The following is a 50,699-nucleotide window of genomic DNA, read 5'->3' on the forward strand; positions in this document are numbered from 1 at the left end:
AAGGAAAGATGGGGTGACAGTAACCAAGGGAGGGAAGGCAGGCAGGGGATGGCGAGGGACTGGATCTCACTCTGGACCGCTGCTAGGACTGGGATGTTGACTCTCTTAGATGCTCCCGTGGTGACGCCAGGTGGACAGTGGGTAACAAAGCATGGCTCACAGGGGAGAGAGGCCTGAGTAGGGGTATTTATTGGGAGTCATAAGCCTAAGCTGAGTGTGGTGTTGGAGAAGACTCTTGAGAGTCCCTTGGACAGCAAGAAGATCCAATCAGTTCATCCTAAACGAAATCAGTCCTGAATATTCATTGGAAGGACTGATGCTGAAGCTGAAATTCCAATACTTTGGCCACCTGATGCAAAGAACTGACTCACTTGAAAAGACCCTGATCCTGGGAAAGATTGAAGGCAGGAGGAGAAGGGGACGACAGAGGATGAGATGGTTGGATGGCATCACCAACTCAATGGACATGAGTTGAGTAAGCTCCAGGAGTTGGTGATGGACAGGGAAGCCTGGCGTGCTGCAGTCCATGGGGTCTCAAAGAATTGGACACGACTGAGTGATTGAACTGAACAGAACTAAATAAGCCTGAGAGATGAGCTTTAAGCTCTGAGACGGGAGAGGCAGGAACAGAGCGAGGAGGTCCTGGGGCTCAGTGATAAGACGGGAAAAGAGGAACCGAGGGAGGAGACTATGAGGAAGCATCCAAGAGGCAGGAGAAAAATCCTGAGGGTGTGGTGTCTTGGAAGCCAAGTGAAAGGAGACTTTGAGGCTGAGAATCATCCCCCATGTCACAGGCTGTGCAGCAACCAGGTAAGATGAGGCGGGGATGGGTCACTGGGTTAGCTGTTTGTGACTGATGGAAGCATTTTCAGTGGAGTGATAGCGATGGTTTAAGAGAGATCTGGGGAAGAATTGTGGCCTTAAAGTACAGATAATTTGGGCAGGATTTTGGCTGTGGATGAGAGCAGTTACTGATGGGAACAGAGGGAAGGACAGGAAGAGGTTTCTTTCTTTTTATTCTTTCTAGGATTGGAGAAATTACAAGTTTTTGGTGTGCAAATGGGAGCAATTTAGTAGACAGAAAAACTGATGGTGTCGAATTGGGTAGAAATAATAGGGCAAACATTTTGAGTACTGGAGAAGGGATGGGATTAAGTGGCTTTGAATTGGAGCACAGAAGGTGAGGGGTCAGAAAACTCTAGAAAGAACCAAATAGTAAATATTTCAGTATTTGTGGGTCCTATCGTCTCTATCTCAACTCTTCTGTTGTGGCTGTAAAGCCACTGTGGTTGGTACATAAATGAACCGGCATGGACTTGTTCCAATAAAACTTTGTTTCAGCTCATCAAAATTTTAATTTCCTATATTCTTCATGTGTTGCAAATATATCCTTCTTTGGATTTCCCCCTCCTCCGTTCATTAAAAAAAAAAAAATGGCAGGCTGTACAGAAATGGGCAGTGGGCTGGATTTGGGCCATGGGCCGGAGTCTGCAGACCCCTTATCTATATAACTGGCAAGAGTAACCTAGATGGGTACAGAGAAAGTGGACATAAGTGATGAGGGGAATCTGAATTCTCTGGAGTGCTTCAATTTTCTCAGTGAAGTAGCACCTTGAGAATGAGGATGAGTGAGAAAATATAGATAATTTCAGGAGACAAGCAAAGGCATAAAATATAGACTGTGGATTGACCTGAAACATCTAAGTAGAACGCATCTCCCCACTGCATTGACCCCTCTTGAGGTTGGCAGTCTTGCATCTGAAGTCAGAGCTGTTCAAGGGGGCTGAGTGTCTCTGCAGCCACGACACAGAATAGTCACAAAGTTGGGCTCAGCAAACTCTGGTTCTGCTATTGAAGTGTCAGGCAGGAGGAGGCCAAGGTTGAGAGTTATTGCATAAGAGAGTGTTTGTAATGAGTGTAGGAATAAGAGAGATTTATTTAACAATAATACAGGACACCCAATTTAATCTGAATTTCAAATAAAGAACAAATAAGTTTTAGTGTAAGCCTTTCCAGTGATTAGGAGAGGGAGAGAGACTATAAAGCAGTCAAAGGAGCTTTGCAAACTGGGGCATCAATGGATTGAGGTCTCCTGTGGGAGTGGACGTTGGGGAGGGGTACCAGAGAGGGCCAGGCAGAGTCAAACAGCTGCCCTTGAGATCCCAGCAGGGGCAGCCACTGGTGACAAGGGTTAGGGTTCAACCCCAGGAGGAGTGAGTGCCACTGGGTGGAGGAGGAGATCACGGGCGGTACGCCATTCAGGGAACTAGCGGCTCAGAGGGATTAAATGTAGTGAGAGTATCAGTGGTGTCAAGGATGACAGATAATTCACACTCATCATCTGTTCAGCACTCTGTGGGGACATGAAATAAAAATTAGTCAGGGTTCCAGTTCAGGGTGACCTAGAAAAGTAATTTAGAGCTATATCAGCGGTCCTTGAATGCAATGCTAAGAACTTAGGACCACTCATTTATTTTCTTATTTTTTAATTTTTAAAATATAGATTTGGCTGCACCAGGTCTTAACTGGGGGCATGTGAATTCTTAGCTGTGGCATGTAGGATCCAGTTCCCTGACCAGGGATCATACATGGTCCCCCTGCATTGAAACCTTAGAGTCTTAGCCACTGGAAAACCAAGGAAGACCCAGGACTGCTGGTTTAACATTGCCTCCCTTTCCGTGTGAAGAAAAGTAGTGAATCAATGAAGTCAGTACACCTCACTCGATTTGATATACCTGAATGTGAAAGTGTTTTAAATACACGAAACACATGTTACGGTATGTAAACGAGGGCTGGGTACGCTGAAGCTTTTTTTTTTAAGCTTTTATAATCTTCTGATTATTTTTAAATGAAAACAATTTAGAAAACACTTAAAGGACTTTTTTTTTTTTTTTTTTTTTGGTCTGGAACAAGTGAGTAAAATTAGACTGAATAAAAAGAGAAAGATTGATCCCTTAAAATATGCTTTGGATGCTTGCATTGGCGCTGCAGGGTGGGCTTAAGGAGGAGTCTGGGAGGAGCCAGCGAGGAGGGTCCCGACCCGGGTGTAAGTTCTGACCTTCCAGAAGAGGGAAGAGGCACACAAGCATTTCCTGCGAAATCATGTCCCTCCATGGCCCACTTCAGCTTGCACTCCCCACTCCCCTTCTCCATCAACATCCAGGTTGTCACTAGGATCTGGAAACAAACAACTCCAAGGAGACACAGAGGGCCTTTCGAGTTTTCAAAGTACAGTCCACTGGGCAATGCTGGCTAAGATGTGTGGCCACCTCAGAAGAAGTGAGCTCTTGATATCCAATCAGAAATTAAAAGTGCTTCGGTTCTTATGATTACGACAGAATAAGTTCAGGAAAACACGACAGAGTCAGTGGAGAAGCAGCAAACCCACAGCATCTACAGAAATCCTCCCTTGGGGCTGGAGGGGATGGCAGAGCAGGACAGGAGAGAGACTGGGTGCTAGTTAAAACTCTAAGCCACCTCTGGAGGCTAAATTCCCAGGGAGCAGCTGGGGAGCTCTGTGCACAGCCTGTCTCCAATTCCTAGAGCAGCTCCTGACAGAGGAGATGAATAAACACTGTGGAGTCAACAAAAGAGTACAGAACAATGAAGGAAACCCTGGAGAAGCTCCTCGGCTGCCTTTGGCCTTGGGCAAATTAATTTGCATCTCTGAGCCTCAGTTTCCTCCACCTCCACATCTTTTGCAAAGAAGAAATGAAATAGCACTGAACTTTTAGGAGTAGTGATTCTTGCTGTTACTGAAAGGGAAAGAGGTGAGGAATCATCTTCACCTGGTAGGAACATATTTTTAGAAATAACTTGAAAATTTTTAAGGGGACCAGCGCTTTAACTACATTTTTGGGAAATCTGGGACTTACCTGGAGGTCCAGTCGTTAAGACTCTGAGCTTTCACAGCGGGGGGCATGGAGTCAATTCCTGCTGCGGAACTAAGATCCCATGCCACACGATGCGGTCAAAAAAAAAATTTTTTTTTTTAAATTGGAAACTCCTGAAACTTAGAAGAAAAATATGCAAGTAAAGGTGGAAAATTACTTTCTAATCTATGTCAATTCATATAGAAGACAGTTACATACAATATCTGCAGAAAATCCCTGGGAACAGACAACATCCTAGGAAAAAACATGACTTGTAAATGGATAAACAGTAGCATGTAAATAGGGACCAGGGCTTCAACCCCAAATTTAGGCTTCCGTATCTTGGAACATGAAAGGCAAATTTCGAGAGGGAGACTCATCTCCCACGCAGAAGCAATAATGAAATCTAGATTTGGAGCCAGAGTTAAACACCTCCTAAGACAGTCCAATTCATTTTGAATTAGTCAAAGTTTTTTCCTTCCAAAAAATTAGTCTCTAGCAATTCCCACCTCCCCATCCCTCCCTTGCTTTGGCACTGGCTCTGACCTCTGGAGCCTCCAGAGGAAATACAGGCCAGCCAGAAGGACAGGGCGTTGTGTCCTTCTGACCATTGTTACTGCTTCTCACAGCTGTGTATGCAGGGGACACCCAGGAAGTGTTCACTGCATTGAACCTGGCCTTGTCTTTTCTCGCAGTGAAGTCTAACAGATGAAACAGCCCTGGTCTCCATCACTACAACTTCAGGACTGCTGTTGCCTTCTGAGATGTCAGCTGCAAACATTGATCTGAAAACCCTTTGGGAAGATAGGTGTCTGCTCTGATTAAGTCAGTCAGTCAAGAAGCAGCTGTTGAGGGCCTACCATATGCCAGGCCCTGTTGTAAGTGCTGGGAGCCTATCTCCTAACAAAATAGGCAGGTCACCCTCGTACCTTCTGTGTGAGAAAACAGAATGCATAAGGAATATCAGATCTTCCAAAGAGTGATAAGTGCTAAGGGAAAAAATGGAAGCAAGTAAGAGGAATTAGGAGTGTTGAATGGAAGGTGTGGTGGTTCCAGTGTAAACAGGATAGCCACTCAGCTGAGATGAGACGGAGATGAGAAGGTATCCGTGAGATCACTGAGGGGAGGAGAGCGTGGCAGGCTGCGTGAAGTCCTGCAGGGCCAGCCTGTGTGGTGGGAAGGACAGAGCGAGTTTAGGGGGAGAAGGGGGACCCATCACAGAGATGTTGTCAGGGAGATGGAGGGGAGGGCTGCAGAAGCTCCCAGCCACACGGGGCTACCGAGCTCTTGAAGTGTGGCTACGACCCACTCCACTTCAAAGACTTTGAATGGAAGCAAGAATGTGAATTTTCTCAATGTTTACATGGATCCCACATTGAGATGGTAATATTGTGGAGATACTGTATTAAATAAAATATACTACTACAGCCATGTCACTTGTTTCCTTCTACTTTTTTATCATGGTTACCAGGGAACGTAAAACTCCACATGTGACTCCTGTTCTGTGTCCACTGGATGGGGTTGGTTTCAGGTCTTGCACACCCTTCTAAGAACTTTGGCTTGAATTCCAGTTGAAATGGGGATCCCTTGGAGAACTTAGAGCAGAAGAGTGACATGGTCAGGCTTTTTACAAAAGGATCCCTCCAGCTGCTGTACTGAGATTAAATCTCAGGAGGTCGCTCATGGAAGAGGAAGCCCCATTAGGAGGCCGTGGCCACGATACAGGGGAGATGCCGGTGGCTTAGCCCGGGGGTAGCAGTGGAGGCGACGAGATGTGGTTGGAACTGGATGTATTTTGAAGATAGCGCTTACCAGGATTTCCTGCAGGATTAGATGTAGGATGTGACACAGTAGAAGGAGCCAAAGGTGCCAGAAATGATTTTGGCCTGTGGGTGCTGGAAGGATGGGGCTGCCACTGCCTGAGCGAGGAAGACCATGGGCAGAGCAGGAGATTGTAAGGATGCCCATGAGTTTAAGAATAAGAGACTGGGGGGAAGAAGCGGAATCAGAAAAGGACTAAGAAGGGAGGAGGCAGAAGGTGGTGACCTGGAGCCAAAAGGAAGAATATGTCTCCAGGGAAAGCAAAGACATCAATGTGTCCCTTGCCCCAACAGAGCTGAGAACAGAGAGCTGACCATTGGATTTAAAGGATGGAGGTCAAGAGATTTTTCAGAATAGTCTGACCAAAAGCCTGATAGCAGTGGGTTTGCCTGAGAATGACAGGAAAGGCTTTGGACACAGCAAGCATGGAAAACTCCAGGAATTTTACTGGGAAAGGGAGGAGAGAGATGAGGCATAGCTGACAGGTACTTGGGGCCTGAGAAGGATTCTAAATTATGATGGGGTCAATAACAACAGGTTTGGGTGCTACTGAGAATAACACAATAGGGAGGAAAACTGATGATGTAGGGTAAACGTGGACCACTGCTGGATTCCAGTTTCCCTGGAGATGAGAAGGGATTCCATCCAGGGCACAGGCAGACTTGCCTGTAGGAACCAGGGCAGTTCCTCTTCACTGTAAGCATGTGGATGCTGGTGGGGACATGGTGAAGAGTCTCTTCCAGCTGCTTCATTTGGTCAGTGAAGTGGGAAGCAAACCCATCAACAGTTGGAGGTCTTGCAGAGTGAGTTCGAAGTGTAAAATAGGCATCCAGGAGAGAGCTAGAGGCAATGAACTGGGGAAACAGAGGCTGATAAGGGTCCCCATGGTACTTAGGGGTGTGAGTTTAAAGCGAGACCAGTCAGCACGGTAGTGTGTTTTCTCTAGCCACTTTCCACTGCAAAGGGCCAGAAGCAGCCTACACCCAAGGCTGTGGCACCTTGCCAACCTTCCCTGGTAGCTCATACGGTAAAGAATTTGCCTGCAATGCAGGAGACCCGGGTTCAATCCCCGGGTCAGGAAGATCCCCTGGAGAAGGGAATGTCACCCCTCTTCAGTATTCTGACCTGGAGATTCCATGGACAGAGGAGCCTGGCGAGCTACAGTCCATGGGGTCGCAAACAGTTGGACACGCCTGAGCGTCTAACACTTCACACACATAGATTTGACCCTTTCAAACAAATGTTTGCTGAATGGCCTCTGTGAGCACAGCAATAACGTTAATAAAACTGCTTTTGCGCTGAGAACCGCCAACTCAACCGCCTCTCAGGTGAGGCGGCGTGCTCTTGCACTGCCTCCCTGTGGCCCTGGAGGGAACTGCGGCTGCTGAGGCACCAGATGAAACAGTGCTGCCGCCTCCTGGCAAATTTCTGCTACTGCAAATACGCCAAGACCACATCTACAACGATTTTCTCATTGCCCTGGGCTGCTGCTGCTGCTGTTGCTAAGTCGCTTCAGTCTTGTCCGACTCTGTGTGACCCCATAGACGGCAGCCCACCAGGCTCCCCCGTCCCTGGGATTCTCCAGGCAAGAACACTGGAGTGGGTTGCCATTTCCTTCTCCAATGCATGAAAGTGAAAATTGAAAGTGAAGTCGCTCAGTCGTGTCTGACCTTCAGCGACCCCATGGACTGCAGCCTACCAGGCTCCTCCGTCCATGGGATTTTCCAGGCAAGAGTACTGGAGTGGGGTGCCATTGCCTTCTGGTGAGCACTAAAAACAAGGACCCGACCAAAGGTTGATCCTGGATGGCCAGGTCATCCCCTCCATTTTCCATTCTCATTCTCAGTACAGAGCAAAGTAATCCCTACTAAAGGACTCTCCTTTCCTGGGAAGGTTTCCTTCTTAGCAGACAACTTTAAATATCCAATAGCCCTCAGGAGCCAGGCAATTAGTCATTGAATTTTAAGCATCTGTGGAAGATCAATGCAAGAAATACTTTAGATGCAAAAATGGTCACTGTGGCTACTCCCTTGCATACTGTCTTATAGATGGAATATTACTCGTTTTGTTCTCTTTGACTTTTGGTTCAACTCTCTGGTTAGTAGGTTTTGCTAATTTTACTTTCCTCCTTGTTATGTATTTTTCATTTGATTGTTATATTTACAGTTTCTCCGAGTCCTTTCTTGCTTTCTGATGTTCTTTTTTTCCGTGGTATTTTGCTTGTTCCATCCTCAAGAACTTTAATGTCATAGTTGCCTCCCTCCAAGGCTTGACTAGGGTTGATTGGTTGGTTTGAAATCTCTCTCTTTCATGTTTGGGGCTTTTGCCAAATGTGCAGCACTTTTTAAAAAGCTGATTTGATGTTCTACACATATGGGTTAAACTTGTTGACTGGTGGGTTCTTTTTTATGGGGCTGGTCATGTTTATTATGGAACCCTGAACCATTTGCACTTCTTTTTTCTGAGGCTGTTAGATTTCTACAGAAAAAAAAAAGGGTCATTCATTTGTTACGGCCAGAGTGGTGTCCAAGCATAGGCTTTGTGGTTGAACTTCTGAAGGCAGGGTGGGGAAAAGGGCTGTGATCCTGACAATTAATTTGTAGACATTAATAGTGTTCATTTCAGCCTTATGCTCATCCCAGTTTTTCCTTGTTCTTTATGTCCCCAAATTTCAAACTTCTTCAAATCCAAAGCTTTGGTTATTCAGTTTCCCAAGAGAACAGATCTCGGCTGTCTTATTGGTTGTGGCAGGGGGAGATTATTGTCTGATGAGTGCTTGGGGCCAATGACCCAGCTGGTCAGTACTCAGACACTCAGCTAATGCTTTTCCCTCCTGACAGTCTTGCCTACCCAGGTCCCTAGGGTCTCCAGGCCCTGAGCCTGTGAACCAGTTGGCTTTCTTTTCTTCCAGATCCACCTCCACTTAGGTTGGAATGTCCCCCCTTCCTAGGTTAGTTTCCCTGATGTCTATTTTGTGTCCCCCAAATTAATGGAAATCTCTCTTCTACTGTGTCCTCTTTTTTTTTTTTTTTTTTCAAATTTTTGTTCTAACTCCTTTTAAAATTCTTTTGCAGCTACTAGTCGGTTTGGGGAAGGTGGGGAAATAAGTGTCTATGGGCCATCTACCATTTTTAAACAGAAGGTTTTGGGGGTTGAAAACTGTTTATTTCATTGCCCCAGGTCTTACTTGCAGCTCATGGGATCTTTAGCTGCAGCATGGGAACGCTTAGCTGTAGGGTGTACAATCTAGTTCCCTGACCACTGCACTGCAAGGCAGCTTCGTAACCTCTGCACCACCAGGGAAGCCCTCTAAACAGAAGTTTTAAATGGGCAAGTTTTGAAGAGACAAAGGGAAAAGTACAGAGGATGGGGCGTCATCTGGAAAGAGGGCTCAGATGGCGCCTGGTAGGGCTGGGCACGTGGGACAGCTTGAAGGGACTGAGGCCCTGGGCAGAGCTGAGAAAGGTCTGATCCAAAAGTTGCGGAGAGGAGACCGGAGCAGCCTGGAGCACTTGGGGACAGTGAACATGACCATTTCATAGCTTTGCTCTAGGGAGTCCTGCTTGGGCCAAACCATCATACATGTGATCAACTTTATGCCAACCTGTTCTAAGCTGAGCATGAGCGTCAAAGAGCAAGGCTCTTCCTACCCAACCTGTTCAACTCTACCCTCTTTTGTCATGTTTTTCTGAGTTCCTCCCATTATTGCAGCGTCTCTAACAGAACTTGGCATTATTTCACTATTATCTAAATGTGAGCAGGCCTGATCTCACAGACCTATCTTCATATTTCAAAAGGAGTTATAAACAAACAACAGGGGCTTCCCTGATCACTCTCAGTTGGTAAAGAATCCACCTGCAATGCAGGAGACCCCAGTTCAATTCCTGGGTCAGAAAGATCCCCTGGAGAAGGGATAGGTTACCCACTCCAGTATTCCTGGGCTTCCCTTGTGGCTCAGCTGGTAAAGAATCTGCCTGCAATGCAGGAGACCTAGGCTCGATCCCTGGGATGAGGAGATCCCCTAGAGAAGGGAACGGCTACCCATTCCAATATTCTGGCCTGGAGATTTCCATGGACTGTATAGTCCATGGGGTCGCAAAGAGTTGGACACAACTGAGCGACTTTTACTTTCACCTATAAACAACAAGGTCCTGCTATACAGCCAAGAGAACTATATTCACTATCCTATGATAAGATATAATGGAAAAGAATATTTTTGTAAGAAAAAGAATGTATGTATACATACGAAAGTGAAAGTGAAGTCGCTCAGTCGTGTCTGACTCTTTGTGACCCTGCGGACTGTAGCCTACCAGGCTCTTCTGTCCACGGGGTTTTCCAAGCAAGATTACTGATTTGGGTTGCCATTTCTTTCTCCAGGGGATCCTCCTGACTCAGGGAATGAACCTGGTCTCCAGCATTTCAGGCAGACTCTTTACCATCTGAGCTGCCAGGGAATCCCTTTATGTATATATACATGTGTAACTGAATCACTTTGCTATAAACCAGTAATTAATACAACATTGTAAATCAACTATACTTCAATAAAAAATTTAAAATAAAAAAATAACAATAAAAATAGGGTTCACTGTCATGGAAAACTGTCACATAAAATATTAAGGTTAGAAGGACTTTAAGACAATGTCTAGCTTATACTTCTGTGCCTCGTGGTGGAACTGTACTCAGGAAGTGACTTGAAATGCTCATCACGACTACGGATGGGCCATGTGGACAAAGGGACAGGGCTGGAGCTGGTGCTATAAAACCCCTGGAGGAGTCCCCTGTACCACGTTGCCTAGTGGTGGGTGAGCTGATGGCTGAAGCTCTCATCTTCTCCACCTACAAAATCGCACAAGTAAACGCCCCGCTCATCTTATAAGATGGTTGTAAAGTCACATGTTGTAATTCAGATCAAAAAAGATCATTAACAGCACACTACATTTTGTATTCAAAGATAAGGTAATGGAATTTGCTAGGAATTTTGCTGCGAAGTATGTGGAATGTGCCGTACCTTCAATCCTTCTTTAAATTCAGTACATTCCCTGATCTTATGAAACTTACAATTCAGTAATATCTCTTTAGAGAAGGGAAAAGAACAAAGGCAGAAACCTGACTTTTTTTAAACACTGGAATTTGCTTCTCAAATTAGAAATAATTCTGAGCATACTTCTCTGACCCACGTCTGCTGCTGTTAGCTCAACTTCACTCTTTTCTTGACTGATGTCGAGTTTCTCTACCCTGTATACAAAGGCTTGAAAAGCTTAAATGCAGCGAAAACATTCCAAGTGACCATCGGTGGATGGATGGATAAACCCAGTGGAGTATATACATACAATGGAATATTATTCAGCCTTAAAAAGAAAAGAAATTCTCACACATGTTACAACATAGGTGACCCTGAGTCTTTTCTTCTAAGTGAAATAAGCCAGTCACAAAAAGACAAACCCTGTAGGAGTCCATTTAATGAGGTACTTAGTCCCTTCATACAGACAGAAAGTAGAATGGTACTTATCAGGACCTGGAGGGGAAGGGGAGTTATTGTTTAACAGGTATGCAGTTTCAGTTTTGCAAGATGAAAAGTCTTTTGGAGATGGATGGTGGCAATGTTTGCAAACAGTGTGAACATACTCCATGCCACTGAACTGCACGATTAAACATGGTTAAACCAGTTGACCAAATAGTCTCATCTTTTTCATTTATATGCAAAAGAAATAGTTTTAAGTAACTTTTTAAACAGCAAGATGATAAAAATGGTATGAGTGTAACCTCAACTTTCTCCTCGTGGTATGACCTTGTATACTTATCTTATTCCTTATCACTGAGTCGCAGGGCAGGATCTAGTTTCCAGGGCAGACCCAGGGCTGGCATGTCCATGGCTCCTGATAGCTCACTTATCCGTCACTGTCCTCCATCCTGCAGGACAAGCACTCTTAAACTTTCAGGGTTCCTTTTCTTCCTGCAAATTTTGGAGCAAAGTTTTGTTTCTGTTTTTCTCTGCCTCTAATGCTGGGACCCCAGGAGGTGGGGAAACAGCCCTCCTCTCCAATCTTCACACCTTGTCCTGCACCCACCCGTCCAAGGAGCACCCCTCACGCGGGCCTTGCTGACCAGCCCCCCTCAACCCCACTTGGGTCCTGGGCCTCAAATTTCCATGTCAGGGTGAAACAAGGGTGTAAATATTTACAATTTTTATACCTGTGGTAAGACAAGAAGGGTAGTTAATGGTGTTTTCTATGGTGACGCAGGTGTATATTTTGATAACAGCAATTACAGGCTGAGTATTGTAAGCAGTCAGGGAAGGCAACGGCACCCCACTCCAGTACTCTTGCCTGGAAAATCCCATGGACAGAGGAGCCTGGTAGGCTTCAGTCCATGGGGTCGCTAAGAGTCGGACACGACTGAGCGACTTCACTTTCACTTTTCACTTTCATGCATTGGAGAAGGAAATGGCAACCCACTCCAGTGTTCTTGCCTGGAGAATCCTAGGGACGGGGGAGCCTGGTAGGCTGCCGTCTCTGGGGTCGCACAGAGTCGGACACGACTGAAGCAACGTAGCAGCAGCAGCAGCATTGTAAGTACGGCAGGCCACTGCCCGCTGCAGGCTTGTTAACTCAGAAAGAACTGAACTAAAGCGATTTTATAACAACAACAACAAAAATGGTTAAAATGGTAAATGTTATGCTATGTATATTTTACAAATTTTTTTTTTAATGGGAAAAATAAAGGCGCTTCAGTGCATTGTAAGTGTGTAAATCCATTAGCATGTCCAGAATTGAAATCAGAAGTGGGGACTTCCCTAGTGGTCCAGTGGTTAAAAATCTGCCTTGCAATGCAGAAGACGCAAGTTCGGTCCCTGATCAGGGAACGAAGATCCCGCATGCCAAGGAGCTCTGAGCCAGAGCACCACAGCTAGAGAGTTTACGCACCACAGCAGAGCTCTCTCATGCTGCAGGTAAGATGCACTGCAGCCAAATAAGTGAATAATTTAAAGTATCAGAAAAGAATTTTTAAAAAAATCGGATGCTCATGCTTCTACAGCCTTACACATCTGCCACACAAGAGCAGGCATTCAGTCTACTTGTCAGGCTGGTTGAATTGCCATGAATTTCTACATATCAACTTGCAAGTGATTTCAGTGAATTGTTCTCAAGATTGAGATTTCTGGATGAAGTTTGAAGGCATGATAAGAAAGATGACTGAAACAGCTTTCAAAGTTACTAAGTTTCAAGTATTAGAGAAAAGGAAAGAGTTACAGGGACTCACTTTTAAAATGAGTCCATTTCAGCAAGTCCTGTTTCCAGACTTCTAAATGACTGAGATGGCGGGTAAACATCAGCCCTTCCATTAGCCAGGACCTTGGGCAATTGTCTGGGCCAGTCTGTGTCTTCAGGCAGCTGAGATACCATCATCCCATTTTGCAGATGTAGCAATCCTTGTGCCCAGAGAGGCAAAGAAATTTGTGTCAAGCTACACACAAAGTGTGTGGTCTGTGTCCAGGACTCAGGGGTCCCGTCTTTCTGAACCTGTGCTTATTTCTTCTCTATCGTGCTCTGCTTTATGTAACTTCTCTGTTTGCCCACCACATTCTAGAGTGAAAATATTTTGTGTGTGTCAGTTGCTCAGTCGTGTCCGACTCTTTGAGACCCCATGGACTGTAGCCCACCAGGCTCCTCTGTCCATGGAATTCTCCAGGCAAGAATACTGGAGTGGGTTGCCATGCCCTTCTCCAGGGGATCTTCCAGACCTAAGGATTGAACCCAGGTCTTCCACATTGCAAGCAGATTCTTTCCTGCAATGTTTGACTACCTGGGAAGGTGAAAATGTTATCCTTTCTAATTATTGTGTAAAAAAGTCTTTGGGTGTCCCAGGCTGTTGCTTATCTGAGAAAAGGTGGATGGTTATCTGGATTCAGAGACTAAAGACAAGAATCTGAGTCTGTGATGTTGCATGAATTGGTTAACCTCTCTGAATCTGATTCCTTATCTGTTAAAATACATGCTCAATTCAAAGTGTTTTTGTCAAGTGGGATTTGTTGGTGCATGTATTTTTTATAACATAAAGAAAAAGGGTTTTCAAAGAGTGGTCCAGAAAGACCTGGGGGTTTCCCAGGAAGGGTTCAAAGAACAAAACTATTTTCACGATAAAACTAAGCTCTTACTTGCCTTTCTTCACTGAAAATTTCTCACAAGTATTCAGTGGGGTTCTCAGAGGTTACATGGCAGGTGGTTTTGTAACAGCCTGAATGTGGGAGCAGAAATCAGGTGGCCAGCTGTCTTCGATTAGGTTAGATAGTAAAGACCCTTGCAAAAAATGGTAACTTTGTGATTGTGATTCTCCTCAATTTTTTGTTTTGAATACATAGTTATTTTCATGAAAATGTTATTTCTGTTAAAATACAATGAGTTATTCAATGGACATCACCAATTCAATGGACATGAATTTGGGCAAACTTCAGGAGATGGTGAGGGACAGGGAAGCCTGGCCTGCTGCAATCCCTGGAGTCTCAAAGAGTCGAACATGACTTGGCAACTGAATAACAACACAACATAATGGATTATTACTGTTAATTGAGATGAATTAATAAATATTTCAAAAATTTTTCAGTTCTAATTTTAATATGATCAATTTGACAGACATAGCCACATACACAAAAGCTCTTTAAAATTTTTTTAAATTTTATATGGAGGATAATTGTTTTACAATGTTAGTTTCTGCTGTGCGACAACATGAATCAGCTATAAATACATATAAATCCCCTCTCTCTTGAACCTCCGTCCCACCAGTACCTCTCCACCCTACCCATCTAGGATATCACAGCACCAAGCTGAGCATGAAAGCTCTTTGAGGGTCTCAATTTTTCAGAATGAAAAATGTCCTGAGATCCAAAATTCTGAGAACTATTACTACAAAGTCCCGTAGAAATAGTAGAATTTTTACTTTATATCATTGGCCTTTAAAGAAAAAAATGTATCACATGATAAAAAGGATGCATGCCTTTGATGGAAAATTTAGAGAATTATAGATAAATATGAAGAAGGAAATGGTATCAATAATTCCATAATACAAAGAACTGTTATCATTTCCTTTTTTGCACTTTTCTCATCATCCTTTAATTGTGAATATCTAACCTGTGATTTTGCCAGGCTTCAGAGTTTAAATTGGGGGGCTTGAAGAGTTTTAGGCGGTTATTTGCTGGCCCTCGGACCCACCTGCAGGATCTTGACTCCACCCCAATCATCTGGTTTCTTCAAGGGGTGTCTTGTGTGTCCTGATTACTGAGTCCTGGGTTATCATTTGTCCATCTTATCCTTCCTCTCTTGCTCTGCCCACATTGGAGCCGGGGCAGCTAAGATCCGCACAACCCACCACCTCCTTCCAGTATCTTCATTTTCTCAGGGTGCCCTGCCTGATATGGGCAGGAGCTCTGGGGACACAGAAGCGGGGCACCGAGCCTGCTGGAATTGGTCCTGGATGCCGAAAAGCCTTGCTGTGAGCGAGGCCTCCCTCCTCCTGCGGTGTATGTCCTAAGGGCAGTTGATGGAGTGCAGTTTTCCTAAAAGTATCTTTTTCCTCAACATCTCCTTTAAAAAACAAAATGTTGTTTTTTGGGGGTGTTTTTTTGATGTGGACCATTTTTAAGGTCTTTATGGAATTTGTTACAATATTGTTTTTGTTTTATGTTTTGGGTTTTGGCCATGAGGCATGTAGAATCTTAGCTCCCCAGCCAGGGATCAAACCTGTAGCCCCTGCCTTGGAAGGGGAAGTCTTAACCACTAAAGCCAGGAAAGTCCTGTCATCTTCTCCCTTTAACTCCTGCCCACTTCCTAGTCCTGAGCTGGGAGCCCATGGAGAGTTAGAGGTAGGGCAGTTCACACAGTGAATGCTGAATGTCACCAGAAACAGTTTCCCTGAGGTGGTCAGGGTTCAGAACTATAAACACTTTATAGCAACACTTTATCAAACTTTTGGGTCTCAGGACCACTTTTCTTAAAAATTAATGAGACCCTCAAGAGCTTATGTGTATGTGTATCTGTCAATATTTACCATGTTAGAAATTATTAGGTTGGTGCAAAAGTAATTATGGTTTCAGACCCTGAATTTTAAATCACAAATAGGCTCAAATACATCTCTGTTAATCAAAATAGGAACCATTGCAATCAATACATTTTTGCCAATGAGAAATGTTTATTTATTCCTGTAGCACAAAAATCTGTGCTTCGGGATTTGACAAACACTTGGAAATCATTTCTGTGTCCTGCTGGTTGTGGAAGCAGTTTCTCTGCCAAATGTTGTGGAGATGCTTAAAGAAGTGGTAGTCAGTTGGTGAGAGGTCAGGTGAATATAGCAGATGAGGCAAAACTTTGTAGCAAAATTTGTTCAACTTTTGAAGTGTTGGTTGCGCAACGAGCGGTGAGGCCTTGCAGTTTTTGACGCATCTCATCTATCTGCTGAGCATACTTCTCAGATGTTATGGTTTCTCTGGGATTCAGAAAGCTGTAGTGGATCAGAGGGGCAGCAGACCACCAAACAGTGACTGTGACTCTTATTTTTGGTGCAAATTTTGGCTTGGAAAGTGCTTTGGAGCTTCTCCTCCATCCAACCAATGAGCTGGTCGTCACTGATTGTCGTATAAAATCCATTTTTGTTGCACAACACAATCTAATCAAGAAATGGTTCGTTGTTGTTACGTAGAATAAACAAAGATGACACTTCAAAACAAGAATCTTTTTGATTTGTGGTCACTTGATGAGGCACCCACTCACTGCGCTTTTTCACATTTCCAATGTGCTTCAGATGCCAAACAACCATAGAATGGTTGATGCTGAATTCTTGGGAAACTTCTTGTGTAGCTGTAAGTGGATCAGCTTCGGTGAGCCTCTCAGTTGGTTGTTGTCAACTTCCAATGGCTGGCCACTGCGCTCCTCATCTTCAAGGCTCTAGTCTCCTTTGCAAAACTTCTTGAATTACCAGTCCACTGTATGTTCATTAGCAGTTCCTGGGCCAAATGCATTGTTGGTGTTACAAGTTGTCTCTGCTGCTTTATGACCCAACTTTTAACTCCAATAAGAAAATCTCTCAAATTTGCTTTTTGTCTAACATCATTTCCATAATCTAAAATACATATTAAATAAATAGCAAGCAATAATTCATTATAAAAAACATAAAGCAAGAAGTGCACATTAAAACGATATATAATGTAACCACGTTTATTTAAGAAAGTATCCCAGTATCAAATGGCAAAGTTCAGCCATGCAAAACTGAAAGTACTTGAGCACCAACCTAATAAAGCAGAGATAATTTTGAAATATTTACTAATTTATCTAAAATAACAGTAACAACTCATTACATTTTAACAGAAATCTTATTTTTGTGAAAATAAACTTAAAACCATGTTTTTCTGAACAGAACTATAAAACTTTTATTTTTTGTGAAAAAAGTGTGGTACCTCATCCCTTCATGGAAATGGTGGAATCATGTCCCTGCTTTGTGTAATCTGTGGTTCTTAAATTATTTTTTTAAAGTTGGTGTTAATTTCCTAATTTGCAAAACTGTTGACGAAACAGAATAGTTTTCTCAGTCCTGTCATTACCCACAATGTTATCAGCCTGTAGGGCATCCCACTTCTCTTGCCTTTGAGACAAAAGGACAACAAAATATTTACGGGCAATTGGAAACAATCCACCACTATGAATTTGAGAGCTTGTTTGGTTTTGATTTTTTCTATTTGGGAGGGGATTGGGATTGGGTTTGTGCTTGTGATTTATATATATATATATATATATATATATATATATATATATATATATTAGTTATTGTTTCTATTGGCAAAATGGTTCTCAAGTCTCATAGTTAAGTAAATATTTAAAAATTTCATAATGTTTTCCAAAAAGCACCGTGACAGCCAACTATGGTTCTAAGCAGCTGACCATGTTTATCTTGTCTGCCCAGAGATTGGAAAGAGAATGCTAAGCCTCTTCTTTCTCAGAAGAGATACAGCACAGAATCTGCTTTAAGATGATGCAGGTTCTCTTTAGAACTGAGGTACTTAGACAGAACTGGGAGAAATCACAAATGGCTTAAAGGTTGAGAAACCCTAAAGGAAAAACCCAAAGTTCAGTTTTATGCAGCACAGAAAGTGATCGCTGAGAGGTCCCTCGGTCACCTGCTTGAAAGTTTCGTGTGTTACCTAAGTGTCTCGTTGGGTGGATGATGGCTGTTCTCTATGTCCTGCATGTTGACTCAGGTGAGACATTACCAAGCATTTTCTGATTTTAAGGGGTATCAGGTAAGTGCCTTTGGGTACTCACCTTTAGAAGCATAAATAAAAAGGAGAGTGGTTTATTTTGAAGTCTGGGCTAAGTTCAGGCTTACTTAGATGGGAGATGTGTTAGTAGATCTCTAATAATTGCAAGTTGGAGCCATTCACCTCTAAGGGGAAAGAGTGTAGATAGTCTTTGAGAATCACGTACTTGGGAAGGAGAGGTTGGAGCTGGCTTCAGGCTTGTCTGTGTCCAGGTCTCTCTCCTCTTCCTTTGCCTGCCTCTCTCTTCTGCTTCTTGCTCCCTTGTTTGTTTCATCTCTCAGACCTGTTATATGGCCACAGATGTGGCCACAGCAACTCTGAGGTCAGACTTGCAATTTGGCATCTGAAATGAAAAAACAATACATCCACCTCTGATTTGGAAAATTCCAGGGAAGAACTGCATAAGTCAGACTGGGTCCCATGCCAGAAGGGACAGAAAATTCTGATAAACAGCCTTGCGGGAGGAAAGAAATGTTCTTTAAAATGATGAGGTAAGGAAGCAGTGGAATCTTTTTTTAAAAAACTTTTTAAACTTTTTGGCCACACCATGGAGCATGTGGGATCTGAGTTCCTCTACAAGGGATCTAACCCTCAGCTCCTGCCTTGGAAACGGAGTCTTAACCACTGGACCACCATTGAAGTCCCCAGAAGCTGGGGAATCTTGATGCCAGGAGGGGCTGGAGTGTCAGACAGGCTTACTCTGTCAGGAAGGGAATGTCTTTTAATGTCCTTCTTCTCTGATTGATTTCTTCTGTGACCAGGGTCAGTTTGCTGATGCTAAGAGATTGGTTACTTAACAATCTTATAAAGATCAAGTTACTTAACATTTCTGTGCCTATTTGCTCCTAGCAATATAGCTTAATGATACTGTATCTCAGGAGGTAGCTGTGAAGATTACAGAATAACATCTGCCTCCCAGGGATGCTCTAAGGACCAGTGTTTAGCATGGCCCCTGACATATAGTAAGTGTTTGGTCAAGGTAAGCTGTCATGATTACTGTTGTTATTAATAACAATGCCAGAGATCCAATTAGGAGAGTTTGGGCAAGACTGTGGGGTATGGCCTTAAGAAAGCAGAAATGTCATCACTCATCTGGGACATATGGTCAGAGCTCAACCCGAGTGTGGAGACGGAGCACCTCGATTCATTCAGTTTGCCCTGTGTCAGAATAGGGCTGGTTTTGTGGACAAGGATGGATCTGCTGTTGAGGCTGGAATTCCAGTAGATCTTTCTGTAAAGAGGAAGAGAGTAGAAGATACCAGCTTCACCTTGAGGGAGCTAGCAGCTTAGTGGGGAGCCAGAACCAACACTCATGAACAGTTAAAGCAACAATATGTACAGTAGTATTACGATCGTGCAAAGTAAGACCTGCATATGGTGATGTATGTAGGAAAACAACAGTCTAAAGTGACATGGGCAACATATAACCTGTGGGAGCCTCCAGGAACTTGGGAACATGAGGTGATTTTGTTTTTTTAAGATTATGAATTTGGGACTTCCCTGGTGGTCCAGTGGTTAAGACACTGAGCTTCTACTGTGGGGGGAATGAGTTCAGTCCCTGGTCAGGAAATTAAAATTCCCCATGCTGCATAGCTCTGTCAAAAAATAGGAGAAAAGAAAGATTATGATTTTATTTTGTTACTAAGGGTAAAAAGTGCTGATTTAAAGTGATGTAAGACACCTTACAACCCAGTTAAGAGTTCTGGAATACCACTGAAGTGAGAAATCCCATGTTCTAGATCTGTTGTGGGAAGGTGTCATAACAGATGGCATTTGGGGAGCTCCTGAGGGTTGGGTGGGGTGTAGCTGCATGGAGGGGAGAAGACACCCTAGCGAGGAACCCTGAGCAACTGGATGATCATGGCATGTGCAATTATCACCTTATTTCCTCTCAGCTCTGTGTCTCTGTGTCCACTCTGTCCTGCTTCCTGGTTCTGGAGCTAGACCCCAGAACATTTCTCTTTGGCCAGCTGGCACAATGCCAGGCTTTGTCATGCTACAGCTGTTTGGGGGATGGAGAAAGATTCTGACCAAAGAGGGTCTACAAAGAGCACACCAAGATTAACCAGATAAAATACAAGAAAACCATGCAGGGTCTTAACTCCAGAAGGGGAGGAATTTCTTAATGAACTGAAAGCCTAATGAAACATCTTTCCAACACTGCCAAAGGTCTCCCAGGGCATAACACAGCCGGTGAGGCTGCCCCAGCATCTTGCCTTCCAGCTTACTGATTCCTTCCTCCGATGACCTGGACCTTCCTCCAGGTACTGACTTCTCAGCAGGCTGAGCACACATACTCCTCATACCATTTTACCTCTGCCCCTGGTGTCGCCATTATCTAGGGCTAAGTCTTATTCCTTGACACCTTCAAATGGTTTGTCCTTCAAAAGGCTGATCAGGCATCCTGTTGGTGGAAGAAGATTCCCCTGAGTCTCCTCCCTCCAGCTTAGTACCTTCCCCTCTACATCCTTCCAGACTACTTCTTTTCCATGCATCTTGTTATCTTAAGCTCAGTGTCTGCTCATCTTTTCCACTTCTACACTTCTTCAGGGCTTTAACGCTTCCTTGCTTATCTACAGAGACTAGCAGACTGCTTGGGACACACCAGGTGAGCTGAACCAATGTGGGCTGCACCCTGACTGCTTAGGACACTTTTGAAGAAAGGATTATATTATTCTTTGCAATTAAAACACTCAGAATTCATGGGGCATCCTTGTTAGGGGCAGGATGGCATTTTAGTGATTTTAGTAGCTTGGGAGGTGTTGGCTAACCAACATCTTGTCATTGTTGTTCAGCTGCTAAACATCTATTCCAATGAATTCCTTCACTATGACATATCTTGTTGGTTGTCTGTCTTCTCTCTTTTGTACACATGCCGAGGTCAATGGTGAAGGAATTAGAATTCTACCGTTACTCAGTCTGCCTTGGGCCCAAACTTTGAAATTACAAGAAAGAAAACATCTGGACTTCCTCATGAGAATCTTAGCAATGTCCATTTCTGTTAAAACGCCTTTTTGACATAAACAAGGGGAATGTTCATAAGCGTACCATAGAATATTCATCACATTGCTGGCATTCTGCGAAGAATTGGGCTGGGTAAGTGGCTCCCGGGTCACTCTTACCTATCCCAAGCTGAGAGCATCTAGATTTTGATTGGATTATTGCCAGAGCTCATTAGCATAGTGTACCTTGACCTGGATTAGGGAACAGCAGTCTCTGCGTAGAAAATGACCAGAACTTGCTGGGACCTGAATCAGAGAGGAGATTTTTCTGAAGCCGTTTTGTCTACATCTCCAGAAGTCAGAGGTGAGGAAACCATGATAAAGTTTCAGTTGTAAGATAAATAAATTATAGGGATATAATATACGGCATTAAAAATATAGTCAATAATTTTGTAATAATTGTATGGTAACAGATAGTAGCTTGTCTTTGCGTGATGACAATGTGTTTTACACTTGAGGCTAATCTAATATTGTAAGTCAATTTATATTAAAAAAAAATGTAACAAAGCCAGAAATCCTAAGGAGAGACAAATGTAAGGGCGGCGACAATGGTCACCGTGTTTCTACAGGGTTTTCATTTGTTCCGCTTGGTCTTCTGTAGAAATGGTGAGACATGAACACACTTTGGCCCAAGTTGCTTTGAAAAGAGAGTCTGGACAAATGTTTTTTAATCCTGAGGAAAACGGAATTTGCTTGTTTATATTTCAAAGGCTGCAAACCATCTTTTCTTCTTCCTTGTGTTTTAGTGTTAGCTCTCAGAGAAATATTAAGCTCATGTTCATTTGGCAAAAATTCATATCAGAAAAAAATCGGAAAAGCAAGGTAGTTTTTCTGCACAAGATTTTTTATTTCCTTTTCCTTAATTTAAAAACAAAAGAATTATATTGACACTGCTTAGGCTTAAGGCAATATCTTCAACTCTTTTGAAATGTGAATCTTGTTATTCTAATATACTTTTTTTTAAAGTCTGAATTAAAGTCAATCTGTGGCATCATTTATTCTGTAACTTAGGGTTTCTTTCCCAAACAGAATTTGATTTACACTCAATGGATATTTAATCTTGCACATCAGTGTTTGAATTGGGAGTACTGAAGTTTCATCTTTTTGGATGACTAGGTTGTAGGTGAGTGTGGGTAGGTATGTTAGGGAGGGAAAAGACTCCTATTAACTTGTTACTTAGGGGCCAAGAGCTTCATTTACACGTTCAGGTCACAGTCATCTATATGTATGCACTTTACTTCAGTACATCTCAGTGACTGCCAAGTGTTAGAGTTACATAAAGCTAAATTACTGAGGAACAGAGTACAGGGGACTCTGTAAGATTGAGATTATTTAACTTGTGGTTTGAGTGACGACTCTTAAGTGGTTCTGTATAACATCATTATGGCTCTAGAGCACCAAGGCATGGAAATGTCACACATATAAACATGTCTTACTTCATATTCTACTAGCAAGCACATGTCATCTCAAAATGATTGTTTCTTTCCCCCCCCTCAGAGTTGAACACTTTAAATATCTTTCCTTCTTTTTACTTTTTTTGGGGGAGGGGAGGGTAAGTTCCTTTTATAGATATGAATTTGAGCAAACTTCGGGAGATGATGGAAGACAGAGGAGCCTGGTGTGCTACAAGCCCAAGGGGTTGCAAAGAGTTGGACACGACTGAGCCACCAAACAATAAATCCCCTTTAACCAATTATAATTAGAAACTAGTATTTCTTGTGTGGAGGGGGTGGGATACAGTTTGCACAAACATGTTTTAATATTTACTATTTCTAAAATACAATTTAATGAAAGTAAGATCAGACAGAATTTTCTTGTGGCAAGCAGGGAAGAGTGAGATTGCTGAAGTCAGAAAGTCTTGAAGGGTGCTTTGGATTAAACAAAGGTGAGAAACACTATTTTAGAGCGGTAGTCCTCAGTTTTTTCCTCTGGGAGATATTTGGCAATGTCTGGAGATACGGTTGGTGGTCAACAAGGAGGGGTAGGTTGCTGCCAACACCTAATGGGCAGAGACCAAAGGATGCTGTTAAGTATCCTACAATGCAAGCCCCACAACAAAGATTATCAAACAGGTTTTCAATGTCAATAGTGCCAAGGTTTTAGAGGAATCTGATAATCATTTGAGAATATTTGAAGATATAAAATATATGAGTGAAGTTGCTCAGTCGTGTCTGACTCTTTGTGTCCCCATGGACTGTAGCCTACCAGACTCCTCTGTCCATGGGATTCTCCAGGCAAGAGTACTGGAGTGGGTTGCCATTTCCTTCTCCAATATATAAAATATATGCTGGATTATTAATCTCTATGGGAATTTAAATTTTAAAAAGACTTGTAGACACATCTGGCTGTGATGTTCCCCTCTTGTAACACACCCACAGAGTAGCTAATTTATGAAGGTGTATCCATGGAAACAACTCCAAGCCAGTTATCCCTCCCTCCCCAACCCGGTACTTGGAGGAAAAGGTCCTAACCATTGGCTACAGGTGACCATGGTACTTACAGATGCCTTTGCACTTGGGGCTAGCAACCAGGAAGGTAGTAGCCCAAATCTGAGGGTGAAAGTGATGTTCTTCCCCATGGTCAAGCTTTATTCCAGCAGGCTCACTAATGGCTTCTACATTTTGTTTTTGTTTGTATGTTGGTGCTTCCCAAAATATCAGTGAAACAGTCTTTTCTGGCAGACGAGCACTGGTATTTTTAATGGTATTTTCTTCTGAATTCCTTTTCTTAAAAGTCATTTTCAACTGGAGAATAACTGTTTTACAGAGTTATCCTGGTTTTAGCCATACAACAATGCGAATCAGTCCCAAGTATACCTATGTCCTCTTCCTCGTGAACCTCCCTCCCCTCCCCCTCCACCCAAGAGCACTGATTTTTATCTCTTTAATGATCAGTATCATTGTCATTTATTTTTTAGTGTTGGAAAGCAGTCTCCTGGTCTAAACTGCTTGGGTGGACTGATCCAACTGTAAGAGCCTTTGAGAGCAAAATTCTCAAGTACTTCTAGAGCAGCTGGATAGACAGAATCCTGTGGGTGACCTGACTTCATCATGGAACCTGAGAACACGGATTCTGCAGACAAAGAACTAAGCTGGGATATTAATGATATGAAGCTGCCGCAGGTATGTACTTGTTCTCATGCTGTGCTCAGCATTTGGCCGTGAAGCCTTGAACGTAACTTGCTAAGACCTGGAAGAAACCTGGTGAGGGTCCCAGCTGAGTAAATGCCTCTCCTACACAGTTTCAGTTGGACATCTGACCAAGGACTTTTTTAATGTATATGACTTTGATGTATTTATTTTTGGCTGTGCCGGGTCTTCGTTGATGCATGGGCTTTTCTCTAGTTGCGGTGCCCAGGTGTCTCATTTTGGTGGCTTCTCTTGTTGCAGAGCACAGGCTCTAGGGCACCAGGCTTCAGTAGTTGCAGCTCCCAGGCTCCAGAGCACAGGCTTGATACTTGTGGTTCACAGGCTTAGCTGCTCTGTGGCATGTGGGATCGTCCTGGACCAGGGATGGAACCTGTGTCTCCTGCATTGGCAGGCTGAGTCTTCACACTGAGTCACCAGGGAAGCCTCCGACTGAGGACTTTTAAGAGGAGATTCCTAAGCCCATGATTTGAGAAGGCCCTCACAGACCAGACTCCCCTGGTTACAGATTGATGCAAAGAAAGTGTTACTTCCCCTGCCTTTCGAAGTTGTTTTGGCTCCAATGCCACCCGCCCGGCTAGCTAGTAGAATGAAATCCATGATAATGTGTCTGTAGATTGACCCTCTGTAACACACGAGCTCCCATACAACCTTATTTGCTGGGAATAATGGGTCTAACCTAAATCTGTCTTTGGGGTGTCCCGGTGAGAGTCCTCTTCTAGAACTTTGTGACTACTACACAGTCCGTGCACGTGGGGCTACTCTCCAGCTAACAGAGCAGCTTCCATTTCATGTTTTCTTTGCCTTCATCTTTGGCAATGACATTTAAAATTTTTTTTTATTTTGTTTATTTTTGGCTGCACTGGGTCTACCTTGCTTTGCGCGGACTTTCTCTAGTTACTGCAAGCCGGGGCTACGTTTCATTGCAGGGCTCGGGTCTCTCATTACAGTGGCTTCTCTTGTGGAGCACCGGCTCTAAGCACGCAGGCTTCTGTAGTTGCAGCACATGGGCTTAGTTGTTCTGCGGCCTCTGGAATCTTCCCAGACCAGGGATTGATCCCATGTCCCCTCCACTGACAGGCGGATTCCCGTCTACTGTGCCACCAGGAAAGGCCTGGCAACTGGCATTTTACACTCTTAATTTGGTGGAAAATAGTTGTTTTATTTTTTATCTTTTTTTTTTTTTTTTTGCTGAGCCACATGGCTTGTGAGATCTTAGTTCCCAACTGGGAACTGAATCCCAGGTCACAGCAGGGAAAGCATTGAGTCTTAACCACTGGACCACCAGGCAATTTCCAACATTAGTTGTTTAAAACTGATTTCCTTGACTCCACGTTTTGGTCTTTCTTCCAGTGAAGAAGGTTTTCACTGGAAGTTATTGGGAAAGGTGCCTGGGAAAGCTAAGACGAGACTGCCAGAACCATCTAGTGGAAGGTCACGCTCATTTGCCTGATTCTGGGGAATGAGAAATTTGAATTATCCCAAGCAGAGGAGAGGGAATGGAGATTCCACAGTTATTGTTGGGTTTTTTTCCCAGTAGTTTTGATTTATACTCATTCCAGATTTCACTCTAAAGAAGGCTTCCAGATCATTCCAAATTTCACTCTAGTGAAGTGCTCCTCTTTATGTTTCCCCTTTAACTTCCTCCCCCATTCTCTCCTGGTAGGTTTTGGAAGAGCTAGGAAGCACTAAGTATGCTGTACTTGCCATTCATTTAAGGATGGCTAAATATACCACAGCTAAATCATGCAAATATCTATTTTAAGCATTTGTGTTTATAGTTGCTTGTAATTGGTTTATAACAGTAGTAGCTGTTTTAGGGGAAACTTTAAGGTAAATTTTAATTACCGCTGTCTCAGAGACCCATAATCCTAATTCGTGATTGCAGGTCCCAAATAGAGAAACTGGACATCTTCAAAAACAAGAGTTGAAGGAAGCAGGTATATAGATGATTTCGCAAATTCCCATCCTAGAGCGGGACCTTTAATGGGGTCTAAGAACACTGTGCTAACATGTATTTTTTCTAGGGCAGAGGATTCATATCATTCATCAAATCTATAGACAAAAGAAAGAACCATGTCCCTGGAGGGGATCTCAGGGTTCATAAAGGTTCATGTTCCAACATGAATTTTCCAAAACTTAAGCCTTCTCAGATACCAGAGACATTTACAAGAAAAGTCCACATTCAATTCTGGAAATGTACCATTTTTAGTTTGTAGAAAAACTTTGGTTGCTCATGGAAATAGATAAGTGCTCTTCAGTTTGTTAAATATGCCAGGGAAATGATTAAAAGAGCAAATGGTGCCTTAGTATTTTGGAGAAGGAAATGGCAACCCACTCCAGTATTCTTGCCTGGAGAACCCCATGGACAGAGGAGTCTGGTGGCCACAGTCCATGGGGCTGCAAAGAGTCAGACACGACTGAAGTGACTAAGCACGCACATTTTCTGAGCAGAGTCGACATAGTCCTTATCTGGATTTATGGGACTGTGGAATCGTATCAAGACCCAGCTGAGGCGAAAAATAGAAGGTGTTGAAGCCAAGCACAGTAGATTTTACATTTTGAGAGTGTTTCTGAAGGCAGACCAGTGTATGATGAGAAGCACAAGGCTAGGAGACCAGGCCTAGGCTTTGAATTCCAGTCTTGCTTCCTTTTACCTGTAGAACTTCATAGAGTGGTTTAGCATTTCTGAGGTCCCCTTTCCTCTTCTGATAATGAAGTTGTTGCACTAAGTAGTCTCTTCTGGACTCTTTTAGTTCTAACAATTGAGGATCTGGTGACTCGAGATTCAGAAGGTGGCCTGCACCCTAGGACAGGGGCTGGGTGCCAAGCACAGGGCCTGGCACTTATTAAACAAGAAAGGACAAGTATGAAATTCATGAATGAGTGGGTCCATGGCTTATCATCTGGGTGACTCTAAACAAATCTGTTTTCTCGTTTTCATTATCTCCTCTGTAAAAGTAAAATAGTAATTCTTCATATACCTTGCTTGAATCTCTAAGTTGTTTAGAACAGATGTGTTCTCAAAATGTGTTCTGTAGTGTGTAAGTTACAAGGATTTTAATGGATGTTATGAAGGAAAGAAAAAAGGACTAAGTTCAACCAAGTTAAGCCAATTTCTTCTTTTTTTTTTCCCATGCCATGCATCATGTGGAATCTTAGTTTTGAACGCATGCCCCCTGCAGTGGAAATGCAGAGTCCTAACCACTGGAGAATTCCCTAAGCCAATCTCTCTGCTGCAGACATAGTGTCTTTCTTACTGCATTATGGCTCTCCCAAGAGGAGGCTGTGTTGGCAATATCGCCCTAACTTATTTTTGACCCCAAAGCTCTCTCTGTTTTTCCATGGAGCCCCTTAGGCAATGAGTGGTCCTCAGACCATCTGTTTGAGCATTAAAAAAATATGTTTCAAAGAATTCCATCTATAATAGCAAGCACTGGCTTACTACTATTATACATTTCCCCAATTTCATTCTCTGTCCCCCATACAACGAATTTATAGTTTATTTTTCATATTTGCATGTTCTTGCCACGGTTCCTACAAATTCCTGCAACTTGTAGATAAATTTCTTTCTTATTAATCCACTGACTTGCTTCAAGTTTCAAGATGGTTACCTGAGTGCTTGTTGCATCTTCTGGTCCTGGAAACTCCAAAGGCCCTTTCTAATCACAGATCAAGATCTATGAGCTAATTTTTGGCAATAGTGAACAATGACATCCTCATCAGGACATCAGAGATTTTTGATGTCAATGGGATGTGTCAAATACCACTGGATGCAGAGGCTGTTACCCCATGTTAACTTTCATGGAAGGACTCATGATTTGGGCCAGTGGAACAAGATCACTGTCAGAACAGAGAATCAATGCCATATAAAAAAAATGCCAGAGGCACTGAAGGAGGGCGTATATAATTTAGCATGACTCTGATATGTCTACAGCCGTATTACCCTGAACGTGCCCCATCTCATCTGATCTCAGAAGCTAAGCAGTGTCAGGCCTGGTTAGTACTTGGATGGAAGACTGACTGGGAATAATGAGTACTGTAGGCTTTGGCTTCCCTGGTGGCTCAGACGGTAAAAAATCTACCTGCAATACAGAAGACTCAGGTTTGATCCCTGGGTTGGAAAATCTCCTGGAGAAGGAAATGGCAACCCACTCCAGTATTCTTGCCTGGGAAATCCCATGGACAGAGGAGCCTGGCGGGCTCCAGTCCACAGGGATCGTAAAGAGTCTGACCCGACTGAGCGACTAACACTTTCACTTACTTTCAGGCATGGGGATAAAGGCTGAGCATTTGGCAAAAGGGCTCTCTCTGGACAAGTATATTGTAAAAGGTGAGAGGATTAGGTCAGATGAAGATAAGACAAACAAGGCAAAGTAGAGCACTTTGAAGTTCAAAGGCTCCCTACAGGGGAACCATGCACAGGCATTCAGTAAGGAGATCTAGGAGACAAGCGACCTGAAAGGTGGTTTGGAGGCAGGATTGTTTCGTGTGCCCTCCTCCCTTCTTTCAGCTGCATGTTTGTCTTTATAAATCTTCCTGGAACTCATTTCTGATCACTTGTCTAACTTGTAGTTAATTTGATACCACTTCTACTTTATCCAGCCTCCACGGAGTCAGCCCAGAACTGCAGGCGCTGAACTTACTCAAAACCATCATTGATAAATGCCTCTTTATTCCAGTCCAACCTAATACACCGACTTTGCTTTCCCTTTCTATTCCCTTAAACTACTTTGGAAGTTCAAATATAATTGCTGTAGGGTTTGCTTGATCCAAGCCACAAAAGTCTGGGTTGGGTTAGTCTTAACCTCTGTTAAAAATGCCCACCACATGGTTCACTGGGCTTCCCAGGTGGCGCTCATGGTAAAGAACCTGCCTTCCGACTGCAGGAGGTATAAGAGACGCACGTTTGATCCCTGGGTTGGGAAGATCTCCTGAAGGAGGGCATGGCAACCCACTCCAGTATTCTTGCCTGGAGAATCCTATGGACAGAAAAGCCTGGCGGGCTACTGTCCATAGGGTCACAAAAAGTCTGACACGACTGAAGCAACTTAGCATGTACATACATGGTTCATTACAAGGATGCTTCTCATTAACATTGATTGTAATACTTGAGAGCCTTGAATGATGAAGAAATCTCTTTCTTTTTTTTTCTGGTTGAAAATCGGGAAGAAAACCAATTCCTTTTTCTTCTCAATAGTACCCACTGAACAGGGAGACGGGAGCGGCTGCTCTGCTCCCTGCACCTGCCAGATTCTCTGAGCAGAAGCACAAGGTATTCCAATAGCCCCACAGCAGACAAACACCCCGAATCATTTTGTTCCTTGAACATGAGCAGTTTGCCGATTAAACCCACAACCAAAGCCACACGGAGCTATTAGCTCACACAATTCCAAGGTTTAAATATATTTTTTTGTAGAGAAAAATCTTAAACTATACATAGGCTAAACATAAATATGGGGCCACCTGAAGCCTGGAGAATCAACCCCAACGAGGCCATGTCTCTGATGAGTTCATTCCTGGACTATGGTTTTAACAAGCATAATTTCCTTTGCCTCAGTCTTCTGGGCAAAAGTGAATCTCTGAGCTCCTTCTGTGAATTTGTGTGGATAAATGTAATCAGAACAAGCTAGTTGTAATCAGATGTGTCTTGGTGCTAGGGAGCTAAGGGGTAAATACGAGTCTGCATTTCTGGTGAATTATTATCTGACTGCATGGTCAGGTCACCTTGCTGTTGGTCTGGCGGGGACACTTGTGACTTTGTCCTCTTTGCCTAGCATTCTCCTTGCTCTCAATGTCATTTGAACTCCCTGGGACATCTCCACTTGTATGGACCCCATGGTCATTGGGTCCCCCCACTTTGGGGGCCAGACTTCTGCTGCTGCCCTCTGCTTCTGGGGTGGTGGGGATGGTAGCAGAGACTCTCGTTGGGTGCCTGCCAGGAGGTCTCTTGCTTAGCCGCGTGGAATTGGGAAGGAAAGGGAGAAAAGAAAAGGTAGGGGGTGACAGAATTTGAAAGCTGGGGCACTCTGTCCCACCTTAGTGTTGTCCGAGCAAATATGGAACTTTTTACCTGCATCTTGACCTTTAATAAAGGTAGGAAATTGCAAGATTACCCAAAGGCAGTAATGCTTAAGTTAACTCAAAAGCATTTAGTCGAATTGAATTTCTCTCTTTGAAAACATTTGGAGTTGGGTTTCCAGTTGGTTCAGAGAGGTAAGTTCCCAAAAGGTTGAAGGTAAATCAAAATGCTGGATACATTTTTTTTTTTCTGTGCTCCATAAGTAATATCTCATTTTTCCCTCTCTCTGATTTATTTAAACATGTATCTGTTTGCTAACCCTGTTTTATTTGGAAACATTTACTTATGAGGAATTTATAAGCTATTCTTTTTTTTTTTTTAAAATATGGAACACTTCACGAATTTGCGTGTCATCCTTGCGCAGGGGCCATGCTAATCTTCTCTGTATTGTTCCAATTTTAGTATATGTGCTGCCGAAGCGAGCACTATAAGCTATTCTTATTAAAGGAAACCTGGCAGATAATTGTTTTACACTAGAGTGGATTATATCCCAAGGGAAAATCATTTTTAATATAATAGCATGCTAATATCAATATTTTCGATATCTCATTTCAGAATTTTGATTTTAGCTCATTAGTTTTATATAACAGTATATATTTCTTAAGATACACATTAAAACTTCAAGTAGTTAAATAAATGAGAATGAGGGAAGAATGAAAGGTGCTATCATTGCACAACCTCAAAGATTTTGAGTGACTTAGAAGACTAAGTCTGTTAGGGACAAAAATTACATACAAAAGTCACAGAAATATTCATTAAACCACCAATGATATTACCCACGATATAATATAATATAAATTTGTTATATTTATTTGTTGGAAACCTTAAGAATATTCCCTTTAAATTATAAACTTCTTAACCAAGAGGGAAAACAAAGAGTTACTCATGAAAATTTAGAAATAAAAACAAACAGAAGATCAGAAAAGAGGGAAATGTTTTGTGAGGAATTGTTAAACAAGATTAAGAAAGAATTGTTCTTCCTTTTGGCACCCCACTCCAATATTCTTGCCTGGAAAATCCCATGGACGGGGGAGCCTGGTGGGCTGCAGTCCATGGGGTCGCTGAGGGTCGGACACAACTGAGCGACTTAACTTTCACTTTTCACTTTCATGCGTTGGAGAAGGAAATGGCAACCCACTCCAGTGCTCTTGCCTGGAGAATCCATGGGGTCGCATAGAGTCGGACATGACTGAAGCGACTTAGCAGCAGCAGCCTTAAATTTTAGTAGATTTTCAGAGTTCCCTATCATTCATTTGATACCTGGATTCCTTTGCATCACTGGAATCTGGGTTTTCTCATATTTGCAATGTCAAAAAATGTCAGAAATCCCACAAAAGTCCAAGTCACAAGACTGGTCATATGTAAGTAGCCAAGCAAATATCTTGATGTAAATACTCTTGCTCCTGGTAATTTTCTTGAGGTTGTACGTTGTCAAACTTATTACTGGCTTATTAATGGAATTAGAAAACTAAGGTACTGGTGGAGGAGCTGATGGAATAAAAAGCTTAACATACTGTGGAATGCAGAATAAACCATGTGGGCTTTAGAACGAACCTCAACAATATTAAAGTAATCGAAAACACAGAGTGTGTTCAACTACAGTGGATCCAAACCAGACATTAATAACAAAAGACAACAAGAAATTCTGTAAATACACGGAAACTAAACAATGTATTTCTAAATAATTCATCAAAGAGGAAACCTTATAGGGAAGCAAAAACATGCATTAAACTGAGAGAGAAAGAAAAGGCAGTTCAGAGCGCTTCTTGCTCCAGTGGCAGGGAGTCCTTGCTTTAACTGGAGTATTTGAATTGCTCTCCCAAACACTGTAGGTTCCTTCTGGTTTGTGGGGTCTATGCCATTGACCAGACTGAAGGGACCCCTCAGCTTTATTTTATTTATTTAAAAAGTATTTATGTATTTACTTGGCTGCACTGGGTCTTATTTGCATCTTAGTTGCAGCATGGGACCTCTTAGTAGCAGTATGTAGGACCGAGTTCCCCAACCAGGGTTCGAATCCAGACCCCTTGCAGTGAGAGCCTGGCGTCTTAGGCACTGGACCGCCAGAGAAGTCCCATCCCTCACCTTTAAATCACGGAAATCTCAGCTTTCCTTCAAGACCACCTTGTTCTTGTCTCTGCTGCCCTGACACCTGTGCTTTATATTGGAATAATTCAAATCCACTGGTAGATTTCTGCAGCCCAGATTGTTAAAGGTCCACATTTTAACGTTTTAACCTACCTTGTTATTACTTCAGAAGATGAAATGCTATGCTTTTGGCGGCATGTCTGTGGCAGAAGAGAGCACTGTTTAGAGCTTCGGATTAGAAGGAAGAGAAGAGAAGGTGGGTGGAGGAAGCAGGAGGGGAAGAGGGGGCCGCCTCCGGGGGCTGCCCGAGGCTGTGTGTTGAATTAATACCACTCAGAATTACCAGAGAAGCTGGAGAGAGAACTGGAGAACACAGCTCACTCAGCATCTCGGCCCAGCTGGGCCTCTTTCCTAGAAACTAGACGCAGTCGCCTTTGGACCAGAGGGGACCCCCACCCCTAGACACCACCCGCTTTCCCCTGCCCTTCTGGAGCAGCGCCCCCTTTCCCCTGCCCTTCTGGAGCAGCGCCCCCTTTCCCCTGCCCTTCTGGAGCAGCGTCCCCTTTCCTCACCACTGGACGGCACAGGGGAGCTACCGTTGTCACTGTTCTGAGAGAGAAGCTCAAAACCAGGAGCTGTGCCCACGAAGCTTTGGTTTTATAGGGGCCTGGACTCCTGTCTTACATTTGGCTAAACAAGGTTTAAAGTGTCAAGTGACTTCTCTGGGGGTCATCTTCTAAAAGCTGCTGGCCCTCACACCCAGTGGCTGGTGTGTGTTGCCCAAGATCAGAAGACTAACAGCTAACACTGATGTGGAACTTGCTGTGTGCCCGGCACTGGCTTTATGTTTTATTGATGTATAGTCGATTTGCCACGTTGCTTTAGTTTCTGGTATATAGCCAAGTGATTCAGTTATACATTTATCAATATATATTCTTTTCCATGTTCCTTTCCATTATGGTTTATTACAGGAAATCAAATAGAGGTCCCTGTGCTACACAGTAGGATCTTTTTCTTTTTTTAAGTATATTTTACATATATAGTAGTTTGCATCTGCTAACTCCTGACTCCTAATTTAGCCCTCTCTGCTTTCCTCTTTGGTAACCATAAGTTTGTTTTCTATGTCTGTGAATTTATTTTTATTTCGTAGATAAATTCATTTGTATCATTTAAATTTTTTTTTCCTTTTTTCCCCCCTGCTGCACACAACTTGCAGGATCCTAGTTTCTTGACCAGGGAATGAGCCCAGGGCCTCAGCAGTGAAAGCACGGAGTCCTAACCACTGGACCACAAGGCAATTCCCTGTATCTTTTTTTTTTTTTTTAGATTTTACATATAAGTGATATGATATTTGTCCTTTTTTTTACTTGCTTCAACTTAGTATGATCATCTCTAGGTCCATCCATGCTGCTGCAAATGGTGTTATTTCATTCCTTTTCATGGCTGAATATTCCATGATATGTATTACTACAACTTCTTTATCCATTCATCTGTCAATGGACACTGAGGTTGCTTCCATGTCTTGGCTGCTGTGAGTAGCAAGCACTATTTTGAATGTTTTGTGTATGGTAACCCATTCAGTCTTCAAACATCCCTGTCGGGCAGGTACTCCCACGGCCCCCATCTCACAGAGCAGAAAGTGGAGCCCTGTGTGGGAAGGAACCCTCTCAGGGTAAGGCCCGCACCCTGGCCGAGTGCCTCCACAAGCTGTGCTCCTGCTAGCAGGGGACCAGCTCTCTGTGAAGGGCTAGATAGTAAATAGTTTAGGTTTTGTGGGTCATACAGTCTTGACTGCACCTACTGGACTCTGTCATGGTGTGTAAACGTCTTCACAGCCATGAATGAACATGGCTGGATTCCAATAAAACTTTATTTACAAAAACAGGCATTGGGGACTTCCCTAGTGGTCCAGAGGCTAAGACTCTGTGCTCCCACAGCAGGGGCTTGGGTTCGATCCCTGGTCAGGAAACTAGCTCCCACATACTGCAACTAAGAGTTCACATGTCAAAACTAAGACCTGATGCAGCCAAATAAATAAATATATTTAAAAAAAAAAACAGACACTGGACTGGATTTGGCCCATGGTCCTAGCTTGCAGACCCTAGCTCTTCACTATTAATTAGTACTACCTCTCGTGTACATAAAACCTCTCATTTTTATTTCCTCAGACCCATTTCAATCTCCATGAAATTCCATGCAAATGACAACTATCATTAATAATATAAAACTTAGTTTACAACACATCTGCTCTTCCAAGTACTTTTGTGAAGAGTGTTTTATCAATATCCCCATTTAAGAGAAGAAAAAAATGAGGCTTCAGAGACAGCTGCCTACCCAGAATCGCATGTTACAAAGTTCTTTGGCGTCTTCTACACTTGAACTCCAACTTGGAGAGACACGACCTCCTGGAGCTGCCCTTCCATCCTGACGTTTGCTTTTCCTTCTCAAACATCTTGTTTTTCCTTTCTCACAGTCTATGCTATGTTTTCTTGCTTGAGGAGCAAAGGAGACGCACCCTTCTGGAGCTTCTAGAATCTAAACCCTAACCTTCCAGAAGCTTCTTGTTGAAAAATGTTTCTTATACCAAGTCTCTGAAAGCTGCAAGAATGGGCACTGCTTAAGTTTGACCACTGAGATTGCTAATGATTCTCACTCTAAGAACTGGCCAAATGTGGCCATGCTCCATAACTTCATGAACATTCAGCCAGAGCTCCCTGCCTGCTAGGTGATGTGCTAAGTACTTTTGATATATTATCCTATGTAACTCTCAGACCCACTCGAGGTAGGTAGGTCTAGTTATTTCTATTATACACATGAAGAAACAGAGGCACAGAAAGTCAAATAACTTATGCTATGAGGATTGAGTGTCCCGTGTCCCTGCCCACTTAAAGAGGAGAGTTTTCTTTAGTTGGGTACCCATGGGCAGGGAACTGTGTCAGTCCTGGGCAGGAACATGAAAGTTTTCAGTCAAGCTCAACTTGTCCTTACTCCTCCACCCCGTTTGAGGTTCACGAACATGAGAGTAGGGCAAAGGGGAGAGAGTTTCCGCAGAGGAGGAAGCGGCTCTCCAGCCTTCCACTGCGTTTCTCAGGTGGTTTTGCATTAAACCCTCCACTTTCTCAACAAGCTAACCACCACTGCCCTGCCCCAGTGCCGTCCACAGCCATTGTGCAAGAGTACCATTATGTTGCTTCACCCTCCAACATTCTCAGTGAGCAGTGGTCCTCACTCTCATCACCAAAGGCTAGAGGAGCATCAGTCGTGCAGAGGGCTGCATCACAAGCCATTCTGGTCCAGGGGGCAGATGTGGTATGGACCCGGTGTTCACATGGCCGCAGCCGGGCTGTGCATGCTCAGACCACGTGGTAAGATCCAGCTTGGTCTTTGCCAGAGATACAGCTCCCAGAAGAGCTGTGCACCAGGCTACCTTTATGCCCAGTGGTGACTTCAGCTGAAACTATAATAATCTCCTTTGTGTTTTCATCAGAACGTGAAAAAGACGGACTGGTTCCAGGAGTGGCCCGATGCCTACGAGAAACACATCTACAGCTCCGACGACAGGAACGCACAGCGCCACCTGAGCAGCTGGGCCATGCGCAACACCAACAACCACAACTCCCGCATCCTCAAGAAGTCCTGCCTGGGCGTGGTGGTGTGCGGCCGCGACTGCTCGGTCGCCGAAGGCCGCAAGGTCTACCTGAGGCCAGCCATCTGCGACAAGGCCCGGCAGAAGCAGCAGAGTGAGTGGCGCTCCCGCCCTGAGGGGCCTTAAAGTTCTCCCTCCTCCCAAGGGAGGGTGGAGGAGACCAAGGCCGTTTCTAGAGATCATTTTAAGGAGAGCCAGCCAGCCCCCGGGGTCCCTGTATTCCTATAGATCTGCCGTGCCCGCTGCACCCACCGCTAACACTGCTCCCTAGGGTTAAGATCTGATTTGGGGCCTCTATTAAAAGAAGGATGCATACTCAGGGGACAAACATTAATTCATCAGCGCAGTCACATATATGAATAGTGTAAGAGAAATTTGTGCATCAGGCTTGCCACCCTACACCTTGGGGAATGGGGTCCCCCAAATGATCTCAGTGAGTGCTTTGATCTGAAGGGGGGACCAGGGACTAAATCTGAGGTTAGACTCAATTCCATGCCATTTAGGTTCAGGCCATCATCACATGCTAATTCTTCATTTTTTTTTTTTATCATATTCATCAGATTGTGAAATAGATGCATTCAGCATTCCCTGTGCATTGCCCACTTCAGACCTCAAGTTACTTCATGTTCTTTCCTTGTCCTTTGTTTTCCAAACTTGCTCTCGGGGCAGGATGGTATCAGTCATTTACACTTTAGTGGAAATTTAGTAGCTGTATTCTCTCTGTCATGTGGTTTTGCTCCTTGACCCTTAGTTCAAATTGTGAAGTGAAAGGATTTTTTCCTCTTTACAAAGAATTTGAAGTATCGGTAAATAAGGAGAGAGGGATTTTTTTTTTTTTGCTTAAAAGAGCTCCCACCCGCTGCCCACCCCCGACCTGTAAAATATTCCACTCAGTAAGTAACTGCTTCCTCTACCACCTGTGAGAGTGACCTGGGCTGTTTTAGTGGTCTGGTCTCCTAGGCCCAGGAGTCATGCCCAGTGGGTGAAGGTCTGTAACACTGTGCCCAGGTGGACTGTCTGCTGTGCAGGAGTCAAGTCCGACACAGGCAGAGCTGCACAGACTCAGGGCTCCGCTGGCCGGGCTCTGCCGGGCGTGGTCACCTTCCTCTGCTCTTTTGTAGGGAAACGCTGTCCCAACTGCGACGGGCCCCTGAAGCTCATTCCCTGCCGGGGCCACGGGGGCTTTCCCGTCACCAACTTCTGGAGGCACGACGGACGCTTCATATTTTTCCAGGTTGGATTTACGTTAGAGATTCCGTTTCTCTTTACTTCAGGAACTGTTCACAGAGCACGAGGGAGACTTGCCTCCGGGAGAGGCACAGGTGGAGGGGAGTCTGTACCCTCCCTGGGGGTACCCTCTGGGCAAACGAACGTCTGTACCCCGAACCTTGAGAGAGGAGCCAAGGGCAGAGCCCAGGTTCCAAGGGGGCGACATGCTGTCGGCAACATGAGCCCCCATGCACTGGCCTTCCGCAGACCCAGCTCTGACTTTTCACCAGCTCTGTAAACATGGACCCATTGCTTTATTCCCCTAAGCCCCAGTTTTTGGTAAAATGTTAAGGGGTCCTCTCCAGGGAGGTGGTAGAAACAGTGGACTCTGAGAGCTGGACTGTTTGGATCTGAGTCCTTGCCCTCTGAAAAGAAAATGCTCTGAATGTACAGGGTTTGCCAACTTCTGGAATATAACTATTCTCATCATGGGTGATTTCAAGTTGGTTTTCTTTAAGTTAATTATTTTAGTATACAGTTTTTCATAATACTTACATGATCATAAGGTTGAACACAGGGTTTCATGGCAAAAGCGTATCAAAAATTAATATTGAAGGTAATAGAGAATGAAGATATTAAGCTTGACAGAAATCCTCTGGAAAGATCTCTTTGGTAGAACTGTGCAAGACGACCTGAAATTTTCTTTCCTTGCTTTCCTCTTTGTTCATTCAGTATCTCCAACAAATATATTTTTTTTTATTTTAATTCTATTGGAGTATAGTTGATTTGAGGGGGCTTCCCAGGTGGTGCTACTGTTAGAGAAGCTGCTTGCCAATGCAGGAGACACAAGAGACATGGGTTTGATCCCTGGAGGAAGGTACCTTCAAGGAGGAAATGGCAACCCATTCCAGTATTCTTGCTTAGAAAATCTCATAGACAGAGAAGCCTAGTAGTCCTTGGGGTCACAAAGAGTCAGACATGACTGAGCATGCACGCACACCCATGGTTGATTTACAGTGTTGTGTTAATTTCAGATGTACAGCAAAGTGTCAAGCCATTTTTAACAACCAGCTCACAAAATACCTGAATGGCCAACAGTTGACTCTCCGCCTGGCTGGCTCTGGCACACTCTGGATCCCAGTTTCCCCACTTTACTGGTGGAGGTTTCCTAGGTGGTAAATCTCTCCATGCCTCCATCTCCTCCTACTCTGTAAGCTGGGGGTGATGGTAATGGTGTGGCCCTCACAGCATTGCGCTGAAGATTCAAGAATATGTATAATCAGTGTTACTCATTATCACTATGAATGTGACGTGGCAGGGCTGGGGAGAGGCACCATGCAAAGAAGGCGTACCATCAGCAAAGGCCGGCGGGTGGGTGGGCTTCTTGTTCAGTCACTAAGTTGTGTCTGACTCTTTTCAACCCCATGGACTGCATATAGTATGCCAGGCTTCCCTGTCCCTCACTGTCTCCCGGAGTTTGCTCAACCTCATGTCTGTTGAATCGGTGATGCTATCCAACCCTGGGAGGATCTTAAAAGGTTGCTCTGATCTTGTGACAAAAGTCAACTGCAACAGCACCCAGTCTGACAGCAGAGAACAGGATAAGACTTTACATACCATGAAGTACATCTAGTTGTTTATTTCACTGCTTCTTCTCCTTTAAGTCAAAGGGAGAGCATGACCATCCAAAGCCAGAAACCAAATTGGAAGCCGAGGCCAGAAGAGCAGTGAAGAAAACACACTCGGCGTCTTCCTCAGTCTCCTCGAAGCTGAAACAGAGCCCAGAGATAAAGGTAACCTTGCTCCATACATATTCAAAATATATGGGGACTTGCCAGCCCTGAGGTGGCAGCAGTAGATTTCCCTGTCATCACCTACAAATGAAGGCTTCCCACATGCTGCTAGTGGTAAAGAATCCGTCTGCTAATACAGGAGACCCAAGAGATATGGGTTCTACACCTGGGTCAGGAAGATCCCCTGGAATAGGAAATGGCAACCCATTCCAATATGCCTACCTGGAAAATTCCATGGACAGAAGAGCCTAGAAAGTGCAGTCCATGGGGTTGCAAGTCAGACACGACTGAGCACAAATTCCTAGGCAGAATTTATCTGTGATGGATTAAACATGCTCTTAGCAGGTCTTTGAACCTACAGAGAGCCCCATATCATATATCTTCAGGCTCACCTATGAGCTAGCACCTGGCAAAGAAACTGAATATGTGAATATGAATACTTTTGCTCTTAATGTCTACCATCTTTGTAGCATGCCCTCAACCATAAAGTCCATATAATTTCAGAATCATCTTCCCTACTATAGTTAAAAAGAGACCTGAATTAGTACATAACCTGTGTTTGGCACTCTCTGTATTTCTGCTAGAACCAAAAAGAAATGATCTGCATAAAATCTGAGCCTCATACTTCTTCATTCTCCCCCAAAGCCGATGATTTCCTTAGTGCACTTCACCAAGATGAAATAATCAGGCAGTTTTTGATAACAGTGGTCATCTGGGGATGTGGGGATGCCCACTTCTCCCCACGGTCAAACTGTGCTGTGATGTTGATGGCTTTCTGAGTGTCATACTGTAGGTAGGGTTTGTCTGCTTAATAGTGTTTTACTAATTTCTATACTTTTTCCTAGGCTTCCCAGGTGCTGCTAGTGGTAAAGAACCCGCCTGCCAATGCAGGAGACATAAGAGATGCAGATTCAATCCCTGGGTGGGGAAGATCCCTTGGAGGAGGGCATGGCAACTCATTCCAGTATTGTTGCCTGGAGAATGCCATGAACAGAGGAGCCTGGTGGGCTACAGTCCATAAGGTCACAAAGAGGTGGACACAACTGAAGTGACTGAAAAAGCATGCAGCATACATTTTCTACTGGTCAATGGTCCACGTTTCAGGAGTATAGAAATTGAGCCAGTCCATCCTTGAAGGTTCTAATGTACCTAAGGAAAAAAAGTCATAATTTGAGTCATAATTTCAGGGAAATAGGAGCCCCTGAATCCCAGCAACGGGTCCCTTATCCCACCTACCAGCCCTGGAAGAAGCTGCAGGGGGTTTCTTCTCACTCGTCCTTCCTGGTCAGTCTCTCCAACTCCATCCTCTTATTCCTCAGTTGTTGTGGTTGTGTAGTTGCTAAGTTGTGTCCGACTCTTTTGTGACCCCATGGACTGTAGCCTGCCAGGCTCCTCTGTCCATAACATTTTCCAGGCAAGACTATGGAGTGGGTTGCTATTTCTTTCTCAGGAGATCTTCTCAACCCAGGGGTCAAACTTGCGTCTCCTGCATTGGCAGGCAGATTCTTTATCACTGAGCCACCAAGAAAGCCCTATTAGTCAATAGTTTTACATAAACAAGAAGATAACTTAGTCCTCAAGCAGATTCTTTTCTTGTGATTAACTGGAGAATTATATACTTTCTCCATTTAGAAAAAGAAGTTGACCACATCATATGCCAGAGGCCTGTGATTCAACAAAGTGAGCTCGGAGTTTCTTGAGGAAAAAAACAAACTCTTGGAATCCATTAAAAAGTAGAGAAGTCAAGGAGGAAGTTGAGATTCCTCTGACGATAATGTAAAACTCTGAAGCTGTGGTTTGATTTGTCTTACATAGCCCCCTACAAGTTTCTCACAGAGGCAATTAGGGTTTCAGATTTGCATTTGAGGTGGAATGTTCTAAACATTCTCCCGTCCGAGTAAAAGAAGGGCCATGCGGCCCTTCCTGGTTGGTCAGATTTCTCATTGAAATGGCAGCAGCCTTGAGTTCTTGCAGGCCTTGTGTGCTTGTGCAAAGCCCTGCGTGTGTTTGTGCTTCGAATATGTAGGGAATGAGGAAAATGCACAGAGCACTTTCTTGAGCAGAGTCACTCATGGGTGCCTGGGGTAGTAGGGTGAGTTTAACTTATTAACACGAGCTTTTGTCTTTCCAGCCTCTTCCAGGTGAAACACAGAGTTGGGAAAATTTAACTTGGTCTTTCCAGGAAGCTGTCCAACTGCCTCCTGGTTACAGCGGACATGTGATAGGTTACACTCCCCAGCAGAAGGCATGGAATGATGGCTCATCCTTCCCCGAGAGCTATGGTTTGGGGGGTACCTCTGAGCTGGCAAACCTCACTCCCACTCTGGGCCCCCCTCAGCTGTACGACAAATGGGATTTGTCCCACAGTCGGGTCTCCAGCAGTGGAGACCTGCTCCAGCCCTCCATCTCTGGAGTCTTCTCTGATTACAGTGATCTGCAGACATGGAATAAGAATGTGGCTTTGGGACGAAGTCCTCTGAATGACAACAGTTGTCCCAGTTACCCATTTCCTCTGACCAGCTGGCCCTATGACTTCTCCCCTTCCCAGAGCTCTTCAGAACCCTTCCACCAGCCGGTTCCAGTGGAACCACCAGCAGTCAAATCCAGCTATCCACCCATATGGCCAAATCAAGGGGGTGAACTTTATGAAGAGAAGGTGCCTGTGGATTTTAACAGCTACCACCCTCCCACCACATGCCATTCACCCCAGGAAGACCCCCTTCTCCTCACCCACACCTCTCAGCCTTATCATCAATATGCCCTGCCTGGCAAGAGCAACAAATGGGATTTTGATGAAGAAATGGGGTGCCTGGGTTTGGATCACTGCAACAATGAGATGCTTCTAAACCTCTGTCCTTTGAGATGATCCAAATCAGAACCCTTGTGCACTGCTGGCGGGAGTGTCATTTGGTACAGCCACTGTGGAAAACAGTATGGAGGTTCCTCAAAAGATTAAAAGTAGAACTATACCAGATGATCCAGTAATCCCACTCCTAGACGAATAACAGAATGAAACCAAATCATTATCCTGAAGAGACATCTGTACCACTGTGCTCACTGCAGCATCATTTACAGTAGCCAAGACATGGAAGCAACCCAAGACAGGTGCATGGGCAAAGAAAATGTGGTGCGTGTATATATACACAAATATATATATATATATATATATATATACACACATACCATTGAGCTGTAAAAAAGAAGGAAATCAAGTCATTTGCAACAATATGGATGGACCTTGAGGGCATTAGGCTAAGCCAGAAAGAGAAAAACAAATATTGTATGATCTTGCTTACATGTGGAATATTAAAATACCCAGATTTATAAGAAATAGAGATCAGATTTGTGATTTTCAGAGGCGGAGGGTGAGGGGTGGGAAAACTGGGTGAAAGTGATCAAGAGGTAGAAACTTCCAGTTTTAATATAAATAAGTCCTGGAGATGTGAGGTACAACATGACTGTTAGCAAGTCTGTACCATAGTTACAAGACTGTACCATATATTTGAAAGTTAAGAGAATAGAGCTTAAAAAGTATTGCAAGGGAAAAAAAGCTATAACTGTCTGGTGATGAATATTAACCACTCATAATGTGGTAAACATTTTGCAGTATATGCATGTATCAGGGCATTATGGTGTACACTTTAAACTTATACAATGTTATTTGTCAATTATATCAATAAAATTATATCTCAATAAAACTGGGGGAGAAAAATGGCTGAAATCTTTTATAGCCATTTAAAAAACTGGAGGGGATAGTTGGAAGAATTTCTGTAGGAAGTAGTTTTCAAAAGGCAACCACAGATAAGTCAGAATGACGATGGCAAGCAGAAGGCAAGACTTATTTCTTAATGTGAGTAAAATCTTGGCCTGTCCTCCTCCACTCTAGTACTATAGGAGTATTAGAGGAGTCTTCAGGGGTGCTAGAGTACTAAGGGAGTCCTCAGGAGTACTAGAGTAGACTTCAGGAGTACTAGAGAGCTCCACAGTGAGGATTTAAAACTTGTCCAACCTGTGGCAGGCAATTTCCTCTGCTCTTTTTTCTCCCACAATATTTGGGAATCTCAGCACCTAAGCTGCATTATCTGTTCCATTTTCAGTGTCCTTTAAATGACCTCAAACCAAACAGATATGAAAAGCCAACTACCCAGGATCTCAGCTAAGCCTTCTTGGAACGAAGGACCAGAGAGAATGAAAGAGCTTCAGAGGAGCAGAAAGATGAAGATGCTACCACTGAAGTAGTTAGCACTTTGTCTAGTATGAAACATACAGAGTTGGTTTATAAGATGTGTCCCCTAGTTGATTTCTAAGACTCATCAAGGCAAGGGATAAGACCCAATCCTATTTCCTAAAGACAAACAGCAGCAAAATTAAACGGCTGCATGAAGAGACATTCCAGGGGCACCAAACAGTCTCCTTTCCTTCCTCCTCTCCTCCCTATCTTCCCCTTCCATGAGGGCTCCAGTTTTGTCCCATTTATCTTTATTTTTACAGTGTTGAACAGCACAGTTTTGAAAATGTTTGCTTAGAAGAGTCCTTGTATAATTAACATGGCCATAGTCAGGCAGTTTATTTGAATGCCAGTTCATTTTTTTGCTGAAGTACTTTACAATAAAGGTGCGCCCAGACATAAAATCAGGAAAGAACCATGCAATCAGCGAATATTTTCAAAATAAATGCTCTTTTCTATTTGAATAGTAACAAATGCACGTGATACAAAATTGGACTCCGAGTGTCCTTCTTAAGGCAACGTGGACTATTTTCTTCTCTGCTTTCCAAAGATTAGAGATATTCTCTGCATACAGTCATCCTCCCTTATCCATGGTGTGGGTATGTTCCAAAACCCCCAATGGATGCCTGAAATCACAGAGAGTACTAAACTCTGTATATACTAAGTTTTTCCTATGTATATATCCCTATGGAGGTTTAGTCACTAAGTTGTGTCTGACTCTTTCGACCCCATGGACTGTAGTCCGCTAGGCTCCTCTATCCACGGGATTTCCCAGGCAAGAATACTGGAGTGGGTTGCCATTTTCTACTCCAGGGGATATTCCTGACCCAGGGAATGAATTTGGATCTCCTGCATTGCAAGTGGATTCTTTACCAACTGAGCTACCAGGGAAGCCCATACATACCTATGGCAAAACTTAAATCATAAATTAGGTTCAGTAAGATAATATCCGGAGAAGGCAATGGCACCCCACTCCAGTACTCTTGCCTGGAAAATCCCATGGATGGAGGAGTCTGGTGGGCTGCAGTCCATGGGGTCGCTAAGAGTCGGACACGACTGAGCGACTTCACTTTCACTTTTCACTTTCATGCATTGGAGAAGGAAATGGCAACCCACTCCAGTGCTGTTGCCTGGAGAATCCCAGGGACAGGGGAGCCTGGTGGGCTGCAGTCTCAGGGGTCGCACAGAGTCGGACATGACTGAAGTGACTTAGCAGTAGCAGCAGCAGCAAGATAATATCTGAATTGCTGGCATCATTATTATTACACTTTGGGACCATTATTAAGTAATGGGATTCTCCAGGCAAGAACACTGGAGTGGGTTGCCATTTCCTTCTCCAATTATTAAGTAAAATAAGGGTTATTTGAACACAAGGATGGTGACGCTGTAACAGTTTTCTGATAACCAACATGGCCACCAAGTGACTACCGGGTGGGTAGCATATACAGTGTGGAGACCCTGAACAGAGGGGTGATTCACATCCTGGCTGGGAAGCCAGAAGGATCACCATATTGCTGTGTGTAGCTGAACTTTGATATTTTCATTGCTGCATTAAATTTATTTATTCGTACCTAAAATGCCTTTCCTCCATGCTCTAAGACAGGTGTCTCTGCTCGCTAAACATTTTGACTCAAACTTCTAGGAAGAAGTGTCTCATGAAATTCACCACTACTTGGAGAGTCCCAGGAGTTTGCAGCCCCCCATCCTGCCTGGTCCTTGAGTGTAAAAAACCAATTAGAGACATGGAACCGTTGGATCCAAGAGTTGGAACAAAGTTTAAAGGTTGCTTGTGCAAGTATCTGAACAGACATGAATCTACTTGATAACTTCTTAAATAGAAGCTTATCCAGCCTGTGTTTATATCTTTGCAGAGAAGAGAAATTCTTTCCTTTAGAGCACAATCAGAATCACAATTTCATCAGGTGCTTTGAATTCAGGTCATTTCAAGGATGCCTTACTGTTCCCTGAGGACAAGGACTAGGTCTTCAGTTGAAAAATATTACAAGCCTACTATATATACCCAAGTAGCAAGACATCTGAGTCTGTGTAACTCACAAAAGCAAAGGAAGGCCCTGAATGCTAGTCCTTACTACAGCGATGCAGTGGTCAAAATAACCTAACACAGGCACTGACCACAACACATGGAATTTCAAACTTTTGCACAGGATCCAAAGTACGTTTTAGACTGGGGACTGTTTGGCAGCCACAGCGATCACAAAGACGGGCCTTTTAAATTAGGCTCCATTGAATATTCAAAAGGCAAAAAAGAAAAGACAGGCTTAGGGTGGAGCAGGCTATGTATGGGGTGAGGCCATGGGCATGGTGGACACTCCTGGGTCTGGGAGGCTCCCCCTGCACCTCAAGAAATTGTCAAGGAACAGCCCCTACCTGGGTGGGAACTTCAGTTTCTGTTTGGTCCAAGGCTTTCTGGATACTTCAGCTGGTTCACATGTGCCAAACGAGGCACACAGCTCACCCCCTGTCCCAAACTTTATCTCTAGAAAATGACAATCTTGATATTTAGCAAAACGAGAACAGAGCCTGAAACATCAGATGGGACCAAAAAACCTTTTACAAGTCACAGCCATCCCTACCCACCCCTCCCCAATCCCAAGTCCTTTTCCCATGCTTCACTTTTAGTGGTGGTAGTGGTTTAGTCGCTAAGTCATGTCCAACTGTTGCGATCCCATGGACTGTAGCCTGCCAGGCTCCTCTGTCCATGGGATTCTCCAGGCAAGCATACTGGAGTGGGTTGCCATTTCCTTCTCCAGGGGATCTTCCCGACCCAGGAATCAAACCCAGGTCTCCTGCATTGCAGGGAGTTGATTTACCAGCTGAGCTGTGAGGGAAGCCCCATAGCTTTTAGTTTTTTAACTGATGGCATTTGGTTTAGGTGTTGCCTGCCTCTAAGTGGCCTTGACTCCAGACAATGTTTTATCAGCCATTACTTTCTTTTGTCAACCAGCCCTACCAGTAGAGGTCAAAGGTAAACTGGACCTGGACATCGGGGCTTGGTTGAAAGATGACTGTCTTGGTGGCCGATTGGGTACCTCCAAGCTCACGGCATGAGTGAGATGGGGAGACTCTTCAGCAGTGGGTGAGAGAGACACAGAGATCAGACTTGTGGTTGCCAAGGAGGAGGGAGAGGGACGGACTGGGTGTTTGGAGTTGGTAAATGCAAGCGATTACTTTAGAATGGATAAACACCAAGGTCCTACTGTATAGCACAGGGAACTATATTTAATCTCCTGGAATGAAACATACTGGAAAAGAATATTTTTAAAAAGAATATATATGTGTGTGTCTGAGTCACTTTGCTGTACAATGGAGATTGGCAAAACATTGTAAATCAACTATGAACGTAACAGTATTAGTAGCTCAGTCACGTCTGACTCTTTGGCACCCCCTGGACTGTAGCCCACCAGGCTCCTCTGTCCACGGGTTTTCCCAGGCAAGAATACTGGAGTGGGTAGCCCTTCCCTTCTCCAGGAAATCTTTCCAACCCAGGGATCGAACCCAGGTCTCCTGCATTGGCAAGTGACTGAGCTACTATAATTTCAATTAAAAGAGTGGGTGATGGGGAGGGTTAGAGGAGATGGAATGGACGATGAATAATTGCATGTGGGATTGAGAAACAGAGGAGGGAATGAATTTTAAAACCAGAACCAACTCTCAAATTTTCATTCTGTTGTTCAAAATAGAAAGACTCATCGTCTGCATGGATTTTGACCAGAATCCCTCCCTCAAATTGAGAGCATTGTCCGATGAGAAGAGGAGGCTACTGGCCTAGGGGATTTCAGTGGTTTATCCTCCCATCCCACAAATGGATGGACACTTTCTCCAGGGAAGTTTTTCCCTTGACCAGGAGAGAAGAAACATATCTGACCAGTCTCTTCTCCTAGCTTCCATTGCCCTGAGAAGAAAAACTTATTTTGGAAATCTGAGCTTCGCTTGCTCAGCCTTGGGGTTGTTTATCTAGCTGTCACAGAGAGCTTGTGCTCCTTCTGGCACAAAATAAAATACAAGAACTGGGCAGTAACCAGGAGACACAGCGTCTTTCAGGCTGACGCAGGCTGAGATGCGCAGCCTGGCGTTCTCATTCCTTCATGCTCCTTTTGTGTGACCTCACGTCAGCATTTTCCTCTTGTGCACACGATGGAACAGAACCCTGTTCTCTTTTCCCCAAGAGAGAAAAGAGCTTGTGTCTAGTTTGCTATCAGCTCAGGCTCCTCACACGCCCCCAGCAGACCTTCCACGGACCTGCCTTTTCCCAGATCTTAGGAACCATTTGGTTTTTCTCCGGTTATAAAGCAGATGGAAAACTGCCTTGAGAGGAACTCAAGTCTGAACTGTCCAGACTCCATCCGACTCCATCCTAAGATGCTGAAAGCTTTTCATGAAGGCTGGGAGAGAAGGTTAAATACTCTGAGACTTTTAAACATAATTTTTATTTTTTTATACGATTTTAAAGGTTACATTCCATTTATAGTTACTGCAATATAATGGTTCTATTCCCCATGTTTTACAATATATTCTTGAACCTACCTTACACTGGATAGTTTGTACCACCCAGTCTCATACCCCTATTGCCTGTCCCCCTCCACTGGTAACCACTATTTTGTCCTCTATTATCTGTGAGTCTGCTTCTTTTTTGTTATATTCACTGGTTTGTTGTATTTTTTAGATTCCACATATAAATGAGATCATATAGCATTTGTACTTTCCTTTCTTACTTACTTCACTTAGCACAATGCCCTCCAAGTCAGTCCACGTCGCTGCACATGGCAAGATTTCATTCTTTTTTATGGCTGCGTAGTATTTCATTGTGTGTGTTTGTATATACACCAGCGATGACTGAGTGACGACAAAACAACATCTTTTTATCCATTCATCTATTGCTAGAAATACTCTGAGGTTTTTTTATTGAGAATGTAGAATGTGCCAGACATTGTCCCAAATGCTTTCTAGACATTATTTATTCCTTTAAACAACGATGCAGAAAGTGTGATTGTCTTCATTTCACAAACAAGAGAACTGAGCTCTGAGATGTTTTGTAACTTAGAAGGACACCCAGGAGACAATGTTGAGTAAACATCAGTCAGGAGAAGGAGCTTTCAAGGAGGGTGGGGGAATCGGGGAGATGTTGGTCATCCTTGCAGAGAAAGGATGGATAAGTTCTGGGGAGGCGACGCACAGCAGGCGAGATAGACTTCAGGGCAAACTGCTAATGTGATCAGCATCCTTGATACTCAAGCAGGTGAGCTTAAGGCGCATCAGGGCTGCACCGGTCACTCAGTGCTGAGAGGACTCAGGGCTGCAGCTGAACACTCACAACATCCAGTGACGTTCATTCAGGGCCATGAGAACCTGGAAAAACCACCCCCCCCACAGTACTCCTCGGTGTCCCCAAGGTTCCCACACAAACACACACACCTCTGCACATCAACTGTCATGCTGTCTGCTGTTTCATCGGAATCCCTGTGGCTCCTCCTGCAGCCTTTTATTGGTTCTGTGGTAGCAAAAGCCACCAGGGCTTAACTATGGGATGGAGACAAGGCACTCCATGGGTTGAGGTGAAGAATTCTGGGCAGGGTGTGGAAACATGCTTCAGGTGAATAGAGATCAAAAGGATGATTCTTAATGATACCTTTTTTTAGAAATGCTCGGCATTTCTCAGAAGCCATCAGAGCCTGGCATAGTTTGCATGGCTAAATGATTGTCTTATAAGCAAAAATCTGAAGCTGTCTCTCTCTTTGGCTTCCAGTTTCTTTGGTCAAGTCACATCATCATGGCATAGATGAGATATAGGTGGAGCAGCGTGCTTTGGGATCTTAGTAACCCTGAAAGATGCTGCTGGGAAACCCACGAAACACTGGCCATGGAGATCTAGGTCTTCATCTTCGCCTCACGAAACAAAGCACGTTTTGGGGAAGCATTGGGGGGGGTGACAAGGTCAGTTTTGGGTGAAAAAAGCAGATAAAGACTGAAGATTAAGTAACAGACCTGGGCACTCCTATTCTCCTGACTCAGGAGTATGGTGTCAGTGTATTGGAGAAGTAGAAAGAACACAGGACTGGGTGTGAGAGATTTCATGAAGGAGGGAAACTTTTTCCTCTACCCTCTCAGATCTTTGAGCTTCCCTGGTGGCTCAGACGGTAAAGCGTCTGCCTACAGTGAGGGAGACCTGGGTTCAATCCCTGGGTTGGGAAGATCTCCTGGAGAAGGAAACGGCAACCCACTCCAGTACTCTTGCTGGGGGCTTTGAGATAAAACTGCTGAAGCCAGTTGAACTGAATAAAGTGATTTATTTCAAATGCATATTGAGGGCCTCACAGAATGAAAGGAAAACCCCACAGAGGTGGGTAGACCCAGAGGTTAATACAAAGGACAATACATCTGTGGAGAAGAGACGAGACAGAGAAGGCCTCTGAGCTTCCAGATGTGGTGCATGATGGGGTGGTAGACATATAGGAAAACTCATGGAAGATGAGGGTCATTTTAGGAAGGTTTGTGATGTGGATTCCTCTCCGTGCCATCCCTGAACTAATGAGAGTCTAGAGTCCTCTCCAGTGATGAAAACTCATTTGGCTCTTCCTGGTGCTGGAGGGGAGGGTGACACCTTCACATGAGAAATTTATGCCCGGCTTTTAGGTAATCAGGGGGAAGGCAGAGAGCTTTTCCTGCAGTCCATTGCTTCTCAACTGCATTCAGCTCAAAGCAATCTTTATGTCAAAGCGGCATATTTGGGGAGGCACAGTCTGTGTCCCTTTAGCTTCCTGTAACTTACTAACAGTCTCTTCCCTGCTACGCTGGAAGCAAATTGAGGGTAGGACTGGGTCTGTTTGTTCTCCAGACCCCAGCACAGGGCCCGGCCCATTTGTTTGACCGCTAATTAATGGGTGAATGGCTTTGAGCTGCTCTGAGTCTCCGTTTCCTTGTCTGTAAGGTGATGATAGTGCTGCCCAGGTGGCTCAGCAGTAAAGAATCCGCCTGCCAAAGCAGGAGATGTGAGTTTGATCCCTGGGTCAGGAAGATCCCCTGGAGAAGGAAATGGCAACCCACTCCAGTGTTCTTGTCTGGGAAATCCCATGGACAGAGGAGCCTGGCAGGCTCTGGTCCTTGGGGTCTCTGAGAGTCAAATACAACTTAGCAACTAAAACAAGAAGACAAACATAAAGGTCTTGTCTTTGCATGCAAAGATCCCTACCTACATTGATTTACTCTGCAGCAAAGGTTCCCAGTTTGGTCATGAGAAGGCAACAGTTTAATCTTTTTTCTTGATTTAAATGGAACCTCGTCCTTATATGGGGGCTTCTCTGGTGGCTCAGAGGGTGAAGAATCTGCCTGCAATGCAGGAGACCTGGGTTCGATCCCTGGGTCAGGAAGTTCCCCTAGAGAAGGAAATGGCAACCCACTCCAGTATTCTTGCCTGGAGAATCCCATGTGCAGGGGAGCCTAGCAGGCTACGTGGGGTTGCAGAGTCGGACACGACTAAGCAACTAACACTAACA

The 50,699-nt window shown here is 44.0% G+C and overlaps 1 protein-coding gene and 1 non-coding gene across 3 annotated transcripts; one reads left to right on the forward strand and one right to left on the reverse strand.

Moving 5' to 3' along the window:
* The first annotated feature begins 538 nt into the window (after positions 1-538).
* On the forward strand, positions 539-42,118 carry GCM1 (glial cells missing transcription factor 1). 2 transcript variants are annotated; one of them, XM_055574642.1, is made up of 6 exons: positions 539-810; positions 23,914-24,118; positions 35,800-36,052; positions 37,080-37,192; positions 38,832-38,960; positions 41,092-42,118. In XM_055574642.1, exons 2-6 carry the CDS (start codon positions 24,047-24,049, stop codon positions 41,824-41,826), a joined length of 1,302 nt encoding a protein of 433 aa, XP_055430617.1. In that variant the 5' UTR covers positions 539-810; positions 23,914-24,046; the 3' UTR covers positions 41,827-42,118. The 2 variants fall into 2 exon arrangements, with proteins under 2 accessions (XP_055430617.1, XP_055430616.1); XM_055574641.1 differs by lacking the exon at positions 539-810 and adding an exon at positions 20,265-21,300.
* On the reverse strand, positions 30,544-30,650 carry LOC129648151 (U6 spliceosomal RNA). Its single transcript, XR_008712733.1, has one exon. It is a non-coding gene; the product is annotated as a U6 spliceosomal RNA (small nuclear RNA).
* Positions 42,119-50,699: the final 8,581 nt, after the last annotated feature.

This window comes from Bubalus kerabau, chromosome 3 (genome assembly GCF_029407905.1).
Source record: "Bubalus kerabau isolate K-KA32 ecotype Philippines breed swamp buffalo chromosome 3, PCC_UOA_SB_1v2, whole genome shotgun sequence".
Taxonomy (NCBI): Eukaryota; Metazoa; Chordata; class Mammalia; order Artiodactyla; family Bovidae; genus Bubalus; species Bubalus kerabau.

Bases quoted from the DNA above. Each gene is read 5' to 3' on its own strand.
- GCM1 (XM_055574642.1), top strand. From the start codon at position 24,047: ATGGAACCTGAGAACACGGATTCTGCAGACAAAGAACTAAGCTGGGAT. The intron at 24,119-35,799 runs GTATGTACTTGT...TGTTTTCATCAG, and splicing joins ATGATATGAAGCTGCCGCAG to AACGTGAAAAAGACGGACTG. The intron at 36,053-37,079 runs GTGAGTGGCGCT...GCTCTTTTGTAG, and splicing joins GGCCCGGCAGAAGCAGCAGA to GGAAACGCTGTCCCAACTGC.